At 38.8% G+C, this 69,055-nt stretch overlaps 3 protein-coding genes across 4 annotated transcripts; all 3 read right to left on the reverse strand.

Annotated features, from left to right (window-relative positions):
- Nucleotides 1–22,741: 22,741 nt before the first annotated feature.
- LOC131947769 (acetylcholinesterase-like) lies at nucleotides 22,742–26,797 on the reverse strand. The gene is made up of 3 exons (XM_059309065.1): nucleotides 26,651–26,797; nucleotides 24,431–26,247; nucleotides 22,742–23,585 (listed from the first exon to the last, which is right to left on the reverse strand). Exons 2-3 carry the CDS (start codon nucleotides 26,059–26,061, stop codon nucleotides 23,333–23,335), a joined length of 1,884 nt encoding a protein of 627 aa, XP_059165048.1. The 5' UTR covers nucleotides 26,062–26,247; nucleotides 26,651–26,797; the 3' UTR covers nucleotides 22,742–23,332.
- A 2,517-nt stretch (nucleotides 26,798–29,314) lies between these two features.
- On the reverse strand, nucleotides 29,315–34,715 carry LOC131947809 (neuroligin-3-like). Its single transcript, XM_059309142.1, has 3 exons — nucleotides 34,601–34,715; nucleotides 31,889–33,627; nucleotides 29,315–30,842 (listed from the first exon to the last, which is right to left on the reverse strand). Exons 2-3 carry the CDS (start codon nucleotides 33,520–33,522, stop codon nucleotides 30,554–30,556), a joined length of 1,923 nt encoding a protein of 640 aa, XP_059165125.1. The 5' UTR covers nucleotides 33,523–33,627; nucleotides 34,601–34,715; the 3' UTR covers nucleotides 29,315–30,553.
- Nucleotides 34,716–36,629: 1,914 nt separating this feature from the next.
- Nucleotides 36,630–53,668, reverse strand: LOC131947812 (uncharacterized). Of its 2 annotated transcripts, none has more exons than XM_059309148.1 (14): nucleotides 53,411–53,668; nucleotides 44,602–44,773; nucleotides 44,249–44,359; nucleotides 43,816–43,909; nucleotides 43,399–43,584; nucleotides 42,266–42,459; nucleotides 41,869–41,909; nucleotides 40,635–41,614; nucleotides 40,335–40,450; nucleotides 39,268–39,529; nucleotides 38,772–38,884; nucleotides 38,263–38,322; nucleotides 38,070–38,116; nucleotides 36,630–37,450 (listed from the first exon to the last, which is right to left on the reverse strand). In XM_059309148.1, exons 2-14 carry the CDS (start codon nucleotides 44,766–44,768, stop codon nucleotides 36,678–36,680), a joined length of 3,144 nt encoding a protein of 1,047 aa, XP_059165131.1. In that variant the 5' UTR covers nucleotides 44,769–44,773; nucleotides 53,411–53,668; the 3' UTR covers nucleotides 36,630–36,677. The 2 variants fall into 2 exon arrangements, with proteins under 2 accessions (XP_059165131.1, XP_059165132.1); XM_059309149.1 differs by lacking the exon at nucleotides 53,411–53,668 and adding an exon at nucleotides 46,607–46,710.
- Nucleotides 53,669–69,055: the final 15,387 nt, after the last annotated feature.

Consider the following 69,055-nt stretch of genomic DNA (forward strand, 5'->3'; position numbering starts at 1 on the left):
CGTCCGGTGGTCTGATGCTGACGTCCGGTGGTCTGATGCTGACGTCCGGTGGTCTGATGCTGACGTCCGGTGGTCTGATGCTGACGTCCGGTGGTCTGATGCTGACGTCCGGTGGTCTGATGCTGACGTCCTGACGTCCGGTGGTCTAATGCTGACGTCCGGTGGTCTGATGCTGACGTCCTGACGTCCGGTGGTCTGATGCTGACGTCCTGACGTCCGGTGGTCTGATGCTGACGTCCGGTGGTCTGATGCTGACGTCCTGACGTCCGGTGGTCTAATGCTGACGTCCGGTGGTCTGATGCTGACGTCTGGTGGTCTGATGCTGACGACCTGTGGTCTGATGCTGTCGTCCGGTTGTCTGATGCTGACGTCCTGACGTCTGGTGGTCAGGTGTGTGTGTGGGGGGAGGGGGATTGGACCAAAAAATGATGTCATATCTATTTCGGATGCTAAATATTACAAATATATTTATCATCATCACTACCCGTCATCCCTCCTGGGGCATGGGCCGCCAACTATAGTTCTCTGGAGTCCTGTAACATCTTCTCAACCTGACTCCAGGTGTTACCCATCTTGTTGGTCGAGCTCTTTTGCGCTCTTATTGAGGGTTCCACCTTAATGCCTGCCTGGTGATATTGGTTGGCGGTCTGCGCAGTGTATGCCCTATCCAACCAGCATTCAGTTGTCCTGCCGTTTCCCATAGCTTTGCATTACTGATGGTATCGGACCAACACGTCCTGTGTATTTGTCCGAGGCAGCTGTTTATAACGGTCTAGGCATTACAAACATATTGATACTACAATACAAAATTCATAATCCGTGTCGTTATTAAAAACATTCGATCTATATTCTTTTTCTTATGTTACAACAATGAAGGGATTTTTAACACGAACACATTAATCATTTTAATTGCTTACGTTATGCCAATCTTGTCTCTAAGAAATGTTTCTTATTTAATGAACGCGTCCCACAACAGGCAAGTTACAGGTCTCTGACCAGCGGATCACGTGAAGCGTGACGGGTCACTGACCAGCGGATCACGTGAAGCGTGACGGGTCACCTCCATCACGTGACCACGATCGGTGCTCACCCCATCCTTGTCTGTGTACGTCGTCATGGCAACGAGAGCGTCAAAGAACAAGACGAACATCTCCGGCATCCGGCTGTGGACCGTGGACAGGCTGTTTGCCGGCAGGGAAAACACGACAGCCGGCAGGGAAAACACGACAGCCGACAGCAGCAGCAGCTGTGGTGCCCGCTGCACGTGAAGAAAACACACGCCGTGGTTACATTGTCTCGAGCTGCTCACCCATTTACAAATGGTTGCAGGTGAGGAATTCTCTCCCCTGATGTAACTCACGGCTGGAAATATCTCAACAATGGGTGGGGGGGGGGGGTCTGGTGGGGTAGGGGGTCTGGTGTAGTGGGGGGGGGGGACTAGTATTTAAGACTGGAAGGGTTAGGTCGGAATGTGGAAGGGGGGTGAGAATAGTGGTTCCTGAATAAAGATGACGAGTTTGGTGTCACTGGGAGAGGGGGGGGGGTGAGAAAAGATGTTACAAAATCTAAAGCCAACACAAAAAAACACTGGTCATATTCTGACAAGTATTGCCACAGGTGGTTGTGGCATACCACACATTTCTTTACGACAGGAAGTCAAACTGTGGAATTTTTAAACGTTTACAATGCGAAATGTATGGATACCATAATCTCTGTTACTACTATAACGACCAGAAAGGTAGGAATACAAAGTAGAATGAAAAAAGGATACATCTGGATATTTATAATGATGAGTATGGTAAGCATTTTTTGTGAAGGGGGTTCAAATTTGCTTACAATACATACATAAACACACACACACACACACACACACACACATATATATATATATATATATATATATATATATATATATATATATATATATATATATGTATATATATATATATTTACATATATATATATATATATTTTCATATATATATGCATACTTTTGTCTAAGGGTACTATTGACTGACTGTAGAAACATTGGGAAATATTTATTCTGTGAACAATGAATTACGTAACAAAACACCTTTATAAATGATTTGAAATATTAAACGTGGAATATGAAAGTTGGGATACATTCCATCTTGCTTGTTGGTATTTGGTTACATATTGTGGATACCACGACTATCCATGGGTGCAAGTACCTGGGAAAATTAAAGGTATGGACCTTTTCTAATGCGCTTAAACAACTTTAATAATTGAAGTAGATCAACTCCATCTACAATGCTATGAGCAAGGCCGGCAACAATAATCCACTCCATTGTGGATATTTTAACTGTTGACATATCCAACTACGGATACAATGGATACTCGGCTTGTAATCCACGCCCGCACGTGAATCAGCGTGATTGATTTCTATGTGGCAACAAAATGTGCCAGTGATACAACGCCCGACTCACGCGCCGATGGTATGCTCGTCAGTGAGCAGTTCTGGGCCCCGGCCCTGCTCCTTGTCCGCCCCGCCACTAGATTACACCCGACGCATGCGCATTGAACTGCGCTGGTGCGTGAAATGGCGCGATCTGTCGGGTTGGCAGGTTGGTTGGCCGGTTGGTTGACTGGTTGGCTAGCATGTTTCACCATTAGGGCCGAGTTTAAGCGATACGAAGGTGTCATGGACCAAGTGAACGCTGAGAAAAATGTTCCCTAGTTAGGAGGGGGGGATAGGGGTGGTACATGGGCGCTATTTGTGATATGCTAAGGGCGGCTACTCTACTCGTCAATGAACCTGAAGTTACTTCCCTGCAATATGGTGGCGCCCCCCTCCTTACCCCCTGGGCAATAGAAAAGCAATTTCGATTCCAGAAAGCAGTCATTTTCTAAGGCTGAGCTGCACGGTGATTGATTGTCTCACAGATAATTGTCTTGTCATGGACACTGACACAAATTGCTCGATTTTTAACGCCACTTGAGACAATTATCGGACGATGGTGGACGCGAGGGGCGGGGCGGGGGGCGTCGGGGTGGACGGCAGCACAACCGAACGATTGATTGGTGTATTGGAATCTAATTTAATCAAACACAACTGCCGTTAATGCAATTAAATATATTGATCTGATAGATTTATTTCAAGCTTTTATCTCTTTGTAACGTTTATTCCTTAAAAGTTATTTGTTATGTCTACTAATCTCTAACATTAGCATTGTGTGTTAAATATTTTATGTATCAATTTGTTTGAAGGGAGACAAATCTATGTAAAACAAAACCATCAAATGGAAACAACTGTTATATGGAATCATATATATATATAACATAATATGGCCTTTAAATTAAAATAAATTATATGTCATAATTCAATCTTTAAACGGAAAAGATCTATGTCATAATACGTCATTTAAATAGAATTGTATGCATATCATTATACAGCCTTTAAAACCAAAAATTATCTTTACAATAATACAGCATTCAAACATAAAGTTATTACTGTATAAAATGGAGGGCAATCGGTATCCTAATTTCTAAAATCAACTCTAAATACTAAATACCCAGCCCTTATTTTTGAAGTCGTCCGATCTGAATTGTATAAACACCAGTAATTGTATAACACAATATGATAATGTATACAAAAGCTTAATGAAATCCTTTACAAACATTTAATTTCATGCTTTTATAAACACAAACGTGTATTTCACTGCACTCAATTATAAATATATAGTGTATCAGAAAATGTCATTGATTATTCCACAGCAAGTCTCGTGAGGATCTCGTGAGGATCTCGTGAGGATCTCGCCCATCTGCTGACTAGTCCGTGACTTCAATTGACAAACTAAATAATGGGGAGATGATCACACGAAGGGGGGGGGGGGGGAGAGCGGATCAGGGGAGATGATCACACGAGGGGGGGGGGGGGACGGATCAGGGGAGATGATCACACGAAGGGGGGGGGACGGATCAGGGGAGATGATCACACGAGGGGTGACGGATCAATAATCACAGTGGACCCCTATTGTATGGGGAACTCCCCCCACCCCACCCCCCTACCCCAGCTTACTGTCAACATCTTAGTTTGAACAAAATGGCTGCCCTCATCTTTCCCTCCCCCCCCCCTCCTACACTCGACTTGAGCTTTCAACAGTCGTGCATGCGTGGATTAACAAACAGTTCTCACGTTTTATTTCAACACATCTTTAAAACGAATAACTAACGTGTACTTTGTTTAGTAAAAAAAAAAAAAAAATTAAATCTGCTGTTTTCAAATTCAATATTTTTATTTAAATTTAATTTGTATAACAAACTACCCACTAAAATATACTTGTATCGAATCTAATAAAACTCGTTTTTAATGTGTTTTGTATAAAACTTCACTTAGCTGTATCGGTATCGAATCGAATAATTTGCCTAGCTAACTACTGACATAAATGTAGCGGTATCGAATCCAATAACATATTTGTTTGCTTTAATTTGTCAAGTAAAATACTCACTTGAATGAACTGGCTTCGAATCTAACTAATATTAGTTTTAAATCAACTTTACAGTTTTCCTTTTGACGAAAATATCAACACACATTGACTTCACTTTCCCGCTAAAGGCATCGCGATTAGCGCCTCGCCTAGATAAGCGTGTCCGTTTATTTTCTGTTTAAATATTGAGAGGAAGAAATAAATGAAAGAAATATTTTTCTCTCTAATCAGATATGGGGGGTGAGGCATATGGGATGGTCGCTGAAGCTATGTACACCTGACATAATGCAACATAAACTTTACCCACAATCTTAACCTAATGTAAGACAAATCTAAACTGGTGTCTAAACTTGTCTCTACACCGGTTCTAATGGTTTGACCCCGGAAATAAACACCGCGCCGTGTTATTTTTAGAAGCGAAAACCACGCCGGCTAACTTGGAAGCACAAACACCCCTCGTTACAACCCTGACGACGACACCCTAATATCATCTATTATTTCATCACCTGCATAGATAATGTTTAAAAGATAAGCAGATGATATAGCTGCCACGAATATGAAACGACCGTAGCGTTTAAGGCAGTGGTTTAAAAAAATGTAAAATATTTCCCCCCTTTTTTTTTAAATTTTAACTCCCGATTTTTTAAAAGCAAGAGATATTGTAATAGATAAGATGTTTGAAGTAAAGTTGTTTTATTTTATTAACCAGGTGTTTTTTCGCTTGAACTCTTCTCTCCGTAAGTCTGTCGTAACGGTGAGATAAACGCATAACGCAATTTGATAAATTTCTTTTCAGTGTAAACACAGCCCGTGCTGATTGGGGCAGAGAACTCTGGTAGATTTCGTCATCTTATCTCCCAGCGCATCGCTTCTCTCCCTTCTGATAGTTTAGATCTAACGACGAAGGCGAATCGTTTTTACAGCGTTCGGCGTGAGGGTGGCTGTTCCTTGGATGCAGCTCTTTCTTACCGTGCTGTCCTACACGGAGCAACTGTCGTGTTTAATCTCAGTCCCCTGGCTCCGGATTCCAAATCTTATCTTATCAATGGAAACCGTTAATTTTTCGCTCCGTGGATAGCCGTGAGATGCGACCGTCAAGGGAGCGAATCCATGGCCGTCTTGAAAACTAATTAGACCGTTCCTTTAAAAAAAATATGGCGACGGAAATATGCACTTACTTTAATGTTTTTGCTCTATTTTTTAGATTTTGTGATTTCAAGATTGAACCATAAAATTTAATAATGGTATTGAGGTATATTTTAACATGCAGTTTACCAGGCTCTAGTTGAAGGTGCAGGTTCAGTAGATTTAAAGGCAGAAGCTAGATTTTTTTTCTACATTTTTTAATACGTACAACACACACAATCTAGATATTTGTCTAGGCTTTGTAATACAACACACAACCTAGCTTTTTTTAGACTTTTTAATACACCACATACACTCTAGATTTTGTTGTTTGATTAAAAATACTACAAAGTTGATCATTACGATTATATCATCTATCTAACTACATCAATCTAGTAAAAAAAAAACTGCTTTTGAAATATACATTACATTTTTTAAAAATTACAACTAGTAAATAAATAATTAATTTTAAAATTTTCTACAAATGAAATCTACCATTCGCCGATAAACTAATGTAATTAAAACACAATTAATATATATTTCTTCCAATTGTTGTTTCTATTTCTTCCCATGACGGTTCCTATTTCTCTCTAGAATCAGAGCTAAGTTGATTGGCAGCAGATATATTCACTTTAAAAAAATGGTTTCTTTATTTTTGTTAAAAATTTCACGACATTGCAAGTAGGCCTATATTGCGTTAAAATCACTGTTGTATTTTTTGCTCAATTCTTCCCACATTTTTAATATCTAAATATTAAAATATGAGACTGACAAATATTGCATAAAAACAACATTTTTAGAAGTTTAGAAATCAACTTTTAGAAGAGAAAAAAAGGGGGTGGGGAATTTTGTGTGTGCATTTAAAAAAAAATTATTTCAATCTAATTATTATTACATTTATTCTTTTTTTTTTTTTTGCATTTTTTTATGTATCACAAAACTGAATTCCTGTCTATAAATTGGAATGTGCCATTTAAAAAAAAACACGTTATTCCTGAATAATACTGAAATCATCCATAAAAACAAATTGCTCTGCATCTAAGTACCCAACCGGGATTTGATGTTGTAGTTCTAGTGTCGTAACGGCGCTGTGATGGCTTACCCAAACAACAGTCTCACCCCCACACCTACCCGACGCGTTTCTTTTCACCAAACCTCAAATCTTCAACTGTAAAAAAATCGACACGAGATCTATCCAAATACGCCTGAAAAGATCACTCACGTTTATGAGCTAAAAAAAAAAGAAAACCAACACACGGCAAGTTTTAGTGATATTTAATGGGATGACTTTAGCTCCACTCATCGTCAGGTGGCGCTGAAAGTAAGCTCAGCGGGTCTTCGACGGTGCTGAATGTAAAATGTTCCCTAATTCCCTAATGAACAATTAATGAAGTAAATATGTCATAGTTTTGATAAGCATGAAACTCCGTTATCTACCGTTGATTTAACTATAGAGTAATGCCCTTGATTTTAATCTACCACCAAAAAAAGTTGGGTTGGTGAAGCGTCGTGAGGCGGTGATTTATTCACTAACAGCTGAAGACCCCGGCACCCCTACATTCGCACTTTATCTTTGTAATTTTTTTATACCTCGGTGAGGAGATCTTTTATCATCGTGAGCCATCAGCCCGGGGTAGGTTTTTATTCATAGGGCTCTAGCTAGCTGGGGTGGTTTCTCGATCTAACTGGATGGAAGCTAGCCATGCGTCGGCACTCAAGCGTACAATGAGCCGTTGGTGTTTACTTAACTCCCAATTTCTGACACCAAAAAACTCCATGTCAATTAATGTCAAAGACTTCTGGAAATGGAGGCGATATCTAGGAACTTTATCTTTCAGTTAGCGATGCCACATCTTTGGACTCTCACCCCTCCAATTTCACTTTTTTTTTTTAAATTTAAGATAACAAAAGAATTTTTTTTTCCTACAGTGGATAATCGCTCTCTAAAACAAGGTAGAATTCTACTTAGTCTATCCGGCTATCTTTTGACTTCCATTATACTTTTTTACGATTAAGCGTTACATATCCAGTAGTAGACGCGGAGACAAAGCCAATTCTCCGACAAGGAAGAGATGTCCCGCAGATAAATACCGCGATCGGCGCAGATACGTTCTGCGGATTATTGAAATCAATTCCGTGTATTGCCGTGGGTGGTCGGGCGATAGCGAGCTGAGATAGGACCGTAGCTAGTTCACAACCCACGCGCGATAAACCGAAACGAAAGCTCCTCACTCGAACACATCTCGCTGCCAGCCCCCGCTATCCTGAGTCGTGTAATTGTCTACAGCGACGGGCAAATCTACCCCCCTCCCCGGGCAAAATTTCTCAGTATTTTCCCTTCCAATTAGCCTAGACATTTATCTCTAATCCGGGTGTGATTTTCAAAGCGCGGCTCAAATTTGTCGAGTATGACAGCGCAGGTTCCTGTATTTGATGTGTGAGCGGTTCCCGTTACACGTGCACTCGCTGCCCCATCAACACGGCGACGCTGTCAACTTTATCGCTGCTTTCCTTTTCTCTATTTAGCTGTCTGGGCTATGTGGGAATGGTGGGAAGTCGGGGGACGGGGGGGGGGGGGGGATATACTTTTTCTCCTACCAGACATCAGATATAATTTTTTACAGTAATCATCAGACTACTGTCATGTGACTATCATGTGACAACCATGTAAGTATCACGTGACTACCGATTTAAATGCGTGCCTTAATTGTTCCATTAGCTACAGCATGCTGCTCATTTCTTTCTAGAATCTTCTGCACGCCTGGAGAATCTAATTTGTCCTAAAGATTATGTCTAACGAGAAACGTGTACTGCACGGTAAACAGTCAAGTTATGGTTTTTTAATCCCGCCAGTAATCTCTCCAACAACATCAGATGGTCAGTGATACCTCCAACAACATCATTAGGTCAATGATACCTTCAACAACATCATTAGGTCAATGATACCTTCAACAACATCAGTAGGTCAATGACACCTCCAACAACATCAGTTGGTCAGTGATACCTTCAACAACATCAGTTGGTCAGTGATACCTCCCACAACATCTGTTGGTCAATGGTACCTCCCACAACATCAGTTGGTCAGTGATACCTCCCACAACATCAGTTGGTCAGTGATACCTCCCACAACATCAGTTGGTCAATGATACCTCCCACAACATCAGTTGGTCAATGATACCTCCCACACCGTCAGTTGGTCAATGATACCTCCCACACCGTCAGTTGGTCAATGATACCTCCCACACCGTCAGTTGGTCAATGATACCTCCCACACCGTCAGTTGGTCAATGATACCTCCCACACCGTCAGTTGGTCAATGATACCTCCCACACCGTCAGTTGGTCAATGATACCTCCCAAAACATCAGTTGGTCAGTGATACCTCCCACAACATCAGTTGGTCAATGATACCTCCCAAAACATCAGTTGGTCAATGATACCTCCCACAACATCAGTTGGTCAATGATACCACCCGAAACATCATTGACCAATAATACCTTCAACAACATCACTTGGATGGTTATTAATTTAACAACAGCAGTTGGATGAGGATGAAAACAGCATCATTTTGCCAATGATTCCTTCAACTACAGCACAGGGCCAGAACCCAATGAATGCCATTCCCCCACACCCCACAACATTTGGCCAATGAATGCCATTCCCCCACAACCCACAACAATAGTTGGCCAATGAATGCCATTCTCCCCCACCCCAAAACATTTGGCCAATGAATGCCATTCCCCCACACCCCACAACACTTGGCCAGTGACCCGTCCAACTGACGATAGAGATCTTACCCCCACCCCCACCACCCACCCACACACCAACACCCACACACCAACACCCACACTAGGGCTCGCCTCCTATACAGCCTACCTCTCCCAGGACAGGGAAAGTCATCAGACAACTCCTGGCGATGACAGACTTCTGAGTGGACCTCTCTTTCTCTATTAGAAAACTACATCTCCAGACATTTAAGTAAGAACAGATTTTCCACCCTCTTGGTCCCTCTTTCTCCAAAAAACACCTCACGCCAAAAACATATGTGGCTCTCTCCAAGTCAACACTAAGCGATGATGGTTAATGTTATCTCGAGGGGTAACTAGCGGACTGCGCATGCCCAGTGTGCACATAAATTACAATGATTGGTTAGATATTAGGACGTGTTGTCGTTTTGAGTAGCACAAACGGGCGCTCATCTCACGAGCGTGTTTGTGTATGTTCACGTGCTTTTCCTATCACGTGGTACGGACTTAAAACGATGGTTGCGAGCGATGTAATCGTTTTCCCAAGCGGGGTGTGAGCCGGCGAGTCAAAATATCGAGATGATAAACGACTGCTTGTTGTCGGGGCTAGCGAGGGGCCGTGTTTTTCTTCTTTGCTTAATGTCCCACAAAGTTATTACAGTTATGGCAACACGCTCGGGCTGTGCCGAACACTTTGTGTGTGTTCGGGGATTCCGCGAAGCTTCAGGTGATTCCGCGAAGCAGAGTCTCACGGAAGAGCTTGCTGTCGATTCAATGAGTTTAAGCCATCAAGGGTAGGGGGAGGGTCTGTCGGGGTAATTACGGCCAACTGGGTTGGTGATTTTTACAAGCGTTAAGTCAACTCATTTCTGTTTCAGATTAGGCTTGGGAAGTACTGTATGAGGAGAGAGTTTAGTTATACTGACGAGGATATTGACATACGGGTAGCGCGATGGTTGGGGGTTAGAAAATAAGCAATCAAATACGGTGGGCTGTTTGCTTGGTAGAAAATCTGTTGGTTCTTCGGAAATAATTACCGCTCTAGGAGTTCTGGATGGTGAGAGTGTCGTTGTTGTTGTTTTCTGTCTTAGGGTAGTTGTCTGAATTAACGATTTATAATGTGTGGGATTTTCTCAGCTTAGTAAAATTAATGGCTAACTCCTTTAAAGAGATGGTAGATTTGTTTTCCGTTTAACCCGCGTTTTGTGTGTAAATCTACTTTTAGCAATGGTGTTTTATGAATTAAAAAAATATATATTATATAGGCCTATATATATATATATATATATATATATATATATATATATATATATATATATATATATATATATATATATATATATATATATATATATATGTTTGTATATATATACAGTGGCGTAGCGAGGCCCGGTTTCACCCGGTGCGGCACTTAATGGTGTCACCCCCCAGAGGCATAGCGACCCTTCCCGGGGACAAACTTTCAAATTTTCGATTTGTACCCCCTCCTCAAACTTTCGATTTGCACCCCCTCTATATATTTTGCTATTTTTTGCCTTGGTGTCACGGTGTCACCCCCCCCCCCCTATATTGCTCTTTTTACAATTGTGGTTTCCTTTTTGTTTAGCTGGAGGGGCGGTATAATTATTTGAGTGTTACGAATAGCGTGTACTCATGTGTTTTGTTTATCTTGTTTTTGTCTTGTCGCCGCTACAAGTTTGAATGACTCAAATGGTGATTGTTGACGTTTACACATCTATAATATAAGCGGGCTGAGCGTGTGTCAGTCCTTCCTTCCTTCCTTCCTTCTGTCATCGCTATAGCTTTTGGAACCATAAAAGTAAACATTCGCACCATGCTGTGCTTTTCAGTGCACCGCAGTGTCTTATTATAAGTATTAGAGTAGGGTTTGTTTATATAACGGCATAGAGCAATTTTATAAATGACACTGTGTTTACTTTTTTGCATAACGTTATGAAAATATTAAATATTCGCACATTGCTAAAACATATTAAAAAGATCAACGTCAAATATCATTTTAGTTTATATTCCTAGAAAAAATGGATACATTTCCATAATAGTAGGTCGAAAAAACTAATTAATTCAACTTTTTTTGTGGTAATTTTTTTCAAGGGAGGTAATTTGAAAATATATTTAACTCAACAATAATTTAAGTTAATCTTTTTTGTATTACTACCGCATTGATTAGTATATGTTAATGTTCATAATTAAAAGAGAAAAATGTTAAGATTATTTATATTATTTTCTAATTAGTCTATGATTTCTCAAAATCACTATTTTTTGTTTTTGTTTTTTGGTGTTAACAGATGGTGAAATTTTATAATTATAGTATAGAGAATGCTGGAAAGACTCTCTCTAGGCGCGGACGCCTGGGAAAAGCGTGTTTTTCGGTGGTAATTCTAATTACATTGCCAATGTATTTTCTTAGAACCATAAAAGTAAACACAACTTGCCGTACATTCATTTGCATCGCATTGTTTTATTGTAAGTTATGGAGTAGGATCTATTTATGTGACTTAAATTTTTAATGTTGGAAAGGCTCTCCTTGGGCGCGGACGCCTAAAAAAGCGTGTTGTTTGGTGGTGATTCTAATGTTGTGGTTGTGTTGTTTTTTTTTTGGTTGTGTTGTGGTTGTGTTGTGGTTGTTTTTTGGTTGTGTTGCGGTTGTTTTTTTGGTTGTGTTGTGGTTGTGTTGTAGTTGTGTTGTGGTTGATTTTTGGTTGTGTTGTGGTTGTGTTGTGGTTGATTTTTGGTTGTGGTGTGGTTGTGTTGTGGCTGTGTTGTGGTTGTGTTTTTGTTGTGGTTGTGTTGTAGTTGTGGTTGTGGTTGTGTTGTGGTTGTGTTTTGTTTGTGGTTGTGTTGTGGTTGTGTTGTGGTTGTGTTGTGGTTGTGTTGTGGTTGTGTTGTTGTTGTGTTGTGGTTGTGTTGTGGTTGTGTTGTGGTTGTGTTGTGGTTGTGTTGTGGCTGTGTTTTGGTTGTGTTGAAGTTGTGGTTGTGTTGTGGTTGTGTTGTGAATGTGTTGTGGTTGTGTTGAAGTTGTGGTTGTGTTGAAGTTGTGGTTGTGTTGTGGTTGTGTTGTAGTTTTGTTGTGGTTGTGTTGTGGTTGTGTTGTGGTTGTGTTGTGGTTGTGTTGTGGTTGTGTTGTGGTTGTGTTGCGGTTGTGTTGTGGTTGTGTTGTGTTTGTGGTTGTGTTTTTTGTGTTTGTGTTGTTTTTGTTTGTTTTGTTCTGTTCCAAAGTTGGTACATTTAAAAAAGATTTACCGTGGCGGAGCACGGGATGCAGCTAGTATATCTATAATATAAGCGGGCAAGTAGTGTGTCAGTCCTTCCTTCCTTCCTTCCGTCATCGCTATAGCTTTTGGAACCATAAAAGTAAGCATCGCACCATGCAGTGCTTTTCAGTGCACTGCAGTGTCTTATTATAAGTAATAGAGTAGGGTTTGTTTATATAACGACATAGAGCTATTTTATAATTGCCACTGTCTTTACTCTTTTGCATAACTTAAAGAAAATATTAAATACACGCACATTGCTAAAACATATTAAAAGGATCAATGTCAAATATCATTTTCGTTTATATTCCCAGAAAAAAATGGATACATTTCAATAACATATTAACAGTACGGTAGAAAAATCAAATTAATTTAACTCTTTTCTAATTTTGACAAAGGAGGTAATTTAAAAATACATTAAACTCACGCTAATAAAAAATGTGAATGCAAATATACGTTCGTCATAGAAGGAATTAGTGTTGCAATAATATAATTAGCAAAATGTGAATGCAAATTATTCGGATGTGTAAGAGGAAATTATTGTTAGAAAATTATAAATAGCATGGATTGATAAAAGGCAATCTTTTATTTATTTTATTCACTGAATGTAGGCCCTACTGTTTATTACTTATAATTTTTAATCAACTATTCAGCACTATTATAGACGCGTCATCACGTTCATTAGGTGCGCAATGGTTTTAGTTATGAAACTCTATTGTAAATTTTTAAAATTTAAAGTGCTGGAAATAAATTGCGTGAATGGATAAAGTGAAATATTGTATATATTATAGATACTGCCTATTATTTATACTGTTTTCTAATTATTATTCTATCTTTCGGGTTTTATATGAGAGGCGTAGCGAGGGGGGGGGCATATGTCCCCGGGTGCCGACCTTAGGGGGCGCCAAAGTGGGTTGGAAAAAATTTGCGAAGGGGGGGGGTGGTGGAAATCGAAAGTTTTACGGCGGGGGGGGGGGAAGGGGTGCAAATCGAAAGTTTGAGGGGGGTGCAAATCACCGGAAAGGGCGCGATTTGGCGCTACGGGCTAGACTGTGAGCAATATGCCTTTATGATTGCATTTAAATTGTGTTTATGTTATGAGTGTTGTGTTTGTTTGTTCGTTTTTTTTTTTTTTGCGTTCGTTTGTGTTGTGTTTAGTTTTGTTCTGTTCTGTTGGTACATTTAAAAAAGATTTACCGTGGCGGAGCACGGGATGCAGCTAGTCTATAATATAAGCGGGCTGAGCGTGTCCTTCCTTCCGTCCGTCATCGCTATAGATTTTGGGACTATAAAAGTAAACTGCGCACCACGCTGTGCTTTTCAGTGCACCGCAGTGTCTTATTATATGTATTAGAGTAGGGTTTGTTTATATAGCGGCAAAGAGCTATTTTATAATTTCCACTGTTTGTACAATTTTGCATAACGTAAAGAGAATATTAAATACACGCACATTGCTAAAACATATTAAAAGGATCAATGTCAAATATAGTTTTCGTTAATATTCCCAGAAAAAAATGGATATATTATCATGAAATTAGGTCGAAAAAACTAATTAATTCAACTTTTTTTTGGTATTTTTTTTGCAAGGGAGGTAATTTGAAAATATATTTAACTCATCAATATCTAAGTTAATTTTTTTTTATTACTACCGCATTGATTATTATATGTTAAGGTTCATAATTAAAATAAAAAAATGTTAAGATTATTTATATTATTTATTATTATTTTCTAATTAGTCTATGATTTCTCAAAAATCACTATCTTTTTGCTTTTGTTTTTCGGTGTTATGAAAACAGATGGTGAAATTAGACTTTTTGAGAAGAATGGAACGGCTCTCTCTGAGCGCGGACGTATGGGAAAATGTTTTTTTTTAATATTCAACTCACTCTCAATAATTTAAGTTAATTTTTTTTATTACTTCCACGTTGATTATTATATGTTAAGGTTCATAAGTAAAATAGAAAAATGTTAAGATTATTTATATTATTTTCTAATTAGTCTATGATTTATCAATATCACTATTTTTTGTTTTTGTTTTTCGGTGTTAACAGATGGTGAAATTTTAGAATTATAGTATAGAGAATGCTGAAAAGGCTCTCTCTCTGGGCGCGGACGCCTGTGAAAAGCGTGTTTTTCGGTGGTGATTCTAATTACATTACCAATGTGTTTTCTTTGAACCATAAAAGTAAACACCACTTGCCGTACATTTATTTGCATCGCATTGTTTTATTGTAAGTTATGGAGTAGAATCTATTTATGTGACCTAAATAAAGGCTCTCTTTGGGCGCGGACGCCTAAATAAGCGTGTTGTTTGGTGGTGATTCTAATGTTGTGGCTGTGGTTGTGTTGTGTTGTGGTTGTGTTGTGTTGTGGTTGTGTTGTGGTTGTGTTTTGTTTGTGTTGTGGTTGCGTTGTGGTTGTGTTGTGGTTGTGTTGTGGTTGTGTTTTGTTTGTGTTGTGGTTGCGTTGTGGTTGTGTTGTGGTTGCGATGTGGTTGTGTTGTGGTTGTGTTGTGTTTGTTTTTGTGCTGTGTTTTTGTTTTTGTTCTGTTCCAAAGTTGTACATTTAAAAAGATTTACCGTGGCGGAGCACGGGATGCAGCTAGTATAGTAATAAAGCGCTGCGTGTTCATGGTTTCAGCTAAAAAATGCCTCGTCGTGTGTTTTACGTGCGTTTTACGTGCTCACTTTGGCTGTAAAACACATCTAAATAAATCGCTCCCAAAAAAAATCCATTTTGCTCACACGAATCAGAGAAATCAGTGAATCGTGTCATTCACACGCCAGATTTTTTTATACAAGGAGAATATCTTGCCGGTAAAGCGGATTATTTGCGGGAGATGTTTCAACATACAGCGTAAATAAAGATGTAAACACGCTAATGTCTGAACATAAGGAGGGTGATGTGTCTAGATTTGGGGGTGGGGGTGTGGGGAAGGGCTGGCACTGTCAGATTTCTCTATTAGGTGTATGTGGCGGGTTACATCACAAATTACAGATAAAAAACTCGGAAAATGTTGTTAGTGTTGTGTTTTTTTTTAGTTCTCTGTGAGAGTAACGTGAACGAGGTAGCGCATTAACTTGCTAGTTAGTGATTTAGGGTAGGTTTTGTTTTGTATTTGTAATGATGAAGCAAAAAATAACGTTAGCCTTAAAAATCTAAGGGAAATAACAAAAAGGTATAAATAAATAATCGACCTAACTGACTGGTAATGAAAAGAAACCAATACGATTATAACATTATCTTGCTACTTAGTGATTTAAGAAAGGTTTTGGAATGATGAATCGAAAAAATTGTGACGCTTTTCAATCTAAGGGAAATAACCAAAAGGTATAAATAAATGATGTAATAAATAATATTTTTTTGGAATATTGAAACGAAGAATAATGTCAGATAAAGTTTAAAATAGTCTTATTCAAAGAAACAAAAACAACAAAAAAAAAAACCCTCCTATGCGAAGGGGCTTAACCGAAATATATTTACTTCACACGGATTGCCTCCCTCACAACCTTTCAAATTAAATTTATGAATTAAGTTTAGTATTTTCAAAAGATAGTTAATTGTGTGGTAAAGTTTATAAATATCGTTTTTCTCTCTTAAAAACAGGTTACATAACTTCTAAACACATATATCAGTTTGTTTAGCTGGCCTTACAATAATTTATTACTGCATATAGAATTTTATTTTTTTAAACTAATTTGGAGATTAGATATGCAAAATAAAATTACCAGCTTATCCACAATGCAACGATTTAAGGATAAGCAACTTCCTGTCCATTATCCGTGATTATAAAATCACCCTAAGCGCAGAGCAGTGTCAAAGTGGCCAGGTATTTAGACGAGAGTCTGGTGTCAAATTGGCAGGAAATGGCCCAGACGATTTGGTTACACACCTTGTAGAGAGTTGAAGTTTCTCCCAAATACAGACTTGGGTTGAAGCGCTTGCTTATCATATATTTACAGCAACCTCCGCTCCCCATAGGGTGCCATTGTGAACATTTTCGTTTGCTCTTGAGCGAGTTATAATTGCCGAAAATTGCTGTTAGTTTTTTTTTTTAAATATAAGTATTGTGTTATCTTTTGAAAGCTGCTTAAAAATATGGGTCAACACATTTTAGATACAAAGTTAGTTGTGTTAAATATTCCAATAAAATAATTATTATAGTCAATTGTATAAAGGTAACTATATTCTTAGACAATTTGTATAATGTAGCTATAATATCTAGAAGAAAAAAAAGGTTTTATTCAGTTTTTTAACTAATTTCCCACTGGTTTTTGTATCATAGGTTCCTGATAGTCTTAACTACCTCAAAGTTGTAAGTCGTTTTTCATACAGTTGTACCAGAGATGATAGCATAATGGTGGCCTAATGATGGCCTGGTGATGGCCTAATGATGGCCTGATGATGGCCTAATGATGGCCTATTGATGGCCTGATGATGGCCTGATGATGGCCTAATGATAGCCTAATGATGGCCTAATGATGGCCTGGTGATGGCCTAATGATGGCCTAATGATGGCCTAATGATGGCCTGATGATGGCCTGGTGATGGCCTAATGATGGCCTGGTGATGGCCTAATGATGGCCTGATGATGGCCTGGTGATGGCCTCTTGATGGCCTGGTGATGGCCTAATGATGGCCTAATGATGGCCTAATGATTGTCTAATGATGGCCTGGTGATGGCCTAATGATGGCCTGGTGATGGCCTAATGATGGCCTGGTGATGGCCTAACGATGGCCTAATGATGGCCTAATGATGGCCTGGTGATGGCCTAATGATGGCCTGGTGATGGCCTAATGATGGCCTAATGATGGCCTGATGATGGCCTGATGATGGCCTGATGATGGCCTGATTATGGCCTGGTGATGGCCTAATGATGGCCTAATGATGGCCCTAATGATGGCCTGGTGATGGCCTAACGATGGCCTAATGATGGCCTAATGATGGCCTGGTGATGGCCTAATGATGGCCTGATGATGGCCTAATGATGGCCTGGTGATGGCCTAATGATGGCCTAATGATGGCCTGATGATGGCCTGATGATGGCCTGATTATGGCCTGGTGATGGCCTAATGATGGCCTAATGATGGCCCTAATGATGGCCTGGTGATGGCCTAACGATGGCCTAATGATGGCCTAATGATGGCCTGGTGATGGCCTAATGATGGCCTAATGATGGCCCTAATGATGGCCTAATGATGGCCTAATGATGGCCTAATGATGGCCTAATGATGGCCTAATGATGGCCTGGTGATGGCCTGGTGATGGCCTAATGATGGCCTAATGATGGCCTAATGATGGCCTAATGATGGCCTAATGATGGCCTGGTGATGGCCTGGTGATGGCCTAATGATGGCCTAATGATGGCCTAATGATGGCCTAACGATGGCCTAATGATGGCCTAATGATGGCCTAATGATGGCCTAATGATGGCCTAATGATGGCCCTAATGATGGCCTGGTGATGGCCTAACGATGGCCTAATGATGGCCTAATGATGGCCTGGTGATGGCCTAATGATGGCCTAATGATGGCCCTAATGATGGCCTAATGATGGCCTAATGATGGCCTAATGATGGCCTAATGATGGCCTAATGGTGGCCTAATGATGGCCTAATGATGGCCTAATGATGGCCTAATGGTGGCCTAATGATGGCCTGGTGATGGCCTGGTGATGGCCTAATGATGGCCTAATGATGGCCTAATGATGTTTTGATTATATCCTAATGATGAGACAATAATAGCCTTAAATTGATATTGTCTCACAAAAATAATATAATCAGAAGGTGCGGCCTTATGGCCAGAAACTGCGATGTATGTGCTACTCTCTATCTCTCTTGATCACTCTCACTCTCTTATATGCACACGTACACGTACGCATACGCAAATAATTATGTGTAGGCACACAAACGCACACGAACAATCGCTCACACACATAAGTGCACTTACTACCGCTCCAACAAACACACATGCCCCCTAGTTAGCTAGTCAGATATCTGTATACCTAGTGAAGTGACTGACATTTATTCAGGATTACAGTTGAGTCTCTTCAGATATTTTACCTGTAGATACTGATCATCTATAAAAAAAGAATTAAAAAAAAAAAAGCCTATAGAAAGAGTTGAATAAAGCAAAGGGACGTAATCCTTTTTTTGTCGAACGATTCTTTATATAAGAGTAGCGTCCCCTATTTTTGTTTTTTAAACATTTATATTGAGCTTCTTGAGTATAGAGCTAAAACAAATATTTTTTATCATAAAATTTAAATACATGTATTTAAACTGTTCACGTAATATAACAAGATTTAACACACGAAATCAAGCGACTTTTCTAACCTAAACTAATTATATTTATCGTCCATTTTAATAGGAGGCACTTGATAGTTTTTATATGTTTGTTAAGTCATGAGCTACAACTCAGATAGATTTAGATGTAGACTTGGCTTGCCCATAATGACGTAGATCTGGGCAACTTTTACAAAAGATGTATTCACTCACTCGAGTTTTAGTTTCTCCGCACAGTTCCAGTGCCTGTATTAAAAGATGACTAGAACAAGTAAGTGTTTCAAAACACAAACTTAAGTAAATATTATTTAGAGAGCGCCACTTGCCGTGGGTCGATATATTCTACCTGACACTGTAGGGGTGAGAAGAAGTGTTACCTTTGGAGAGGACATGGCGTGTATTACCTTTTACGTGAGAATGGGGTAATACTGTTATACTTGAGAAGGGGGTATTACAGTCAGAGGTGGGAAGGAGGGGGTATAACAATTACATGAATACGATCGGAACATGTTTACACAATACTTGAACAGAAACCGATTCACATGATTTTATTATATGTTGTCTAATGTCTTGTATGTTGTTGACTGTTGTCCTGTATGTTGTATGTTGTCCTCTTTGTTGACTTGTGTGTATTCTTGTATGTTGTTCTGTATGCTGCACTGTCTTCTAGACTGTATGTATGCCTCAGCGTAAAATTATCATTGTGTACAACAGACAAATATTCTGTCAATGGTTTTTTTTTCTTTCTTTTTCTTTGTTTTTTTTTTTAATTTTATTTTTACCCAGTATTGAATTAAATAGTTTGAACACCGTGATGATAAAAATAATTCTCATGACTTTAAAGAAAGAAAAAAAAAGTAATGTATAAGTAGTAAGTGTCAGCAACCTTCTTTGAGGTTTATTGGTGGACAATTACCTCCCTTTGTAATGTTTTTTAAAGTAACTGTTGCCTTCCTCCCTTTGAAACGTGGGTAATTATTACCTCCCTTCTTTAGGTTCTTATTACCTCCCTTCTCTAAGTTATTTGACCCAGTCCCCTCCCCTTCTGTGTTTAAATTTATGTCCATCGTAATTTGGCAAACTATGAAGTAATTATAAAACAAAAGTTAATTGGTCCTATTCTTAACGCAACGGTCCAATCTTTAATAAACCATACCAATTAATCCAATTGAACTCCCCTCTCCATATGTTCCCCCACCTAACCACTGTAGGTCGCAACACAAAAACTGTTCGCTCGCCAAATACAACGAGGCCAAAACCCGCGTTTAGTAGAATAATACCAAGCACTCTACATAAAAAAAAAATCATGTATTCATTTTTAGCGGTGTATGCACGTATGGTTCAACATAACGCGAAGAATAAGCAATTAAACATTTGTTTTTCGAACAATTAAAGCCCATTTTTTCTGCTGTTTGGTGTAAGATAATTATGTATTACATAGAGTTGTTGAATGGCTGGTCTAACAGAGCTGTCATTACCTAGTTATGTCCCATCTTTAGCCCAAACCAACGCATTGCTAAAACAATTTATTACGTGTTGGGGAACAAAATATATTTATATCGTTAGGAATAACGCCATTCAAAATATATACACTGTAATTTAATACACCAAATTAGTTACACTGAATTAATCGCATATTTTATTATTGTTCATAACTACAAAATAAGGCAATAAGAAATTCATTTTAGACAAACATTTTCTTCATTGCTTCCCTTTAATTATTTTTTTTTAAAGATTTTCTATGCTTGATACTTGGCAAGTTGACATACTTAATGTGACCTACTTTCTAAGTGTGACAAGGTTGATGTTTTTGTAACACACACAAGTTTGTTCATATCACAAAAATCGTGATATACTTAATGTGGCATACATAATGTGAAATGCTTCATTGTGACATTCTATCTGTGAAATTCTTAGTGTGGTTTACCTAATGTCACATAACTAGCGTGACATACTTAGTGTTACATACTTAGTGTGACATACCTAGTGTGACATACTTAGTGTGGCATACTTAGTGTGACATACTTAGTGTTACAAACTTAGTGTGACATACTTAGTGTGACCTACTTAGTGTTACATACTTAGAGTGACATACCTAGTGTGACATACTTAGTGTGGCATACCTAGTGTGACATACTTAGTGTGGCATACTTAGTGTGACATACTTAGTGTGACATACTTAGTGTTACATACTTAGTGTGACATACTTAGTGTGACATACCTAGTGTGACATACTTAGTGTGACCTACTTAGTGTATTTTACCTAGTGTGACATACTTAGTGTGACTTACTTAATGTGACATACTTTGTTTGACATACTTAGTGTGACATACTTAGTGTGACATACTTAGTGCGACATACTTAGTGTGACATACTTAGTGTTACATACTTAGTGTGACATACTTAGTGTGACATACCTAGTGTGACATACTTAGTGTGACCTACTTAGTGTATTTTACCTAGTGTGACATACTTAGTGTGACTTACTTAATGTGACATACTTTGTTTGACATACTTAGTGGTACATTATGTGGATAACTTCTCTTTGTGACAAATTTAATTTGACATGCTTCATTGCTGCATATTTTATGTGACATAACGAATGTGACATGTGGCTTTTTTCATGTGACGTGTTAGACTGTCAAATACTTAATGTGACACACTAAATGTGACATGTTTTATTGTTTCCCATATAATATGACATGTTAGGCTGTGTGACACATTTACTAAATGTGACACATCTACCAAGTTTCAAATACACACTACGCCATACAAACTTAATGAGCAACAGCCGACTTGAACATTTAAATGTTTCACAACTTTGTGTATTACATACGGGGCTGTTATGTTTCATAACGAAAAATCGCTAGTAGAACCAAGGTTAGAGTTGGCACTACTTGAAACTATGGCTAGATTTGCCACTACCTAACACCCAAGGGTACAGCTGTCACTACATAAAACCATGGCTAGAGTTGCCAATACCTAAACATGGCTAGAGTTGCCACTAACAAAACCCATGGCTAAAGTTGCCACTACCTAAACTAATGCCTAGAGTTGCCACTAACAAAACCCATGGTTAGAGTTGCCAATGGTGACCATGATTGGTTTTGCAATGAGCTGCCACAGTGTAAAGAAATTAGAACTAACTTACAATAAGTAGGCCTACACAATTTATTTTTCTAGAGTGGATGTGTAAGTTTGTCTAACTGGCGTTTCTAACTATACTTGCATCAAGTATGAATACGATAATCACAACAATGTAAGGACAGTTGTACACAGGGGTGTGAAAGCAGGGAAATATATGTAACTGTGTGTAATCATGGGAAGGTATGCTGGTCGATGTAAGTAGGGGATGCAATCAAGTCAACGCATCATTCTTTGCGTGTCATTCATTAAGCGCCAGGGGAGTTAATTATATAGCGGGACCACTTCAACAGACGTACCCCACGCCCACTCAACTCAAGCGTGACTAAAGTAACGTAAAAAACTTGGAATCTTTTGGTACACTTTATTTATCTCACACCATTCTACACATCTAAAGAATTTTTTTAACAAACCTGTAATTTAGTTTTTAAAAATTCTTTTAATAATACAAGTATCAAATAGTTATAGTACACACATTTTTTTTAGTTCAGAGCAGTTCTCAAAATGTTGTCGTTTATCATACAATTATTATCATAAAAAAATACAATAATTATCATAATAATATGGTGCGATATTTCAAGTTAAAAATGTATTGGTAAATATTACTTAACATTGAATACATTATTAGTAGATGTCACTATCAATAACATTCTCTGAATTAGCGCTTATTTAATGAACTGTCTATGATCCATTTAAAAAAAAAAAAAAAACTTTTTTTTTGAATTAAAAATAAATCTTATTTTTACATTTTTGTCAATTATTTTTACATAAAATCCAAAGCAGCATTATCAATTACCTTTATACTACGTCTTTTTTTAATACGGCCAACTTCTGGCGAAAACAGAATCAAATAGTCAGCGCAATTTATTTAAACAGAAACTAGAGACAGTTTCAACAAGAAATGTTTCTCTGTAAGCCTTTACTATTTTTCCCCCGTTTCTTAACCTGAAGTAAAAACATCTCTTGTAAGCGAGATTCTAATGCTTGACTCCAATGTGGATCAAAAAATATAAAATTATATTTAAGTACTTTTAAACTGAATTTTTACTTTCTTCAAATTTTTAAGGACGGATTCGTATTTCGTAAACGATTTGCTATGTACAACATTTAAAAAAGAAAAGAAGCTCAAATCTATTTTTTTTAAATTAAGCTTTAAGTAGATAGTAATAAAGATGTAGGCCATTGTGTTCGAGTTATTTACAGCTAGACGATTTTCAAAGTGATAAAAAAATGTAAACTCAGCTTCCGTTAGTTGGCTAAATCAGAAGGTACAGATTGGCTAATCGGACGCCACTGAAACCAATCCAGCTCCCGTTAAACGAAACGGCTAACCAGAGATAGAGGTAGGGTAAAGACAACAGCTAGACTGACGCTGGTGCTTCTGACTCCCTGACTACACAGACGCTGCTTGACTCCGGGCAGATAATCCCACCAAAAATGGACGGCGTCTTCCGCAAAGTGGGTCGTCTGCTCGGGGGTCGTCTTCAGCTCCAGAATGTTCTTGTTGGTGCTTGTGTACTGATCCCATTGGGGGAGGTTAAGGCTGTTGGTTGAAGGATTCGGGCTCCTGGTCGGTGGAATGGAAAGAATGGAATAGAATGGAATAGAATGGAATAGAATGGAATAGAAAGGAATAGAAAGGAATAGAAAGGAATAGAAAGGAATAGAAAGGAATAGAATGGAATAGAATGGAATAGAATGGAATAGAATGGAATAGAAAGGAATAGAAAGGAATAGAATGGAATAGAATGGAATAGAATGGAATAGAATGGAATAGAATGGAATAGAATGGAATAGAATGGAATAGAAAGGAATAGAAAGGAATAGAATGGAATAGAATGGAATAGAATGGAATAGAATGGAATAGAATGGAATAGGATAGGATAGGATAGGATCGGATCGGATAGGATAGGATAGGATAGGATAGGATCGGATAGGATAGGATAGGATAGGATAGGATGGGATAGAAGGGGATAGAAGGGGATAGAAGGTGATAGAAGGTGATAGAATGGACTAGAATGGAATAGAATGGAATAGAATGGAATAGAATGGAATAGAATGGAATAGAATGGAATAGAATGGAATAGAATGGAATAGAATGGAATAGAAAGGAATAGAATGGAATAGAATGGAATAGAATGGAATAGAATGGAATAGAATAGAATAGAAAGCAACAGAACAGAACAGAACGGAACAGAACGGAACAGAACGGAACAGAACAGAACGGAACGGAACAGAACGGAACAGAACGGAACAGAACGGAACAGAACGGAACAGAACGGAACAGAACGGAACAGAACGAAACAGAACGGAACAGAACGGAACAGAACAGAACAGAACAGAACAGAACAGAACAGAACAGAACAGAACAGAACAGAACAGAACAGAACAGAACAGAACAGAAGAACAAACCCTGTTTTGATGAAGCTTGTCCAATACGTCATTAAAGCTTTAGAGAGCTGAACATCTTCTGGCTCCGACTGGTTGATGCCCCCAAACACATATGGTATGTCGGCGTCGTGGTGAGTTCCCTCGAACCAGCTGAACACATACGTCTGGTACAGCAGACTTGTTTTTGGTGTCTTGAACCTGTAGACATACCTGTGGCCGCCCGGGCTCAACGTGAGCGCCTCTTGGGTCGCGATGTGCGTGTTTAAAGTTGAGATCATCGGCAGCACAAAGCACATGTCGGTGATAATCGTAATCGCTTCTCTGCTTCTTTTAACGTCGTCGTTTATATTAGCCCAGTCCAGGTATCGATCCACGGCAGCTTCGATTACATACTTATATGTGTCGATATCTTCGTCGTATCGAGAAGCCAGGAGTTGGAAGATCATGGTTTTGATGTAATCGAGTGTGATGTAGGTACTGTTGGTTGGGGCTTGAGTGAGGATTCGCCAGATTTGGTACATGACCTCCCCATCTTCTGATACGATACCAGTGAGGATGTCTTTCTTGGCGAACCTGGAGAGGACGGCCATCTTGCTGGGGTCGTAACTTCCGCTTAAAACAGAGCTCGGGTGTAGGGGGATGAGGGGGGCTTCAAGCGTTGGGAGAAACGGTAGCCCAAACGACATCTCGCTGGGTGGGAGCAAGCCGACAAAGTCGGTCTGGTTGAGATTCAGGAGACACGTCTTCAGTTCTTGTTTGCTGGGTTGTGGGCTACATCCCAGTGCCTTCGCCGCGGTCAAGGTCGACTTGTAGCCAACAGTGCTGGTCACTTTGTTAAACGAAGCGTCTCCGCTCATTGCCAGGACTCTGTGAAACAGCTGCTCGTCTTCCTGAAACAGACTGTGCACCAATATGTTCATACTTCCTGCTGAGTTCCCACCCACCGTGATTTTACTCACATCCCCGCCAAATTTCTCAATATTGTCCTTGACCCACTTTAACGCGAAAACTTGATCCCAGAGACCAGCGTTGCCGGGTATGACGTCATCTTCTGTGGTTGCGAACCCCAGAAGACCTAACCGGTAGTTGAAGGTCACGACGATGACCTCGCCCAACCCAGCCAAGACCGAGCCGTCATAGCAGTTGCCGTTTCCCTCTAGCCACGCCCCTCCGTACACATACACAAACACGGCGTGGCTGGCACCGTCAGGCAAACTCTTGGCACTCGACATGGCATCAGCCAAAACTTTATGCGAGTCTATCGCGGTGTCGTTGACGTCACTGGCAGTCCATCCGGGCAGTGGCACATACACATTCAAATACAAACAATCCTCGTCGATAGGTTGGTGGATTAAGCAAGCATCCAATGGTTTGGGTGGCTGCATGCACACACTTTTAAACTCCCTCGCGTCGTACTGCTCACCTACAACAGGCGCTTGAGGTTTGGCGAACCGGAGATTTCCGGTTGGAGGTTTGGCGAAAGGGATGCCACGAAACTTAGCCAGGGTGTACTCGGTGTTGTCGAACTCCATTGTGTAGCCGACGCCGACGTATTTGGTGCCGGCGTCAGTGGTTTTAATAAGGGCGTCAGGCTGGACTTGGTGTTGTAGGGAGAACACGAGAACCAGCGTGAGCACTAGACGAGACTTCATGGCTTGTGTAGGGAGTGGGGCGTTTTGATCTCACTGGTATAGACGTGGTACGGTCGTGTTAGAGTTGTGGTACAAGGGCGGTACAGTGGTGGTACAAGGGCGGTACAGTGGTGGTACAGTGGTGGTACAGTGGCGGTACAGTGACGGTACAGTGGTGGTAGACAGCAGCAAGTCAAGCACTATCATCTAAGGATGCAAGTTGGTTGGTTGGTCGGTTTATTGAAAAAAAAATGCAAGTGCCAATAAGAAACACAAAATATACTTGAATAACCTGCGGTAATTAGTTTAAACATTTATAGAAACAAATTAAAATGTTATTATTTTACTGACAACAACTTTTTAACCCTGACCCTAATATTTTGCTCATATTATATATATTTAAAAGAGAATATTTTTTTTCGAAACATCGTTTTAATTAATTTCAATCAATATTTAATCCTATAATAAAAAGTACTTTCTCATTATTGTTGCAATCAGATTAATCCGGTTAAATTTCCACTGATTTCCTTTAGTTAAAGAGATTTTTTCCAATATGTTTTTATTCTTTAGTGACTTACATTATATTTATAAAACTAAAAGATCGAATTACCTGTACTGACTGACCAAGTCAAATTTCTCCAACCACTTCAGTCAAAAAGTCAATTTACATTCCTCTATGACGTCCTTTCTTATGAAACTCCAACACAGCGAGATGTGGATGTTGTTCAATGTAAGACGCTCCACGACAAAACTCTTAACTTTGTGTTTATGTAAGGGCAGTCAACTACAACACCGACACCGAGTTATGCCGTCAGTCTGAAGCTCTACCGCTCAGACACGGCGATACACTTAGTCCTAATTGGTCTTAGGGTTTTAAATAGGGTTCATAAACTTCATTTGTATTGGTTGATTGGCATACACGTGATTTTGTCCTAATTGGTGTTTGACATTTTGATTGTTGTATTGTCGTATTACATTAGACAAAAGGCGTGATTTATATTGCGGCAATTGTTGACAGTGGTCCTTGAGTTGTCAGCAATCACAAGCATGTCTTATCTGCGATTACTGACAGTAGTCCTTGGGTTGTCATTGTCAGCAATCATCTAAGTGTCTTATTTTATTTTCCATCATGTTTGTATTACACTTTTTTACTTTCTCGTATATACGTAGTATAGAGAAAGTATTGTAATCGTGCAAAAAAAAAAATCGAGATTTTTACAAATCTCGACGTTTTACACCTCACTGATACGGAAAAACATAATTTTGCAATCTTGTCCGTATGTCTGTGTGTGTGTGTGTCTGTGTGTCTGTGTGTCCGTGTGTAAACACGATAACTTGAGTACCGTTACTGCTAGGTTGATGAAATTTCATATATAAGTATTTTATCAAAATCGTAGATCCGTATCAACTTTTGAGCGATTTCCGATAACCGGAAGTGGTACTTTTTCTACTTTGAATTTTTCAAAAGCCTATAACTTGAGTACTATTTCAGATAGATGAATGAAATTTCACATGTAAGTAAGAGATCTAATTCTCTACCTTCTGTTAAATTTTGAGTAATTTCCGTTGACCGGAAGTAGTAATTTACGCTACTTCCGATTTCTCAAAAAACTAATGTAAATTTTAAAAGTACTAATAATATTGCGCACTATTATGCGCTTTTTTATTTCGCGTTCACTTGGTGTGCAATTAATTTGTCTACGAGATTTTATTCTATTTTTAAAACTTTAAGTATTTAAAATGGATTAAAAATCATGTCTATAGCCCGAGTTCCCATCCCCTGTTATTTTATATAAAAATATTCGAGAAAGTTTAGGGGAGATCACTCCCGGTTTATTACTTTATTGTATACAAAATATAGTGCAAGTATAGTAATCGTGTAAAAAATCAAAATTCAGATTGTAACAAATCTCGACGTTTTACACCTCCCTGAGTCGTAAAAACATAATTATTCAATTTAGTTCATATGTCTGTGAGTGTCTGCGTATGTATGTCTATGAATATGATAACTTAAGTACCGTTACAGCTAAGTTAATGAAATTTCATAAACAAGTATTATATCAAATTTGTAGTTTTGTATCAACTTTTCAGTGATTTCCGATAACCGAAAGTGGAGCTTATTCTACTTTTGGCTTTTCAAAAGCCTATAACTTGAGTACTATTTCAGATAGATAAACGAAATTTCAAGAATAAGTAAAGGATTTAATTTACTGCTTTCGGTCAAATTTGGAGTATTTTCCGTTGACCGGAAGTAGTACTTTACGCTATTTCCGATTTCTCACAAAAAAAACATATGAATTTATAAAGTACTAATATTCGGCACTACTATACACCTATTGTTTGCTATTCATTTGGTGCGCAGTTCTATTTTCTACGAGATTCTATTTTATTTTAAAAGTTTAAGTAATTAAAAATGGATTGAAAATCTTGTCCATAACCCGAGTTGCCACCCCCCCCCCCTTCGAGAGAGTTTGGAGGAGATAACTCCCGCTTTATTTCGTATTTGCCTAGGCTATACATAGTCCGTTCTGTTTACTATAACAAGTAGAACTACGCCCTTCTACCATTATTCTATCAGTCCACTCGTTCAATACCGTTACGTGTTCTTACCCTCCAATTGTTTGTCTCCCTTGAATGCTGATTTTGTTTTTTATTTCAATGGAAAAAAAAATATTAACACTGTGTAAGGAAACAGGGCCCTAAATATTAGTTGAACGCATAATTTAGATCTTGAAACATCAAGTCTTAAATATCAGAGTTAGACGGGTTTTACCATACAAGCCGAACTTGTTTTGTAAGTTGTATAACAAAGCCACATTATATTTCATCATCTAGCTGGAAATGTTGAAACCTGCTACACAAAAGGCCTTTCGTAAGTTGGCGCCCTTTCTCGTTAAGATCAGGTTGAAGATAAAATTTGTGTTGCGTTTTAAATAACAAAATAATATTTAAAATGTTTCATGTGTAGAGCTGAGCTACACACACACACACACACACACATATATATATATATATATATATATATATATATATATATATATATATATATATATATATACACATATATATATATATATATATATATATATATATATATATATGTGTGTGTGTGTGTGTATGTATAGGCCTATAAATCAATATATTAGGCCTACGAGACAAAGGCACTGAAAAACTTCTCTTAACCTTCAAGTTTTGAAGTTTCACACTTGTCTTATTCCACACAACCACTAAAAAATAAAGTTCAAGAACTCAAAGCGTTATTGACAGGATTTCACTATCACACCTGACGTCTATTTAATTACACACAACTAAACGAACCGTGAAAGCTATGGCTAGTTTGAATTTACAGAGCTTGGCACTGTCGTGGTGTACTGAATTATGATTCGAGCTGTCAAGGCATCCCCGCTAGCTCGTATAATAACACGACTCGTATAACATGACTCGTATTACATGACAATGTTATCTCTCGTTGTTTAGTCAATGCGGGGCAATGCTAAAATTATAAAAACTAATGGACAGGGAAGGAAAAGAGCATACTATTTTTAGCTTTTATTTATAAGGTAGAAAAAACTACTTCGACATTAGTATAATCTAAATTTTAAAAAAATTAATCCACGCAAGTTTGTGCTTAAAGTTTGAATTACCTTACAAGACAGCTCGACCAGAAGGTGTGGGTGAGTACAGAGGATGTGTCAACATACGTGAGTGCTATGCTGGACCCCACACCCCCCTCACCCCACAGTAATCTAAGCAGTTTTACACCGGGAACGAAAACACTTTTGTCGTATCAAATAGCAAACTGCTAGACACATTATCCCAAAACAAATATACAAGCACACACACACACACATACACACACATATATATATATAGTTTTAAATACGCAGATAACATTTCTCAGTTGCAAAAAAAAAATCACTGTCCCGACATAAAGATCTAAGTTTTCCCGACAACTAGCTGACAGCAAAAAAAAAATCAATTTCCCGACATAAAGATCTAAGTTTTCCCGACAACTAGCAGACAGCAAAAAAAAAAAAAAAAATCAATGTCCCGACATAAAGATCTAAGTTTTCCCGACAACTAGCAGACAGCAAAAAAAAAAATCAATGTCCCGACATAAAGATCTAAGTTTTTCCGACAACTAGCAGACAGCAAAAGTAAAACATCCACGGGGTACATGATACACTAGACAGTTTCACATCAGTAAACAAAACACATTGATTAGATCACACATCAACCATCCCCTGTCTCCCTTCCCTAACACAGAAACATCCACCGGGTACATGATACACTAGACAGTTCCACATCAGTAAACAAAACACATTGATTAGATCACAAATCAACCATCCCCTGTCTCCCTTCCCTAACACAGAAACATCCACCGGGTACATGATACACTAGACAGTTTCACATCAGTAAACAAAACACATTGATTAGATCACACATCAACCATCCCCTGTCTCCCTTCCCTAACACAGAAACATCCACCGGGCTTGAGATACACCACACAATCTCACACAAGTAGCCAGACCACACTAATGGCAGCTAGAACCAACGTCTGGAAGCTTCTCCTGCCGCCTGCACGGTTCCGGCTGCAGTCTTTGACGGTTTCAGCACCGACCTTGAACCTACTGTCCAGTTGACTTTTTAAATTAGGGATCAGTTCATTCCAAAAATGGCGGCTGTCCTCCCCAAGTCCCATCTTCAGCTCTGCAGTTGATGAGATGTCCATGTAGCAAGGGTTGTTGACACTGTACTCGTCCCATTTCGTCAGACTGTTCACACTTCCATTGTTTGGGTTGCTAGAGAAGATTAATGGTTTGATGTTCACTACAAACTACTAATTATTATTAATTTATTATGTATTTATTACTTTTGAAAAAGAGATACAATTAAAACGTTACTGTAGGTTTGATAGTGTCGATAAATACAATGAAATTAGAATAAAATTCAAGAATAAATAAATGTGCTACATAAAAATATTTAATTTTTAAAATGGTTTTCGGTAATTTCTTTTTATAAAGGGCGTCCTTGCCATGTCTAATTTTCGTATAGTTTAATAGAGAGTTTCTTTCAGACATCCGTCGGGCCAAGTCTAATTTTCGTATAGTTTAATAGAGAGTTTCTTTCAGACATCCGTCGGGCCAAGTCTAATTTTCGTATAGTTTAATAGAGAGTTTCTTTCAGACATCCTTCGGGCCAAGTCTAATTTTCGTATAGTTTAATAGAGAGTTTCTTTCAGACATCCTTCGGGCCAAGTCTAATTTTCGTATAGTTTAATAGAGAGTTTCTTTCAGACATCCTTCGGGCCAAGTCTAATTTTCGTATAGTTTAATAGAGAGTTTCTTTCAGACATCCTTCGGGCCAAGTCTAATTTTCGTATAGTTTAATAGAGAGTTTCTTTCAGACATCCTTCGGGCCAAGTCTAATTTTCGTATAGTTTAATAGAGAGTTTCTTTCAGACATCCTTCGGGCCAAGTCTAATTTTCGTATAGTTTAATAGAGCGTTTCTTTCAGACATCCTTCGGGCCAAGTTCACCACCACACCCAGACCAAAAAAAAAATTAACATTTTTAATAAAAATACATATTTTAACTAGTGTCCTCCCCAGCCAGTAACTCAATGTTCCCCACCCCCACCCCCCTCACCCCCACCCCACCCCACCCACCCCTAGGAAAAAGGTCTGAACGAGACTCAGATTTAGTAAAAAGTGAGAGTTTGCGGGTGTTGTAGAATTGTTTTACTAAGTTCTAGAAAACTCTTTTAATTATTCTAATTATTCTAATGTTTTAAATTCAACGACTGCTCAAACTAAAAACAAATTACATTTAATCTCGCACAGACTTACCCCGTTTTGATGAAATTGGTCCAGTAGGTCATGATGACCTTCGAGATGGCGACATCCACCTGGTCTGTGACGTCACCGAAGACGTAGACGATATCGCTGTCGTGCTCCGAACCTTCGAACCACTTGTAGATGTACTGCTGGTAGAGGGCGCTGGTCCTCGGCCACTTGAGTCTGTACAGGTATCTTTTCCCACGTGACGTCACGTTACTCGCGCGCTGCTCGTGAGCACGGATGGCATCGACGGTCGGGAGTTTAAAAAATAAATCCGTCAACAGCGCAACAACTTGGTTGCTTCGTTCAGCATCGTCCTTAACTGTTGCCCAGTCTAGGTATCGATCTATAGCAGTATCGATAATGTACTTGTAATCGTTGATGTTTTCGTTGTATTTTGATGCAAAGAAATCGAAAATCATTTGAGTGAGTATTTCCATAGAGATGAACGGGTTCGCGGTTTTGTTGATGTGGTTGACGAAGCTCCAGATTTGGTAGCTCGATTCCCCGTCTTCCGAGACGATTCCGATGAGTAAATCTTTCTGTCCGAATTTGTTTAAGGCCTGTTGTTTTGTTTGGTCCATGCCGACATCCCCAGTGATAAGCTCACAGGGGTGTGTGGGGATGAGAGGCGCCTCAACGACAGTCGCAATCGGAAGTCCAAACGGAACTTGAATTTCCGGAATGGCGTACGCAAGGCTTTGAGCTGTTTGGTTCATCAGGCAGGATTTGATGTCTTGCTTGGAGCCCCGGGTGTCGCAGCCTAACTTCTGGGCCCCGGAGAGGGTGGTGCCGTACCCCGTCGTGCTGATGTACTTCATGGGACAGACGGACCCGCTCATGGGGATCATCCTCTGAAACAGCTGCCCGTAATCCGGCAGTAGCCCAAACGTTAAAGAACTTATGCTGCCCGCGGATGTTCCGCCTACGGTCACACAACCGGAGTCACCGCCGAATATCCCGATATTATCTTTAACCCATTGTAAAGCCAGGATTTGATCCCATAGACCGGCATTTCCGGGTATGACGTCATCCTCCGTGGCCGCAAACCCCAAAAGACCAACTCTGTAGTTAAACGTCACGACGATGACGTCACCGAGACCGGCTAAGACTGAGCCGTCGTAACAGTTGCCGTTGCCCTCAATCCAAGCCCCGCCGAAGATGTACACAAACACGGCTTTTTTCTCAGCCGGCAGGAGCAAGGCGGAGCCGGTTAAACCGGTTGTCAGAGAACCGTTAATAGCCGTGATATCGCCGGCCACATCAGTGGGCGCTAGTTTAGACAGCGGGACGTACACATTGACGTACAGACAATCCTCGCTCATCGTCTGCCTGCTCACACACGGGCTCGACGGCTTGCTCATCTGCACGCAGATGCTCTTAAACCTCCGCGCGTCGTACATCGTGTCCGTCACTACTGCCGGCTCCGGCTTCTGGAACCGGCGCTCTCCGATTGGCGGCTTGGCGAATGGAATCCCAAGAAACCTGGCAATGACGTAATCAGTTTGGTCGAAACGTACCGTGTCGGCCTGGCCGATGTAGGTAGTTGGGCCGGTGACGTTAGTTTTGACCAGTTTGACGGCCTGACTAATGTTTGCTAATACAAGACAGAGCCCGAAAATGTGCAGTCTATAGCCCCCCATCTTGCTTGTAAAATCTCAACGTTATCTCCTGTGCCTGGTTTACTGTATTCTAAATTAAATTCCGATTCTGCTTTGACGTGACGATATGAAGGCTATTCATCAAAGCTGAAGGAGCAGTTTTTTGCAGAAATAGAATACAAGTTAACTTATGCACAATTATGGCTTTAATTAGAAAATGTGTTTTAAATAATTTATTAAAGAAATTATTTTTTTTTTCTAAATTATTATGTATTTATTGGATTGCTTTATACAAACAGAGAATGTCAGTAAATAATTGCCTTTCAATACTTTTTTTACTTTCTCGTATATACGAAGTATAGAGAAAGTCTTGTAATCGTGCAAAAAAAAAAAAATCGAGATTTTTACAAATCTCGACGTTTCACACCTCACTGATACGGAAAAACATAATTTTGCAATCTTGTCCGTATGTCTGTGTGTCTGTCTGTGTGTCTGTGTGTCTGTGTGTCTGTCTGTCCGTGTGTAAACACGATAACTTGAGAACCGTTACAGCTAGGTTGATGAAATTTCATATATAAGTATTTTATCAAAATCGTAGATCCGTATCAACTTTTGAGCGATTTCCGATAACCGGAAGTGGTACTTTTCCTACTTTGAATTTTTCAAAAGCCTATAACTTGAGTACTATTTCAGATATATAAATGAAATTTCATATGTAAGTAAAAGATCTAATTCTATACCTTCTATCAAATTTTGAGTCATTTCCGTTGACTGGAAGTAGTACTTTACGCTACTTCCGATTTCTCAAAAAACTAATGTAAATTTTAAAAGTAATAATAATATTGCGCACCATTATGCGCTTTTTTATTTGGCGTTCACTTGGTGTGCAATTAATTTGTCTACGAGATTTTATTCTATTTTTAAAACTTTAAGTATATAAAATGGATTAAAAATCATGTCTATAGCCCGAGTTCCCATCCCCTGTTATTTTATATAAGAATATTCGAGAAAGTTTAGGGGAGATCACTCCCGGTTTATTACTATTAAAGAAATTAAAGGCGAACTAGCCTGAAATTGGAAAAAGACATGACGTACTAAGTTCTACAATTATATTTCTTACCTTTAAACATTAAGCAAAATTAATTTCAACACGGTGAATGCACAAATTATAACCCCTTGAAACTATTGTATAAATATAGTGTAATCAGCTGTCAGGTTTTACCTGCAATATATTGGGTACTACGTCACACCTGCAGCAAGACATGGCTTATATAGGTGGATATCATCAGGGGCGGAGTCTGCAACCTTTGTTGAGGGGAGGTATCAAACTCCCAGAGTTATGTCCCTGTGATGTTGCCATATTATTATAAATGGTAGCAAATGTTCACATTATGTTAACCATTATAAGTATCTTTTAAATATGGTTGATATAATGTATAGACAACGGTAGCTATTTTTATTCATTAAGTATGGTAGTCATTGATTATGATAACCTATTGGTAAGGTAACCATATAATTGTCTTTAAGTTTGAAAGCTCTTATGTACGTGACCGCCCAACGAATGACGCTACACTAATATCCCGAATTCTAGAACCCTCCCAAGATTATCAGAAAGCCACGCTCCTACAGATACTGAAACACTAGTAGCTTCCCCTCCCCATCTTTCCGCTTGACTGCGTGTTCAACAGACCGGAGCTTTGAACAAGAGTTTGTTTGTTCCATGCCGGGTACACTCCAGCCTGATGTATAATCTCATGTACGTCAGATGACATGTGTCATTGCTGTGTTCTGTCATCTACATCAGATGACATGTGTCATTGCTGTATCTGTCATGTACGTCAGATGATATGTGTCATTGCTGTATCTGCCATGTATTTCTGATGACATGTGTCATTGCTTTATTCTGTCATGTACATCAGATGACATGTGTCATTGCTGTATTCTGTCATGTACGTCAGATGACATGTGTCATATCTAGACATCTGACGGTGTTTTTGTTGCATAATGTCATGTGATCACGGCATCATACTCTTTAGGTTAGGTTACCATTCAAACAGCCTTAGCTTAGCGCGTAAGTTAGACTACGGCAGCATAGGAACAACATTCATATTCACACAGCTCGTGTTTTGATTCCTGTCTTTGTGAATACATGCGTTTCTTCTTTTTGTTACGTATTATTAATTTTTTATTATTTAAATATGTAGTTAAACGACTTAAAATACGTAATTCACAACAAAAAAGTTGGTTGTATGAACTAAACGGAAATGCCACGTTGTGTAGGCCCTACGCACAAGATACGCAAACAATATTATACAACATTTTTATTACTGTATTGTAAATTGTATATTTTTTATGAATCCCCCCTCATTCCCTCCCACAAATCCCGATACAAATTGTGGAAAGCCACATCATGTTGCTGAAGTTACTTGTTGCATCTTGATTTGAGGAAGTCGCAACCCATTGTGTGCTCAATAAGGTGTGTAAGCAACTGGTACCCATCTGTTCTTCCAACCATTGTAAATATTTGACAAAATGGCGGACTAAGTCAAGCGTTGAACTATTCTGCATCACAGTACATCACATAACACACCACGATAAAACACCACCACCTCTCCCCTGTTTGTATAACAAAATAAAAACACGATACAACTTAGTGCTAGATATTTGCAACTCTGTGTCTAATAGGTGTAAGGAAAAATTAACGTCATTAAACATCAGGTAAAATTAAAGATCGATTTTTGCCATGGCGGTCAGTATGAAAAAAAAATTCAGTCTCATCACTTTCGAAGTTAACAGTTGAAGCTTTTTATTCATTGTATTAAATTCGTTAAGTCTATTGAATGGATATTTTTAAATGGCTCAAAGTTTTAAAACCTTAAGTCAACTAAGGGCTTTTGCATTCTATTTTCAAGGACGCTGTTGATGTTTGGTGTCTGGGTATACAAAGAAAAGAGAGGAATGCAGAAAATTCCTGGAATATATCTAAAAGATTGTAAGTTCAAGCGATGAAGTAGTTTGCTTTTTGAACGAACATGTATATGGTGAGATTTGATACTATACGTTGGAGTTGAGTCCCTTAATAGTTATGGAAATAAAAAATGTGAAATAAAGAAGAAACATAAATATAAATAACGTAGTAACATTTTACTTTATGTTATGTATGAGGTAGAAATAAATGGCAACAAGTTCATGAGGTCTTAGTTGTGTTCATCTTCAGGCTGGCGATGAAGGTCATCATGGTTAGGGTGAAGGTCGTTAGACCGAGAGTGAAGGTCGTTGATTGGAGGGTGAAATTCGTTTTTCTCAGGGTGAAGGTTCGTGTCATACCAGTAAGAATCAAGATAGCGCATGGTATGTTTGATTAAAGGTTTTTCATCGCTTAAGTCCCCTGTAGTGTGAATTAGATTGTTATCGTCCGTGCTTTGTATGGAGTTATCAGCACCCTGCAATGTAGAGTTATCTATCTTGTGTCTTGCAGAGTTATCCTCTCTAGACTTGCAACACATATCTGTCACATTTCTGAAATTAAAGTCCCTGTAGGACAATGGCAACCTTGTCCTAGGCTGGCTGAGTGATGAATCCATCGACTGTGTAATGACAATGGCAGGATTGAAATCAGTCAAAGCCTCGTCGCTGATGCAGTCTTTAATTACAGGGGACGTAATTGTATTGTAGGGACTAGTAAGGGACGTAACTGGGTTGCAAGGACTGGCAAGGGACGTAACAATATTGCAGGGACTGGTGAGATGATAGTCGACATCTGAGGGAGTCTTGTGGGAGAGGTCTACACATCCCTCGTCTGCTGGGGGGTGGGGCTCACTGGGGACACAACATTCCCCGAGTGTTGTGTCATCCGACTCGGGTGGTTTAGATCCCACGACCCTGGGCGGTGATCTGGTCGCTGGTCTACTAGCACTGTGGGGAGATCTTGTGACGTCATTGGACAGTTCTGTTCGCATCTTTTTGGGATCTGGTGACAATGGAGTAAATCAATAAAGTAGGTCATATTAGGTTTTAGTTCAGTAAAGGGGACATTTTTAAAAGCGATCACTGTTTAATGACAACCTGAGTAAGACCACAAATTCAAAGTGTACTTATTGGACTAGTGATGTACACATTAGTTCACCAGTTTATAGCTAGGTGTACTTGATGTACACTTTAGTTGACCAGTCTATGTACACATCAGCTCACCAGTCTATATCTCGGTGTACTTATGTACACATTCGTTCACCAGTCTATAGCTAGGTGTAATGAAGTACACATTAGTACACCAGTCTATAGCTAGGTGTAATGATGTAGACATTAGTACACCAGTCTATAGCTAGGTGTAATGAAGTACACATTAGTACACCAGTCTATAGCTAGGTGTAATGATGTAGACATTAGCTCACCAGTCTATAACTAGGTGTACTTGATGTACACATGAGCTCACCAGTCTACAGCTCGGTGTACTTATGTACACATTCGTTCACCAGTCTATAGCTAGGTGTACTTGATGTACACATTAGTTCACTGGTCTATAGTTAGGTGTACATTAGTTCACCAGTCTATAGCTAGATATACTTGGTGTACACATTAGGTGTACTCACTTGTTTGTTTCCTATGTGAAGATCTCAGCTGGGCATCATTTGATGACCTGGAGAGTAAACAAGTGTCACGTGATCATCATGATACTAAATTTAGAAACATCCCGAATTAGAAGTAACCTGATTTATAATGGCTGGAGAAGAATCCATGAACATATTTTTAGAAAAATATGCTATTAATAGCTGGGCTGTTTACCTTTTGATGCTTTCTTTATTTGACGATGTGGATTCATACAGGAACTGAAACATTGGCGTTCTGTGGAGAGAGAATGTTTAGCATATCAATGCCAACTTTAAACAGACATTCAATGTGTAGGGCTGGGAGTTCATCCATGCAAAGATGAGGTAGGCTTAATATCGAAATTCTAAATGTTTTACAGTACAGCAAACGTTACTTGGAACTTATGAATGCCAGCAAACTAAATCTCTTAGAGTAAACTAATCACAATATTTGTATGTCCGAAACTAAATCTATTACAGTAAACTTGTTACAATTTTTTAATGTCAGAAATTATATATGTTACAGTAAAATAATCATAACTATCAAAATTCAGAATACAAAATCTATTATAGTAAACTTATTACAATTTCTGAATGTCAGAAATTAAGTATGTTACAGTAAACTCATCATAACTTTTAAAATTCAACATACAAAATCTGTTACAGTAACTGTCTGTTGTAACAATGGAATGTTACGAGACTTACCTGTCTATGCTAACTGTAATAAAAATGGCGTCTCTCAGCGGGTATTTCCAAACAGATTCACCTGTCCTAAGAGTGACCACTGGGCAGTACTGTCTCCTTAACTCAACTTTCAACTGAAATGTACAACAACTAAATAAAATTGCCTAGCTCGTCTTAATTATTTCGGACTCTAACAAAAAGTCAAATAATGCATGTCAAATTCCGTGTATTCTAATTGAACTAATTGCAAAAAGGTTTTTATTTATGATTTAATTTCAGAATTCAATTGCTCATTATAGCTGGTAAAGCTAGTACATACAAATATTTCTGGTAAGCAAAACAAGAGTATCTTTTTTTCAATTTACTTAGATATTAACTTGTTGAAATTTTAGTTCAAATAAATTCAAAAACAAAAAGGGGAAATAACTAAGTAAAAGCTATCTATGTAATACGTGTATTTATAGCCAAGATCCACTGGCCAATAGAAACAATACAAATTACTTATCACGTGACTGACCAGATTTTTGCCTTGTCTTGACGTGCTCAGCCGCAGCCTATCAAACGTGATCTCCGACCCCCACTCCTGCCCGCCCCTGGGGCTGTCGGGGTGCTGGTAGGGCGTCAGACGGGGGTCAGCTGGGGCCGCCTGACAGGGCGTCCACTCGTCGTCCAGATAGTCGTACAGCCACTGGGAGGCTGGGGTCAGCTCCAGGCTGACGTCATACGTTCTCGTGGCATCAAGTTTGGTTACAGACAGGGCGATGTATGGGAACATTGGTCTGTGGAACATATGGGGAACATGAGGGAACATGGAGGAACATGGAGGAAGGTATAGAAGCTTTGGTGTGTGGAACAGATGGGGAACATGAGGGAACATGGGGGAACATGGAGGAGCATGGAGGAAGGTATAGGAACTTTGGTCTGTGGAACAAATGGGGAACATGAGGGAACTTTATTCTGTAGAACACATAAGAGAACATGAGGGCACATGGAGCAAATTCGGTCTGTGGAATAGATTGGGGAACATGGAGGAACATAGAGGAACACTGAGGAAGGTATAGGGCCTTCGGTCTGTGGAATAGATTGGGGAACATGGAGGAATATAGAGGAGCATGGAGGAACTTTGGTCAGTTGAATGGATGGGGAACATAAAGGAACATGGAGGAATGTATAAGAAATTTAGGTCTGTGGAACAGATTGGGGAACATGAGGGGATATAGAGGAACAAGGAGGAACTTTGGTCTGTGTAGGAACCTAGAAAAAAAAAAGAAAAGCATGGAGGAAGAATGTGAAACATGGATAAACAAAGAAGAAACAGTGAGATACATTGAGGAACTTAGAGCGACACATTGCAGCAAGTAGAAAATGGAAGGATCATTACAATTTTGATCAACCATTTCAGTTTTTTTTTTCTATAAATGTTGAGTCAATTCAAATATCTCGTTTTAACATCCCATATAAAATATACATTGACCCTAAGAAAAAAAAATATGCTGCATAAAATAATGCTGTATTATACCTAAAATGTATAGCGTATATAAAAGGATTGTAAGATCGAAATCCATGAATGATAGAAAATCTCACCTCCCGTCAGTAGTAACCACAACTTCATGTGTAGTGGCCCAAATGTCGCCATTTTTTAACGTCACTTCCGGTCTTACAGGAGGCAGGTCGTGTCTGTTGTTGATTGGTTGATGGGACTGTGATGTAATCAAACATTCAAATTAATATTCAAAATTAAATACTATTACAATATGTATACGTGGTATTAAAATGTGAGCAATTTCAACTTGCGGTCAATCCCACGAGAGAGATTTTTAGTAAGAGGGATTTTTTTTTAATTTGTCAAGTGTTCTAAAAATAGAATATGACCTTTGAACTTACCCGCCATGGTTTATGCCTTAGGTCTGTTGGGAATTCTTGATGGTCTTCCGGTGACACAGATGGTGATCTAATGGTGGGAATAGGTGGTGACTGGTTGCTGGTAACAGAAGGTGACTGCTCACTAGATGCAGGTGGTGACTGGTCGTTGGATACAGGTGCCACCCACTGGTGACACAGCTGGTGACTGCTCTGGTGATACTTCGGATACTCGCCCGTCCAGGTTTTTGTTGTGGTGATGTCCGATGCTAGCTTGGTGGTGACACAGCTCACCCTGGTATCACCACTTACTCTAGACATTGTCTCATTGGTATTTCTTTTATTTGTATCACTACTTATCCTGCTACATGTGATACCATTAACCCTGATATCACTACTAATGTTGCTACTTGTATCATAACTGTAACTAAACCTTGCCTCACCACTCCATGTTGTGTCACCAATTCTATTACTTTCACCCTTCGTCAACCTTTCATTAGTGTCACCACTTAAATTATTTATTCTATCACCACAGAGTCCACTTCCGGTTTCGTCGACTTCCTTTTTAACCTTGACCAGAGAAAGTGGTGACCCGGGTTCATCAGACCCATTCATCTGACCCAAGTGTCTGACTTGCGCTAGGGGATTCCCCGCTAATGGTGAGTACATATACCCCAGGGGGTAGCCCGTGTACGGGGTGTAGAAAGCGCCGTAGGGGTTCGACCACCCCACCCCCTGATCACGTGAGTAAGGCGGCCCACCTGGAGTGTGTTGTAACACACCTGGGCTGGTGTGTTGTCCGTCGTGAGCGATAGCACGTCTGGTGTTCGTGTGAGTGCTGTGCTTGACAGATGGTTTTACCGCTTTGGGTTTTGGTGACCCGTTTGGAGAAGGCGCCGAGAGACAATGTCCTGTAGGATATTGTCCTATTGGAACAGGTCCTGAGGGAGAAAGTCCTACGGGAGATGACCGCAGATTCACTGGACTCACGTTTTCTTCACTGTCTGAAAATTATCGAAAAATATTTTGTTATTTCTAAAGTGGTCTTTTTGGTCAATTTGAAATGTATTATTGTCCTTTCTGTCGTGGTAATTTCTTAAATGGTGAATTCAGAAGTGGTCATTTCTAAAAATGCCATTTTGAAGTGTGTGAATAGGTAATTTCTAAAGTGGTCATTTCTTAATGGATAATATCTTGATAGATTTATTCCCGTATACTTCATAGAATTTGATTAGCTTAGACACAATGATCCCCTTACCTTCTTCCTGTGATTGAGAGTTGTTTCGTTTGGCCATTTCTCTGAAAAAAATATCTGGCTAGTTATACTTGTGCCACATTGAGTCTACCAAAATCAAACAAATAGTCAGGTCATTTCCCCACCCCCATCCTCACCCACAGTAAGTATTAAGTAAGAATCCACTGCTTGATAGACCTTATATTTTGAAGCAGTAGAAGTAGAAAAAATGGAGACAAAGAAATTGTTATTATTTAAAATTAAATTCAAGTTCTGCCAAGCATCTAATGAAGAGACAGACCCACGTGATCTGACTGCACCAATCTAAAGATACCCACATGCACCAATCAAGTGACACTCACGTGGTCTGGATGCACCAATCAAATCAACTCTCACGAATCCAGCTAAATTTAAAACTCACTTTTTGCTGATGGCGAACCGGAAGCCGTTAGCGAACGGGTTGTGTTCTATTTTCATCTGGGTCACCTTCTCGTTTTGGTACTGGGTCACAGCCACGAACTGGGTCTCTGGCTGGGGGATGCTGACCGTCATGGCGCCCCCTAGCTCTGTGACGGTCAAGGTCATCTGGTACCGCCTCATGGACTGCAGGACGATCTGTAGGTCAAGATTAGTGCTCGTCAGAACCGGCTTCCGGTTAACAAGGTTATAAAGTTATTGTTACTTTACACGGCTTGTCTAAATGGTTAAAAGTCAGAGGCGTAGCGAGGGGAAGGGTACATATGTCCCCGGGCGCCGAACCTAGGGCTCGCAAAAATGGGTGGAAAAAAATTAAAAGCTCATTTTAACTGCAGTTTTGCATTATAAATATAAAAATATATGGGGGGGGGCAAATTGAAATTTTGTCTCCGGGCGCCGGGCCGGGAAGGGTCGCTATGCCTCTGTTAAAAGTAAGTTGTTGTTTTTTTTTTATTCTAAGTTAAACTTGACTACCATCATCGATATTATTAACCGCAGCAGATCAAGGTCAATGATGAAAAAATTATAGCTACTAAAGTTATTATTCGAAGTCTTTAAGGTTGATTTCAATAGTTGTCAATATGGTTATCCCAAATTAAGACATAACTATCGTTAATATTTGGGCTGAAACTTAAACGTAATTAAAGACATCAGTCCGAGTTATGTGTGATCAAGAAACACGGTTTCTACTGAATGTTAAGATATAAGGTGATAATTGACATCACTGTAGAGAGCTAAGTGGCTTAGCTCCAGGGTCGGGTGTGTGAACAGTAATAGACAAGGGTCAAATATCCATCAATGTCTAGGTCAAATCTAAATGTCAAGGTCGCGCATTAGTGTTGATGTTACGTTCTCGTGACAAAGGTGAACTTACTGAGGTCATAGGTCAGCTGCCAGAATCAAAGGTCATAAATGTTAACTGGGTGACTGTCAAGGTCACCCCCAAGGTCAGTGTCGTCAAATTTCAACTATGTGCCTGCCAAAGAAACCCCAAGGTAATGTCATCCTATGTCAACTGTTTGACTGTCAAGGTCACCCCCAAGGTCAAATGTCAGTGTGAGCACGTGTACCACTCACGGTTCCCAGCGCCTCCATGTTGTTGGAGATCTTGAGCCCCGAGAATGAGATAGGCTCCAGCATCCAGCGGGCGCCACTGTTGGGGGACAAGGGGTGCAGGTACTTGTCTCTCCCCGGGACGGGCGTGGGGTAGTGGTTCGAGCCCTCCTTAGACACGACCCATTCACCGTTCAGATACTTGTGGACCTGTAAGAAAATTAAATGCACCGTTCAAATACTTGTGGACCTGTAAGAAAATTAAATGCACCGTTCAAATACTTGTGGACCTGTAAGAAAATTAAATTCACCGTTGTTTCCTTCATATGTACATTTTGTTTCGTGTTTTATGATAATTTCTGCGTGTGGGAAAACCAGAACTAATTTACTAAGTATTTTATCAATGTTCTAATTAGTTTTAATTTAGAAAAATATAATTACCGCATTGTCGACTGATTTGAGCTCTATATAAACGTTGTAAAGTTTATCTTTGTCAAGATCACATATAACGTATGTAGGTATGGGGAAAACTCGTCTGAAAATAAATGTTTTAAATAATTATTTATATGATTACAATATTCCTTCAGTATTATGATGATAATAAATAGTTGTATCCTATGTTTATTTAGAGGAGTAGCGTGTCTATAGTCTATGGACTTATTCTCTATTCAATGTGTGCAGTCAACTTATGGCTCTTTTGCTTCGAGATAAAAATCACGCGCCCACATAAGTGACAACCTTTCCACTCAGGGATTCGTACCTAGACATAAATGATGAGATTGTGGGTTGCCCGTACATTATGGTCCTTCTCAACCTAGCCAGAATAGTCCTATGAAATGCTACACATTGACATAATTATTTAGTCTCTACCCACCGGCCTTTCTTGGTGATGATCATCTCTGTTCCAACCTGTCTGAAGCGGTTCCAGAGGTCAGCGTCCAGCAGGTAGACGGTCACGTGGTCATGTTGTTTCCTGATACACCCACTGGTAGAGAGATGGTCAGTTTCAATTAGACGTGTCGGATACGTCAATACAAAAATTATGTTATTTAAAATTATATATATATATATATATATATATATATATATATATATATATATATATATATATATACACGCGTCTATCTATATTTACATACATAGGAATTTGTGTGTGTGTGTGCGTCAAGACCACGAAGGAAACAGCTACGGTAAAAGTGAAATCTATTCCACCAATCAAAACCTCACCTGGAATCTTTCTTACCAGCCGGCAACTTCTCTGTCAAAAACCTGGGCAGCTGTGGCAGGTACTTGGACGTTATTTCCGGTGTCATGTCCACGTTATTTTTTCTGACTTTGCCGCCATGTTTGTCAGTCTGGGCATCGGCCCCACCCCACCTCCGCGACGTATCCATGGTAACTGAAACATAAACAGAAAAAAGTTGTTGAACCTTTTTGCTAGGATGCACATTTTTGTTTTTGTTATTTTGTTGCTTCCACGGGGAAGGGTGTGCGTGTGGGGGTGGGGGTGGAATGAACTAGACAACTGCTAGCGCCCTTTCTATTTCTGGTAAGTAACTATATATCGAAAGTACGTATTTTAATATTGGGCTCGCTGACTTTCTATCATGTAGCAACATCAGTTTTTACACTGATACACTACACTTATGTGCAACTGAACAAGGATCACAAGCCTGTACTTGTTATATTGAATTCAGTGGCAGAAAGTTGAAGCAGTGTAGTTCAGTCACACAACACATGCAGTATATAGGTGAGTCACAACATGTGCAGTATATAGTTGAGGCACAACATATGCAGTATATAGTTTAGTCACAACATATGCAGTATATAGGTGAGTCACAACGTATGCAGTATATAGTTTAGTCACAACATATGCAGTATATAGTTCAGTCACAACACATGCAGTATATAGGTGAGTCACAACATGTGCAGTATATAGTTGAGTCACAGCAAATGCAGTATATGCTAGGAGACACATATATTCTATTTTTAGAAATGTAGGCCTACAGTATGGGCCCTACATGACTGGCTTGTCCTTGATATTATAATAATTGACCTGTAATTCTTAATCTTGGACATGTGTGGAACATGTCTTACCTGGTACATGTGTACACAATCTTGACCTGGTTTACCTTTGTACACCTGTACGCATTGTTTGCATGTCTGATACATGTGTACACAATGTTGACCTGGTTTACCTTTGTACTAGTGTACACAATGTTTGCATGTCTTACCTTATACATGTGTACACAATGTTGACCTGGTTTACCTTTGTACTAGTGTACACAATGTTTGCATGTCTTACCTTATACATGTGTATACAATGTTGGCCAGGTTTACTTTTATACAGGTGTACACAATGTTTGCATGTCTTACCTTGTATACGTGTACAAAACGTTAACACATTTTACCTGTTGGCCTGTCGTATCTGTAACACTTACTGTACAGTACCCTACAATCTATCATACCTGTAACACTTACTGTACACTACAACTTATCATACCTGTAACACTTACTATACACTACCCTACAATCGGTAATACCTGTAACACTTACTGTACAGTACCCTACAATATATTATACCTGTAACACTCACTGTCCAGTACCATACAATCTATCATACCTGTAACACTTACTGTACACTAACCTACAATCTATCATACATATAACACTTACTCTACAGTACCCTACAATCTGTCATACCTGTAACACGTACTGTTCAGTACCCTACAATCTACCATACCTGTAACACTTACTGTACCCTACAATCTATCATACCTGTAACACTTACTGTACCCTACAATCTATCATACCTGTAACACTTACTGTACCCTACAATCTATCATACCTGTAACACTTACTGTACACTGCCCTACAATCTGCCATACCTGTAACACTTACTGTACACTGCCCTACAATCTGCCATACCTGTAACACTTACTGTACAGTACCCTACAATCTAACATACCTGTAACACTTACTGTACCCTACAATCTATCATACCTGTAACACTTACTGTACCCTACAATCTATCATACCTGTAACACTTACTGTACACTGCCCTACAATCTGCCATACCTGTAACACTTACAGTACACTACAATCTGTCATACCTGTAACACTTACAGTACACTACAATCTGTCATACCTGTAACACAGTACACTACAATCTGTCATACATGTAACACTTACTGTACAGTACCCTACAATCTATCATACATGTAACACTTACTTTACACTACCCTACAATTTGTCATCAAACCAACACAGACTAATCGTGAGGATAGTTGGTGACATGAGACGACAGAACACACGTGTTCCCTGCCCCCGTGTTCCATGTTTGCTTCCCACGAGTTCCATTGTTTACTGAGGTGATGTTTCACACCTTCTGTAACCTGCCCTCACGGGTGTGTGTGAGGTGTGTGTGAGATGTGTGATAAGGCGAGGTGATTGGGGGGGGGTATTTTTTACAATCCGTCTGAGCTATAACTTTTAAAACTACACACACACACACAGAGATTTCACATGGCCACTAGCTCCACCCCCTACCCCTCCCACACTACACACATGGTTTCATCTTGATGTACTATCCACTCACTCACTTGTTGAAACAAAGTCCACATATAAAATAGCCGATGTAATTTTTTTCATATGTTCTGTATTGTTTATTAAACATACTCATGAAATTAAATTACTTCAAGGTTCAGCTGTAAATTGTGCGGGGGGGGGGGGGGAGGCGAGTTCAATAATAATATGGACCACCTTTACTGTAAGGGAATTGCTATGAAGTTGAAATCTAACACATTACTGTAAAGTTAGTCCAAGAATAAAAGGATTAGGTCTAGTCGGGTATGTTCGGGGTGTTTTTTTCTTTCGATAATCTGAAACAAACTGTATACAAAATTGTATTGATTTTCTAAATAACTTAGAAAGCAACTGCAGCGCTGCTGTTAGGTAAGTTCATTACTCGACATATCTCACCCCCCCCCTCCCGCGGTACTGTAAGATTAGGTGGACCTTTGACTTGTTCAATGGTTGTGTTATGAACATAAGTATAAGCTCGCTTGGTAATTTTGCTTTAACGAGTTTAGTTAGATGCTAATGTATTCAACAAATAAGTGGTTGATTTTTTATATCAAACAAAATACATAAGGTAAAATAATTATTCTCATTATTAGTTGTGTAGAAACACCATCTGTTATAATGCGCTATTTAGGCATGACAACTGTATACAGTGAGCGGAAGGTTCACAGAAAAAAGTCAGTGTTTGCTAAGTAAAAAAAAATAATAATAGAAACATTTTATCGGAAAAAAGTAGCAGTAACAAAGTCAATAAACGTTCTAAAAATATGTTGAAGAACTTGTTGAGAATTGTAAAAATTTTTGGTGTTTAAACATGTGAATGTTGTTTTAGTAACATTTTTCTAAACTTTTAACGCATTTGACCCATATAGCTTACTAGCCGTCCCGGCCAGGCCCTGCTCTGGCTTCTGTGAAAAACCTTTCTGTTAAAGACCATTACCTGTGTGTTTAGTAATCATCATAAACCCGGCATTGCACACCCAAGCCCAAACCAAAACAACGAAACGCAAACATAAAGCTAACACAATTACAAATACAAACGAAAACAAAAACCTAACAACTAACCCAACCATAACCACAAACACCAATACGAACACAAAGAAAAAAAACAAACGAAAAAGCAAACGAAAACAAACCAAATCCAAATGCAAAACCAACCACAAACCCAAAGAAAAAAACACAAACGAAAAAACAAACGAAAACAAACCAAATACAAACGCAAAACCAAACGCAAAACCAACCACAAACACAAATACAAACACAAACGCAAAGAAGATAAAACACAAACGAAAACGAAAAAAGAAAGAACAAAAACGAACCAAATCAAAACGCAACCACTAACGCAAACCCAACCTAAACACAAAGAAAACACTAACGCGAACACAAACGCACAGTGCTCAGAGTCGAGCCCGGGGCGGAATCGCCTGTCTCAGCTTAATAAACGACTATAGTACCCCAACTTATTCATAGTCTTTTGCACTCACTTTAATGAACGTAGGCGCGAAACCGAACACGGGAGGCCCGGGACCCCAAATAGCACCCTGTCTGGGCGCCAGAGGACGCACCATGACGTCACCGCCTGATTGAACTTAGTAAACGCCTATAGTGCATAACTTATTCATAGTCTTTTGAACTCACGCGAACGCAGATACCATAGCGTACACCGGAAGGCCCGGGGCGCCAAATAGCACCCTGTCGGGGTGCCGGAGGACGCCCGGATTTGATTCACTTAAAGACTATAGTAACCTTTCTTAACCATAGTCTATCGCACTGTTCAAAACAAAATTATGCAGCATAGCGCTCACATGATAGCCCAGGGTGCCAAATCGAACCGTGCAGGGGCGCCGGCGGACGCGCCTGTTTCAATTTAGTGAACAAAAATGATAATACTCCAAGCTTATCCGTAAATGGAAAGAAATAAACATATATGATTTGTAGGACCTGGCTTATTAAATGTTATTGATTTAAAAAAAAAAAAATTATTGAACAGTATGTTCAGTGTATAGAATAAATAAAAGGCAGTGTTAAAAATACCTAACGACATTGCACTTAATCAATCCCCGCTAATTATGTAATTTTTTTTTTATTTCTTAACACCAAAAACAAAGTAATAAAATGTAAATTCTTTCTTTTTAAGAATTTTTTTTATTAAAGGGAAGTAACTGTGCAGTCAATACATTTCCGACACAATTTTAGAAATTTTATAAACGTCGATACACTTTTTAAACATTTTGTGTCGCGTTCATAATTGAAAATTATTCTTCTAAGTAAATAGAGTGAACATTGTTTTAAAGACTTTCAATGGTAATTTTTTGACTCGTAAATTTAGACTATGAGCACGATAAAAAATCTAACACTTAAATCCATAGAACTGTCAACGACAAACTTTTTTTTGCCACACGTTACAGAACTGAGCTTTATATATTAATACTAATAGTTTCGCTGTCTGTCTATCTATCTATCTATCTATCTATCTATCTATCTGTCTGACAAGAACGCTCTAGAGAAAACACAAGGAAAATAAAAACATGCATAGTAATTCGAAAAACGAAGTATGACGTCGACACATTTAGCGCACAGAGTAGAAAATAATCTCAAGCCGGATAGTGCACACATTGATATGACGTCATTGATTTGGTCTAATTTGGTCTAATCTAAGTGGTTTGCGTGAAGTTTCTTTCATACAATTCTTCGGGTAGGGGCGAAGCCCCACCCCCGCGTAAGAACGTCTGAGCCCCCCCCCCCCCCCCCCCCCTCTCCCCAACTCAAAAGAAATTTCCTCATCGATACTCTATAATAAAATTACCGCCTAATTAATGTGTCTAATCTAAAAAGTGGTTTTCTTGCAATTTCTTTAATGCAATTCTTCGCGTAGTGGCTATGCGCGACACCAGTGTTTCTTTCAGACTTTTTCCTCCACGGAGAGGGGTGTGGGTACTTGAAATTTTCGGGGGCGGGGGTAGAATTTTCGGGGAGGGGGCGGACACTGGAAAAAGTAAATAATAATATTTCGTTGAATGGGACGGTAGACATGTTTTTTAGGGGGGGTGGTGGGGGTGTGGGGGGGTGTGTGGGTGGGTGGGGGGTGGTGTGTGTGGTGGTGGGGTTTGGGGGGTGGTGTGTGTGGGGGTGGGGGGTGGGGGGTGGTGTGTGTGGGGGTGGGGGGGGGGTGTGGGGGTGGGGGGTGTGGGGGTGTGGGGGTGGGGGGTGGGGGGGTGGTTTTAGTTTAGAGAAAAGAGACAGCACTATCAGCCTAGCGCCCGGTGTATCCTTCCTCAACGGGCCATTTTTCTCGTCTATAATAATAGTTTCGCTGTCTGTCTGACAAGAACCCTCTGTCTGACAAGAACGCTCTGTCTCTATAATAATAGTTTCGCTGTCTGTCTGACAAGAACGCTCTGTCTGACAAGAACGCTCTGTCTGACAAGAACGCTCTAGAGAAAACACAAGCAATTTAAAAACATGCATAGTATTTCGAAAAACGAAGTATGACGTCGACACATTTAGCATAGAGTTGAAAATAATCTCAAGGCGGAAAGTGCACACAGTAATATAATGACGTCATTGATTATCGCGTAAACATTGAATAAAAAGGAAATTTTGTCTAATCTAAATGGTTTGCGTAAGAACGTCTGAGCCCCCCCCCCCCCCTCCCCAACTCAAAAGAAATTTCCTCATCGATACTCTATAATAAAATTACCGTCTAATTAATGTGTCTAATCTAAAAAGTGGTTTTCTTGCAATGGGACGATAGACATGTTTTTTTTTGGGGGGGGGGGGGTGGGTGGAGGGGTGGGTGGGGGGGTGGTGTGTGGGGGGGTGGTGTGTGGGGGTGGGGGGGGGTAGGGGGGTGGTGTGTGGGGGGGTGGGTTGGTTTCAGTGTTTCTTTCAGACTTTTTCCTCCCCGGAGAGGGGTGGGGGTACTTGAAATTTTCGGGGGCGGGGGTAGAATTTTCTGGGAGGGGGCGGACACTGGAAAAAGTATATAATTATATTTCGTTGAATGGGACGGTAGACATGTTTTTTTGGGGGTGGGGGGTGGTGGAGGGGTGGGGGGGGGTGGTGTGTGGGGGTGGGTGGGGGGGTGGTGTGTGTGTGGGGGGTGTGGGGTGGGGGGTGGTGTGTGGGGGGGGGGGTGTGTGTGGGGGGGGTGGGGTGTGGGGGGGGTGGGGGGTGTGTGGGGGGGTGGGTTGGTTTCAGTGTTTCTTTCAGACTTTTTCCTCCCCGGAGAGGGGTGGGGGTAATTGAAATTTTCGGGGGCGGGGGTAGAATTTTCTGGGAGGGGGCGGACACTGGAAAAAGTATATAATTATATTTCGTTGAATGGGACGGTAGACATGTTTTTTGGGGGGGGGGGGGGTGGGGGGTGGGGGGGGCGGTGTGTGGAGGGGGTGGTGTGTGGGGGTGAGGGGTGGGGGTGGTGGGGGTGGGGGGTGGGGTGGGGGTGGTGTGTGGGGGGGTGGGTTGGTTTTAGTTTAGAGAAAAGAGACAGCACTATCAGCCTAGCGCCCGTTGTACCCTTCCTCAACGGGCCATTTTTCTCGTTAGATAATATTAATCCAAATTTCATCTTCGTAATAAGAACAAAATATAATTTACACACATTTTGTTACAATTTATTTCAATACTCAGAAGAAAAACTTAATAGAAAGAAAATGTAGTGCCATTGTGTTTCTGGGTATGGTTGGCGGGTAAACGGAAAAAAAGTCACAGGAAAAAAAAACACAGAAAAAAAGTCACAGTTTTTGCTAGGAAAAAAAGTCACAGAAAAAAAGTCACAGTGGAAAAATGTTATCGGAAAAAAAGTCACAGAAATAAAATCACAGAAAAAAAGTCACAAAAATATTTTTACAAATATTTTTATTTATTTGTTTAGAGTTGTAAAATTGTGTATGTTTATTGTTGTGGGTTATATTTTTTATAGCATAAATTATTTATAGACGTTAAAAGCATTATGGTTTATAACAATTGTAAGTAAAAATACTCTAATATAATTTACACAACAATCTCAACATTTGTAACGTATTTAGTTAAAAACGCGGTAGAAAATTTAATTATAAAAGAAATTTATGCAAATTTTGCCGTAGGCTATTCTCTGGTCGGCCTCTCCTCAGTGGGCATTGTCCTAATATATTTTATGTTGTTGACGTCATGCGTCAATGACAGGCTTTCAACCTTGTCGGCTTTCTGTTTTGATCCTAAGTTTTGTTATGTAATGAGCGTGATAAATGTGGGCAGTAAAGGTGGTTGAACTAAACATCTAATTCTAAACATAACTATTGTTGCCATGAGTTGAGGGCAGCAAGTCAGATGAACTTACCATTTCACGGTAATTTAATGTTGGTATTAAAAAAAAACAGGATTAAAACCTTGGACTTTGGAGCATTCTATTAAACGCTACTAATGTTAAGTTTAACATAATTACAATCTACATACTTCATACTAAATATTTTTAGATGAATTATAAAAATTACTAAGCGTATACAGCCTACACACATTACATTTAATTAATCCAAAGTTAATTTGCACTCTCTAAATATTTAATACATAAAAGTATTAACAAGTATCATGCAAATATATATTTGTGACTTTTTTTCCTGTGACTTTTTTTCCTGTGACTTTTTTTCCTGTGACTTTTTTTCTGTGTTTTTTTTTCCTGTGTTTTTTTTTCCTGTGACTTTTTTTCCTACAATCGGTTGGCGATAGGGGTTAATGACAGCCTTAGAACCGTGTTTCACCATTTCACGCGAATTCAAAATTAGAAACACGATGAAAGCTGAGTAGGTTTGAACATTCGATTAAATTCTACGCAATTCTAACCAACTATAATCAACTTACATCTGACTAAATAGTGTGTACGTGTTATATATAATGCCATAAAAATACAACCAACGCACTTATATCTAAGACGTTTACGTGACATTTAAAAGATCCTATGATGATTTGCACGTATTGAATACTTAATAAAGTAGACCTTATTTAAAATTCCATGCAAACACACATTTGTTACTTTTTCCTGTGAATATATTTCTCACGATCTTGTATCTAAAACTACCTGTAACCTTACAGCACTTTATCATTGACTACCATCCTACATATTATAGATAAATGATAAGCACCCAGCTTACCATTTCATAAATTACTATACAATTAAGTGCTACACTAATTGTCTGAATTAAGAACAAATTATCAGAGACATCAGTCCCCCCCCCTACATGTTATTGCTTTATACAACCGTAATGCAGTGGGTCATTACTGAGGTTTTACCACTACAGGTCATTAGTAAAACGTGATAACAATAGGTTAATTATAAAATCGTGATTACATCAAGTCATTATCAATATATCAAAAACATTCACGTGATGTAATGGGCAGTGGTGAAGTTTTTGACTGCTAGAGTTGTAGACCACACATATTATACTAAAATTTAAATTTAAAAAAATGTATCACTCACAGTTTTAAATGGACAAGCGTTGTCTTCAAGATAGTCCACCAACATTTGAGTCCAACCTGGTCAAATACGTCACGTAATCCCAACGATCCTATTGGATGATAACCAGATAAACAGTTACGTCACTTGACTTTAATCTTCCGAGTGGCCAATATTTACTTCAGTTTCCGTTTAACTAACTCAGAATTTAACTTAAACCCTGCATATGTTCCACACGAGTTAAACGACTCTATGGATACAGGGTCTACAGTAGGAAATGTAAATCAGGTCTTCTTCAACTCAACACCGTACGCTACAGTGGTCAGTTTTACAGCCTTCAGTGGTCAGGGACGAGTGGTCAGCTGGGTATTATGGTCCAAGATTATGACCCCAGGCTCTGTGTAACTTGTGATGGTCATGTCATTAAGAGTAAACGTAATTGGCGATAAGAGGGCGGTGTACTACATTTGAAACCATCCAGATTATTTTTACAATGTCCGTTTTTGACTTTTTTTTACAGTTGACCTACAAATTAAAACTGCTTAAACTTTATAAATATATAAATATATATATATATATAAATATATATATATATATATATATATATATATATATATATATATATATATATATATATATATATATATATATATATATATATATATATACTGATGTAATCATTACCTTTGTATTCACTATGTGATTAAATATGTGATCAACTCCTACTCAATAATTTAAACACAAAGTACATTTATAATAAAAAATATGTTTCATATTTAGGGCCTACCTGAAGAAAATTAGAAAAAAAAATAGCTCAAGCAACTTTCACGTTCGATATGTTCCGAGTGTGTAAGCATAAGTATCGTAGGGCTAGTCTATATAGTATTTAGTTGATCTAACTTCCAACCCTGCGCGAATTTTTTTCCGAGGAGACAAAACTGACCAGACACCGTATTCTCACACCTCAAGGACCACGTGCTAGCACCTGTGAGTTCAGACTGCTATCACCGGCAAGACGGTATGACCGGCCTGCCCTTCTTCCCACCATAACCGTTGTCTTATCCAACACCCCCCCCCCTCCGTCCTCACGCCATAAACACCCCCACCCTCTCCCCTTGTGTGGCTTTCTTTGTCTCCCCAATACCTGCTGATATGGCCTATACGTCATCGATAGTCTATAATGATGTCAAGCTTTCAACACACGGCCGTTTGCTACGTGGGGTCGCACAACTTATTTAACAACATAATTCGCGCTCAAAGTAAAAATAAAAAATTGGTTGTCTTACAAATTGTGACCTTACAATTTGCTCTCGGATTCATTGAAACTCATAATATTCAAGCATTTTTTAAATTTCTTTTTTTTTTAAAGTAATTACAATAGAAATGACCAATGTTTAGCCTGAAAAGGGGATTTAGATAAAAACAAATTCGCACTTTAAATTTATTGTTGTGTTTGTTTATTTATTGAGAAACATTTTGAAGTGATAATTTTTACATTAGAACAGTAGAAAGTAGATTCAATTTTTGCTGTGACTAGCAAGTAGAAGGTAGATCTAATGCTTGCTATGACTTGACTATGCCAGTAGAAAGTAGATTTAATGCTTGCTAAGAATAGACCCATAGAAAGTAGATCTAATGCCTGCTGTGATTAGGCCCATAGAAAGTAGATCTAATGCTTGTTTAGACTAGGCCAGTAGAAAGTAGATCTAATGCTAGCTGTGACTAGCCCAGTAGAAAGTAGATATAATGCTTGCTATGACTAGGCCAGTAGAAAGTAGATCTAATGCTTGCTATGACTGGGTCAGTAGAAAAAGAGCCAAGCCGATATGACCAACCAAGCGATTTAGCCCTGAGGTTTCGCATCTAGGCCGAGGTTTACCTCAAGTAGTTTATCATCCCGAATCAACAGACGTTGTGTGACGTAACGTGACGTCACAGCGTGACACGTCATTCACACCAGGAATAGCCATTGGCTAGTTTCGGCCGGCTGTAAGACGGTCTGGGCTGGCGGATTCGATACCGCCATGGCGAGGTGTGAGGTCTGGGTGCAAAGTGGCGTTCACAGTCTGTTGTGTGTGTGGGGGGGGGGGGGGGGGTATCATGGTGGTGTGAGAGATCTTACGTGCGTCGGGAGGGGGGGGGTAACCTTACGTTCACAGTCTGTTGTGTGTGGGGTGTGTGTGTGTGGGGGGGGGGGGGGGTATCATGGTGGTGTGAGAGATCTTACGTGCGTCGGGAGGGGGGGGGGGTAACCTTACGTTCACAGTCTGTTGTGTGGGGTGGAGGGGGGGGTATCACGGTGGTGTGAGAGATCTTACGTGTGTCGGGAGGGGGGGGGGTATCACGGTGGTGTGAGAGATCTTACGTGTGGGTGTGAGAGATCTTACGTGTGTCGGGAGGGGGGGGGGGTAACCTTACGTTCACAGTCTGTTGTGTGTGGGGTGTGTCAAGGTGGTGTGAGAGGTCTTACGTGTGTAGGGGTGGGGAAGGGGGGTAGGGAAGGAAGGGGGGGGGGGGGGGGGGGGGTTCAAACCGGTGAGCAGAAAAAAGCCACTAGAAAAAAAAATCAGAAAAAAGGCACAAAGGAAATGTTTTATCGGAAAAGTCACAGAAATAAAATCACAGAGAAAAAAGTTACAAAAATCTTCTAAGAAATATTTTGATTTAATTGTTGAGAATTGTCAAATATTTGGTGTTTATTAATGATGATTGAGGTTTTTTTCGGTAGCATATTTATACACTTAAAAAGCATTATGGTTTATAACAATAATAAATAAAAATACTATAAGATAATGTACACAGTAACCTCAAGTTTTGTTTCGTATTTAGTTAAATACGCTGTAGAAAAAATAATTATATTATTAATATAAGATATAAGTATTACTTATAAGCTACAACACTAAAGCGAACATGCAAGGTAAACTGACGCTGTAAATTACGGTGAACGGAAAAAAAGTCACAGAAAAAAAGTTACAGTGGAAAAATTTTATCGGAAAAAAGTCACAGAAATATAGACACAGAAAAAAAGTCACAAAAATCTTTTTAGAAATATTTTTATTAATTTGTTAAGAATTTTAAATTTTTTTATGTTTATTGTTGTGAGTTGTATTTTTTGATAGCATAAATTATTTATAGACTTTAAAAGCATTATGAATTAAAACAATTGTAAGTAAAAATACTCTAAGATAATTAACACAACAATCTCAACTTTTGTTACGTATTTAGTTAATTAAATACGCGGTAGAAAAGTTAATTATAAAAGAAATTTAGGCACATTTTGCCGTAAACTATTCTCTGGTCGGCCTCTCCTCAGTAGGCATTGTCCGAACATATTTTGTGTTGTTGACGTTATGCGTCAATGACAGCCTTTGAACCTCGTCGGCTTTCTGTTTTGATCCTAAGTTTTGTTATGTAATGAGCGTGATAAATGTGGGCAGTAGTGGTGGTTGAACTAAACATAACTATTGTTGCCATGGGTTGAGGGCAGCAAGTCAGATGAACTTACTATTTCACGGTGATTTAATATTGGTATTTAAAAAAAAAACACGATGAAAAACGTGGACTTTGGAGCATTCTATTAAATGCTACTAATCTTAAGTTTAAAATAATCACAATCTACATACTTCATAATAAATATTTTTAGATGAATTATAAAAAGTATACAGCCTACACACATTACATAACATTTAATTAATCCTAAGTTAATTTGCACTCTCTAAATATTTAATACATAAAAGTATTAACAAATATCATGCAAATATATATTTTTGACTTTTTTTCCTGTGACTTTTTTCCTGTGACTTTTTTTCCTGTGACTTTTTTTCCTGTGACTTTTTTTCTGTGTTTTTTTTTTCCTGTGTTTTTTTTTCCTGTGACTTTTTTTTCTACAATCGTAAATTACATGTCCGAGGCGAAAAAAAAGTAGAAAAAATAATTATATTTAGGCACATCATCGTGTTTTGCATATGTTTTTGCAGTATGCCTTATCTTTGGATTGTAGAGAAAAAAGTCGCAGGAAAAAAAACACAGGAAAAAAAAGTCACAAATATATATTTGCATGGAATTTGTTAATACGTTTATGTGTTAAATATTCAGTGAGTGCAAATCAACCTAGATTAATTAACTGTAATGTAGTGTGCGGGGGGGGGGGGGGTGTATATGTATAGTAATATTTACAGCAAACGTAAAATTATTTAGTCTTTGTCCATCCATATTGTGTATTTTACTTTGTGTCAATGACAGCCTTTGTACCGCGTCGGCTTTCTGTTCTGATCCTAAGCTTTGTTATGAAATGAACGTGATAAATGTAATGTGGGCAGTAAAGGTGATTGAACTATTGTTGTAATTAAATTAGGGCAGTGAGCCACAATAACTTTGTCTTTATGCTATTTCACTCTAATATAATGTCGGTATTAAAAAACACGATTAAAACCGATAAGGCTTAGAACATTCTATTAAATTCTATTAAATATTATATATTACACACTTCACACTAAATATTTATATGTGTGGAATAAATATTACTATACGTAGACAATTTACGCACATTATATTACATTTAATAAATCGTAGGTTGATTTGCATTTATTGAATAATTAAAACATTAAGGTGTAAACGAATTCCATGCAAACACACATTTATGACTTTTTTCTTTATTTTTTTTCCTACAATCGATCGTAACACACGTTGAATTGAATTTAACTATTTTTTTTTTTTTTGGTAAACGGAATAAAAGTCAAAGGAATAAAAAAACACAGACAAAAAGTCACAGTTTTTGCTAGGAAAAAATGTCACAGAAAAAAAGTCACAAAAATATTCTAAGAAATACATTGATTTAATTGTTGATAATTATAAAATGTTGGGTGTTTATTAATGTGCGTGGTAATTGTTTCGGTAGCATATTTGAAAACTTTAAAACCATTATGATTTTTAACAATAACAAGTTAAAATACTGTGAGATAATGTACATAGCAACGTCAACATTTGTTAAGTATTTAGTTGAATACATGGTGAAAAATTATTAAAAAATAAATTTAGGCTCATCGTTGTGTTTGCATATGTTTTTGCCGTAGGCCTTACCTTGGTCGGCTTCTCCTCAGCCGGGTTTGTCCGACCATATTGTGTGTTCTTTACGTTTTGCGACAAAGACAGTCTTTGAACCGTGTCGGCGTTCTCTATTGATCCTAGGCTTTGTTACGTAAAGAGCGTGACAAATGTGGTCAGTAAAGGTGGTTGAACTATTGTTGTAATTAAATTAGGGCAGCGAGTCACAATAATTATATCTTTATGCTATTTCACGCTAATTTAATGTTGGTATTAAATAAACACGATTGAAATCGAGTATGACTTTTCTGTGACCTTTTTCCCACAATCGATTGTAACACACGTTGAATTGACTTAACCTTTTTGTTTTTTTAGCTAAGCCGTGTCTTGTGCGTTGAAATAAAAACATGTAAAAAGAACATCACCACAACATAATATGTAAACAACCACCATTGAATGTGTGCAGCAACCATACCCTGTGGCATGAGATAATCGGCTACTACAATAACAGTCAGCGATAAAAGTCACAAAAGTCCCCCACCCCCTTTTTCCTAGTATTTTACCCCCAGCTCAGCGCAGGAAACAGTGGATCATTGGGCAGGAGGTAAGCATTGTCCGACGCATTGCTGTGGTTTCAAAGTGTTGGGGGGAGGGGGGGGGGTCCTTTGTCTATTTAATGAATTTGATGTTTATTTTCAACAATACAGCCCTCATAAAAAAGGGCTAGCCTTATATAGGCCCACTCTTCAGCCGATATAACGGCTCTATATAACTGGTATAATCAGAGGCGTAGCGGGGGGGGGGGGGGGGCGGGGCGGACCGCACCGGGTGACACCATTTAGGGGGGTGACACCAAGGCAAAAAATAGCAAAATATATAGAGAAAAACTAACTCGAGGGGGGTGCAAATCGAAAGTTTGAGGGGGGGGGGTATGCAAATCGAAAATTTGTAAGTTTGTCACTAAGGGTATGATTACAAAAAATAAAGTCACAGAAAAAGTCACAGGAAAAAAAATGCACAGAAAAAAGTAGCAGAAAAAAAGTCACAAGAAATAGAGTCAAATAAAAACTCACAAATATGTATTTGCATGGAATTTGTTAATACTTTTATATACTAAATATTCAGAAAATGCAAATATAAATATGTCACTACAAACCACAAATCTACTAGCTAACGTGACATAAAGCACTGGGTTTTAGAGTTGCTAGCTAACGTAAACCATAGTTTCTTCCAGGAATCTTTTCTATCGCCCCCCCCCCCCCCCCCCCCCCCCCCCGAGCGTAATGGAATTTATATAGAAAACAATATACTTTTAAAAGTGTATCCCCCCCCCCCATCGAAAATATCAAATGCATAAAACACTGGGTTTTAAATATACTATCTCAACACGACATAAAAGTGGAATTTTTTATTTATAACAAGCTCACAGTAAAAAAAAACTACAATTTTTTTCTGGATACTATTGGTGTTAAAATTTCAAACACACATTGCATTGTGTCAAGGTTTAAAGTTCTAATTTTTTTTTTTCTCTCCCTGTTTACAATGTTGGGAGCGGAGCGTCGCGCGCACGATTTGTGGCCGCGCCATGTGCCAGGTTTCACACCGTCTAGCGGCCAAAACGTGACGGGCTCTAGAGGCGGGCAATGTACCTTGAGCGGCTGATTCTCACGATTGTTTTGGTGGTCCACTTTCTGCGCGGCCGTGCTTGTTGATTTCACCGAATCAAACTGAATTAGATCAAAAAAGTGAGAAAAATGTGAGAGCTTAGCAGATGCAATTAGTGAAATTAATTAATCTGGGAAATTTATTTACTAAATTTGGTTAAAGCAACAAGTCATTTTTTTTACTGTTAACAATTCGCAAATAAAAATATTCTATTTATCGTAACAGCCGCATTTTAGTAGGAGACCGATCACATATATATATATATAAAACAAGCATAATTCATGGTTTCAATGTGTAATTATAAAAAAGAATAACAAAGTAATTAAGACACACAAAAACTATACAAAACGGCACTACTTATTATAATCAGTGTTTCTTCCAGACTTTTTTCTCGGGGTTAAGCACTTGAAATTTTCGGGGGGGGGGGGGGGCGGTAGACTTTCTTCGGGGGAGGGGGGGGGGGGGGGGGCGGACACTGTTAAAAGTATATATTTTCTATATAAATTATATAAATTTCGTTCGGGTGGGGGGGGGGGGGGGCGTTAGAATTTTTTCGGGGGGGGGGGGGGAGGCTTCGCCCCCTCGAAGAGATGCCTGGAAGAAACTCTGATTATAATACACACGGACACCATGGGCCTAGTCACAGTGGAAAACACTTCTACGAGAGAACGAAAACAACTGGTGATTGTGATCATGTAATTAAGTCTGATTAACCATCTTTATCGCTCCCCTGAGCACCGTGCGTTACATGGTGAACGGAAAAAAAAGTCACAGGAAAAAAAAACAAAAAAAAATCTCAGTTTATGCTAGAAAAAAAAAGTCAACGAAAAAAAGTCACAAAGGAAAAAAAAATTTCGGAAAAAAAGTCACAGAAATTAAGTCACAGAAAAAAGTCACAAAAATCTTATGAGAAATATTTTGATTTAATTGTGGAGAATTAAAATTTTCGGTATTTATTTTGGGTGTTGTTGTTTTTTTTTTTTTTTTTTTTTTTTGGTAACTAAATCATATAACTTTAAAAGCATTATGGTTTATAACAATAAGTAAAAATACTATAAAATATTTCGAACGCCAATCTCCACTTTTGTTTCATATTTAGTTGAATACGCGGTAGAAAAATTTATTATAAAAGAAATATAGGCACATCATTGTGTTCTACATTTTTTTGCCGTAGACTTTTCCTTGTGTGGCTTCTCCTCAGTCGGCATTGTCCGCCCATATTGTGTGTTGTTGACGTTTTGCGTGAACGACAGCTTTTGAACCGTGTCGGCTTCCTGTTTTGATCCCATGCTTTGTTATGTAATGAGCATGATACTCGTGATGAGAATTAACAATAACCAGGGGGCTCCAGTGTCAATAGACGGGAGACAGGTACATGATGTGCAAGAGTTTGTCTACCTTGGTAGCAAGATCAGCAAAACGGGAGGCACAGAGGAGGACATACGCGCTAGAGTTAATAAAGCCCGCTGCGCTTTCACAGTCCTGCGACCCATATGGAAAAGTTCGGCCATCTCCATTACCACAAAAATTAGGATATTTAACTCTAATGTCAAGGCAGTTCTGCTGTATGGAGCAGAGACATGGACGAGTCTCCAAGGCAAGCACAGCAAAGATACAGACCTTCATGAATAGATATTGAAACTGAAATGGCAGGACAAAGTGCCGAACACAGAACTATGGAGGAAAGCTAGACAGGAGCCTTATGGGTGTGCAAATAAGAAGGAGGAAGTGGCGCTGGGTGGGTCACACACTGCGAAAGGCTCATCCAAATGTTACACGCCAAGCGCTTGAGTGGAACCCCCAGGGAAAGCGGAAAAGAGGGCGCCCAAGACAGACCTGGAGGCGGAGTCTTCTTGAAGAACTGAAGCCAACAGGGATGTCTTGCGAGATGGCAAAATTAATAGCCGGGGATCGGAAGAAATGGAAGGAAATGGTGGAGGCCCTATGTTCCATAAGGAGCAAAGAGGACTAAGTCAAGTAAGTCAAGTCTTGATCCTCGTGGACAGTAAAGGTGGTTGAACTATTGTTGCTATGGGGACAGCAAGTCACGTTAACTACGCCTCTACGCCATTTCACGCGAATTTAAATTTCGTATTTAAAAAACACGACGAAAACCGAAAAGGTTGGAACATTCTATTAAATATTACAGGTATAACGGAATTAAACCTACATAAATTATACTTAATATTTTTACGTGTGTCGACATACCTATAGAAATACGCACACATATCTAAAATCTTTACATTAAATTTGAATCGTAAGTTGATTTGCACTTTCTGAATATTTAATACTTAAAAGTATTAAATTCCATACAAATACTTATTTGTGACTTTTTTCCTGTGATTTTTTTTTCTGTGAGTTTTTACCTGTGACTTTTTTTCTGTGGGTTTTTTTTCCTGTTTTTGTTTTCCTGTGATTTTTTTCCTTTGATTTTTTTTCATGTGATTTTTTTTCTGTGAGTTTTTTTTCCTGTGACTTTTTCCTGTGTTTTTTTTTCTGTGTTTTTTTTCCTGTGAGTTTTTTTTCCTGTGAGTTTTTTTTTCCTGTGACTTTTTTTTCTGTGAGTTTTTTTTCTGTGGGTTTTTTCCCTGTGACTTTTTTTTCCTGTGACTTTTTTTCCTGTGACTTTTTCCTGTGTTTTTTTTCCTGTGAGTTTTTTTTTTCTTGTGACTTTTTTCCTGTGACTTTTTTCTGTGACTTTTTTTTCCTGTGTTTTTTTTCCTGTGTTTTTTTTTCTACAATCGTTTACCACTCCCCACCGTCTCCTTTCACCATTTTTATTTCTCCCAGCTCTGTCCTGTTTGTTTCTGCTTCAACCTGCACGCTGCGACGCTGAGGCGTAGCGAGGGGATGACGGTTGGGGCGGCCGCCTCGAGCGCCGCCCTTGGGTACGCCACAAACGGGGATGAAATTACCGAATTATCCACAGTCGATGTGGTAGAGGCCAGACCTGTGGTTTAAAGACTCGTCGAGGTTAAAAGATACAAGGCAGATTGAATGTCATTTGACGCGATGGTTGCATGATTCGGCGTTTATAATGAACAAGTATCGCAACTACTTTTTGAGAGCAATTGTATAGAACAAATAAATGATGCCAAAACTGTGTTAAACTTAAACGCTTGCCGTTGGTTTGAAATGTTATATATATATATATATATATATATATATATATATATATATATATATATATATATATATATATATATATATATATATATATATATATATATATATAGCTCTCATTCGTGTATTTATTTGAGAAGTTTGCCTTGTTTTCTAGAACAGTGGTTATTAAATGTAAACAATGTCGGCATGTTGGAGCGCTAGTTTGTCTACACTACCACCGATACGAGCCAGCTTAGTTGTTGGGGCGCTATCTATTCGCTTCTTGTAAGGCTAAGAGCGGGAGGGGAGGTCTGAGAAAGGAACTTAAAAGGGACAACAAAGCACCAAGTTTGGGATGGTCTCAAAAAGCCGTCTTAATATCTAGCGGCCTCTCGCTCAATTGATGTTTTTTCAAAAGAATTTTGACGACAGCAGCGTGTGTTTGATTGTAGGAAAAATAATATACAAGAGCGTGGGGTGGTGTCTATAGAATAAAGATACTCCAACCGCAGCTACCGTATTCTTTTTTCAAAACAACCATCAGGTCAAAAATGCAAGAAAATAAATTTTAACTTAAAAAAAATTATTATGGGCGGCTGTGGGCCCCCTAAACGGCGCCCCCCCCCCCGCATTGCGGGGTCTGGCGGCACTGTAGTTCCGCCCCTGACACAAATCCATTAAAAAGATACACATTCATTTCAGCCATTTATCACAAAATAGAAATAGAAAATAATAACCCATTAAACATACCACAAACCGTGGATAACAAATCAGTTAAAAAAACTTGCATAAATCACGTTTTAATAACCAGTTTTTATGTAATAATGCACTAAACACTGGAGGGTACTAACGTGTCTTGTTTTTTTTATTATATTTATAATGTGGGAACGCTCCTTGAATGTACGTGTCGTTTTTGCACGAGGCCATGATAATCAGTGTTTCTTCCAGACTTTTTTCTTAATTTATATAGTCATGTATAAAATGTAATGTATGCTCATGTAAACCTGCTCTTGCTGTCTATCCTTGCTCTATTGGGAAGCAACAAGAGAAAAACAATATTAAACTTAAAAACAAGATTTCCGTGTAGAGGAGCATTAAAAAAAAGGATTTCTATATTAATTTTTAATCTGTTTAATTAAATGATTATCTTTAAATATATAATAATGAACTGCTATATAAATAACTGTAAAGATAAGCGTGGGTTATTATATTATCTAGTTGGTGTCAACCCCTTAACTTTTTGTCGAATTATTAAAGTAAATTATTAAATTTGGTGTCACCCCCACCATAGACGTGGATCGACGTATCAGTTATTACAATACTCAACAAAAACTTTCTCCTCAGGCAATTTTGAAACGTTTAGTTTCACTATCAATAATCTTAACTGCATTTTCGCTACTAAATCAATGTAGGTTATTGACATGAGATTTTAGGCTGAGTCTAATAAAAAACAGATATTCATTATTCATGGTTTTATTACTTGATTCACAACGCAAGACTTTGTAGTTGAACATGCATATTGAGTTCAATTAGTTTCTTCTTAGATCGTAGAAACGCGCGATAGTTCAGGTATATAAAATTTACAATACGACTCCCCCCCTCTCTTACTAAAGGGAAGTAAAAGTGTATAAAAAAGTATTGCAAGGGAAGCCATTAAACAGATTCAATAAAATTTAGAGCAACCTTCAAATTTGACAAGAGAACAACAGAATAAACTAAATTCCTTTGCTGGTATTGTGAATAATAATTATAATAATTTTAAATTTTAAAAATATATAATTTTAATATTTAATTAAATTTAAACATCTATGTAATTATAAACCAAAAGGCTTCGGCTATTTGTTATATAAAAAGTTTTGTATTAACAAACTTGAACAATATCGAATAATGGCATATCATGGCAGATAATAGTATACGTGAAGGTTTTCTAAAAAAAAAAAAAAAAAAAAAAAAAAAAAAAAAAAAGGTTTTCTATGGTAATTGAGAACGGGTCAGGGCTTTCTTCTTCAGGCAATTCAACTTTGAGGGTTCTTGACTTCGCTGTATCTGAAAAGGGTGGGACCAAGGATTTCATTAAGACACCCAAACCGTAGTCCAGGAGGCTCCTCCCCGGGTCTATCGACCTAGGGGGGAACAGGAATGGGCGCCACCCCATTGTTGAGTTCGGCAATAGTTGCGTAGTCCATAGCGATAAGGACTCAGGAAATCCTTAGTAAAAGGCGAAAGATTTACTCAACGAGCCGACCCGCAGCGTATCATACGCCGCTATTTAGTTGTTTTTTCTACTTTTCAGTAATTCATAATTTGTGAATTCGACAGTACCAATGCTGCCATTGAAAATATTTGCTTTAAACCACTAAACCCCCATCCCCCCCCCCCCCCCCCCCCGTGAAAGCAGCCTCCTCTTAGTTACCTCCCCGAAGTTTAAATTAAAATCGTTTCAAACTAAATTATCTGCCCCTAATAGCCGTCACCAAACCCGACGCTGTGATTGTAAACAAAAACATTTAGCGTGACCACAGCTCACCAGAATATGTGAGGTGGGGGGAGGGGGTGGTATCGATAGAGAGGAAGAGAGGGGACTGTAAGGCGCGCTTGCAGCTTGTTTTCTAACGGCTCGAAGAAGAGAATTATATATATAGAAGATGGGAAGAGAAACCAACGCCAACTACAGTCATGCAGGTGGTCATTCAAGCTAATGGTCATGTCAATCTGCGTGGACACATCATCCAAAAACTCATCAGCCCACACCAAATCTTGCTAATGAACTACGGACGAGGAGACACATGGTTCTTTTCGTCCGAAAGCTTTAACGTGGCTGAACTGGACAACACAACCAAACAGTACGCACCTTACTTCACGATCTACCATAAGGACAAAATCAACGATACACTCAGATGGGTTCCCCCTGCACTCGAAAACAACACCCTGCTCAAAGCTCTAAGAATAATTAGCAAATCAGAACCATCAGTCAATAAAATTCCACACACCAGCAATCGAAGATTTACCACCTTCACAGATAAACCGTCAATCATCCCTCACTACATCAAGTTCAACTACAAAAACAAATATATTAACATTCTCATAGCCATCCAAGGAAGAAAACAAGCATGCCAAACATGCGCATCCACACAACGCTAAACAAATCAGAGTCACCTAACAAATCAAGACTCGCCACCACAGGAAATTCTGGTCGCACCAACAACTGAAAATACAGCAAACCTACCAACAAGCTGCAGCAGAAATACCCGACCACCATCTGGCCTCAACAAAGAAACAGTTACCGTCGAGGAAACGCCAACAGCAAATACCAGGACACTAAAGCAGGATTCAGCCACACCAACACCCACCACTACAACAAGCTCAGAAACAGGAATAAACACCACCTCATCAAAAAGGTAGAACGAGCACAGCCCTACAGAACAAGGGAAAACAACAAAAGAACAAAAAAACTAAGGATCTAATCCAAGACCACACGAAATGCAAATTCTGCCCCACCCAGTTCAAAACAGTCAAGGAAGCGAAAAGTCATGACAACACAGAACACAAAAATTTAAACAGTGCAACATCTGCAACGACAAAAAAAATTCACTCTGACATAAGAAGGCACTACTATTAAGCACACAACAATGAAACTGTCTTCCAATGCTGCTTTTGCGACATATCCCTCCCAGCAGAAGAAATTACGATGTACGTATTAAATCACCATTCGGAACTCATGTCCATAGAGGAGAGAGAGGGACTGACCGCTTGATTAAATGTTTATTTAACCGCATTATAGACGTTTTGTATAAGGGGAAACATAAAAATATCAACACGGCTTAATTTGTATAGACATGTATGTATAAAATGTAATGTATGCTCCTGTAAACCTGCTCTTGCTGCCTATCCTTGCTCTATTGGGGAAGCAGCAAGAGAGGAACAATATTAAACTATAAAAAAAAAAAGATTTCCGTGTAGAGGAGCATTTAAAAAAAAAGGATTTCTATATTAACTTTTAATCTGTTTAATTAAGCATGGCAGTTGCTTTCCTATTAGATGTAAAACCTACAGGCCCACCTTAATAACTTTTCAGTAGGAAGGAATGCCGTTTACTAGAGTACCAGAGCTTGGGCCGTCGATAGATCGCCCCACTTGTCGTAGAGGGTACCAGTGTTGTTTCCAGACTTTTTTTGGAAAAAAGTTGTATATTGGATCGGTAAATTAAGACGACGATTTAATTTATGTTAAAAGAAAATAGGTCTGATAAGTAAGAGGGGGCTGTTTCGTGGAATATTTTATATTTAAAAAATTGCTTTAGTGTATATAATATTTTTATTTAATGCAAGTATATTAGTTGTAATAAAAGAATCAAGGCTACTAGACAAGCCAGTAATCAGTTGTATAGCCCTTTTTCGTAGTGATAGTAGAGGACGCTGCTTAGTTATAAAGTTGCCGCTCCACACTACAGAAGCATAATCCAACCTAGATCTAGATTGAATAAAAGCCTCATACAAAACCAGCCAGCTCCTATAGTCCAGAAGATTCTATATCCTTGCTAGTTGAAAAGTTGTCTTTAATAGGGACATTTTTAGAAGATGGATATGACCAGACCAAGTGAGATTGTGATCTCTAACCAATCCTAGGCATTTGTAACTATCAACCTGTTCAATGTTTGTATTGTCTATAGTGATGCGTAATGAGGTGGATGGAAGACGAAGGCGTTTCTGATGAGGTGTAATAATCATGGACTTGGTTTTGTCGGGGTGAAGCTTCATTTTGTTAAATTTTGTCCAAGTAGCAAGCTGATTGGCACATGTTTGAAACTAAGTGATTAAGCACTGTCTGCAAAGACATGTAAAGAAGTATCATCAGCGAAATCTCGCACTGACCAGCGTCAATGTGTAATGGAAGATCATTAATGTATAAAGAAATAAACCGGGAGTGATCTCCCCTAAACTTTCTCGAATATTCTTATATAAAATAACAAGGGATGGGATCTCGGGCTATAGACATGATTTTTAATCCATTTTAAATACTTAAAGTTTTAAAAATAGAATAAAATCTCTTAGACAAATTAATTGCACACCAAGTGAACGCCAAATCAAAAAGCGCATAATAGTGCGCAATATTATTAGTACTTTAAAAATTTACATTAGTTTTTTGAGAAATCGGAAGTAGCGTAAATTACTACTTCCGGTCAACGGAAATCAGTCAAAATTTAACAGAAGGTAGAGAATTAGATCTTTTACTTACATGTGAAATTTCATTTATCTATCTGAAATAGTACTCAAGTTATAGGCTTTTTAAAAATTCAAAGTAGAAAAAGTACCACTTCCGGTAATCGGAAATCGCTCAAAAGTTGATACGGATCTACGATTTTGATAAAATACTTATATATGAAATTTCATCAACCTAGCTGTAACGGTACTCAAGTTATCGTGTTTACACACGGACAGACAGACAGACAGACAGACAGACAGACATACGGACAAGATTGCAAAATTATTTTTTCCCGTATCAGTGAGGTGTAAAACGTCGAGATTTGTAAAAATCTCGATTTTTTTTTGCACGATTACAAGACTTTCTCTATACTTCGTATATACGAGAAAGTAAAAAGTAAAGGACCTAAGATTGAGCCCTGTGGAACCCCTATATTAACATATTTCTTTGAAGAGATGGAATTAAGGTGAAACACGCGTTGAGATCTGTTAGATAAAAAGGAGTGAAGTAATCTAACTATAAATTCGTGGAATTTGTAAGGAAATAGTTTTTTAAGAAGTATGCTGTGAATCAAAGCATACTTCTTAACAAAAACTATTTCCTTGAAAGATTTTTAGTTGCTTCCCGTACTATACTCTTTATACACATTTACCT

The sequence above is a fragment of the Physella acuta genome, unplaced genomic scaffold (assembly GCF_028476545.2).
Source record: "Physella acuta isolate Inbredline_101_S28 unplaced genomic scaffold, ASM2847654v3 ptg000607l, whole genome shotgun sequence".
In the NCBI taxonomy this organism is placed as follows: domain Eukaryota; kingdom Metazoa; phylum Mollusca; class Gastropoda; family Physidae; genus Physella; species Physella acuta.

Excerpts from the sequence above, each read along its gene's own strand:
- LOC131947769 (XM_059309065.1), bottom strand. The coding sequence starts at position 26,061 with ATGAAGTCTCGTCTAGTGCTCACGCTGGTTCTCGTGTTCTCCCTACAA. Across the intron at positions 23,586-24,430 it reads ACAAGCTTCATCAAAACAGG|GAGCCCGAATCCTTCAACCA; the intron begins GTTTGTTCTTCT and ends TCCACCGACCAG.
- LOC131947809 (XM_059309142.1), bottom strand. The coding sequence starts at position 33,522 with ATGGGGGGCTATAGACTGCACATTTTCGGGCTCTGTCTTGTATTAGCA. Across the intron at positions 30,843-31,888 it reads ACCAATTTCATCAAAACGGG|CAACCCAAACAATGGAAGTG; the intron begins GTAAGTCTGTGC and ends AATCTTCTCTAG.
- LOC131947812 (XM_059309148.1), bottom strand. The coding sequence starts at position 44,768 with ATGGATACGTCGCGGAGGTGGGGTGGGGCCGATGCCCAGACTGACAAA. Across the intron at positions 42,460-43,398 it reads ACATGGAGGCGCTGGGAACC|ATCGTCCTGCAGTCCATGAG; the intron begins GTGAGTGGTACA and ends CTTGACCTACAG. Across the intron at positions 40,451-40,634 it reads TAAGGCATAAACCATGGCGG|TCCCATCAACCAATCAACAA; the intron begins GTAAGTTCAAAG and ends ATTACATCACAG.